Here is a 72,089-nt window from a genome sequence, read left to right as displayed (position 1 = left end):
TACCGTTGTCCCTAATGATAAGGATGAATTGATCCCACAGAGGATTATTACTGGCTATAGGATGGTGATCGATTTCAGGAAACAGAATAAAGCCACTAGGAAAGATCATTACCCTCTGCCTTTTATTGACCAAATGCTAGAAAGGTTGTCTAAACACACACACTTCTCCTTTCTAGACGGTTATTCTGGTTTCTCCCAAATACCAGTTGCACAATCTGATCAGGATAAAACCACTTTCACCTGCCCTTTTGGTACCTTTGCTTATAGACGTATGCCTTTTGGCTTGTGTAATGCACCTGCCACCTTTCAAAGATGTATGATGGCTATATTCTCTGACTTCTGTGAAAAGATTGTTGAGGTTTTCATGGATGACTTCTCCGTTTACGGGTCTTCCTTTGAATATTGCCTCAACAACCTTGATCGAGTCTTACAGAGATGTAAAGAGACCAATCTTGTCTTGAAATGGGAGAAGTGCCACTTTATGGTTAATGAAGGCATCGTCTTAGGACATAAAATTTCTGAAAGAGGTATTGAAGTTGATAAGGCTAAGGTTGATGCAATCGAGAAAATGCCGTACCCCACAGATATCAAAGGTATAAGGAGTTTCCTTGGTCATGCTGGTTTCTATAGAAGGTTCATTAAAGACTTATCTAAGATTTCTAGGCCTCTTACCAATCTCTTGCAAAAGGATATTCCTTTTGTTTTTGACAATGATTGTGAGGAAGCCTTCGAAATACTTAAGAGGGCTTTGATAACTGCAACTATTGTTCAACCACCTGATTGGAACTTACCTTTTGAGATCATGTGTGATGCTAGTGATTATGGTGTTGGTGTTGTTCTAGGGCAAAGAGTTGATAAGAAGTTGAATGTTATTCACTACGCTAGTAAAACTCTAGACAGTGCCCAGAGAAACTATGCTACTACGGAGAAGGAGTTTTTAGCAGTCGTGTTTGCATGTGAAAAGTTCAGGTCTTACATAGTTGATTCCAAAGTCACTATTCACACTGATCACGCTGCTATTAAGTACCTCATGGAGAAGAAGGACGCTAAACCTAGACTTATCAGATGGGTTCTCTTGCTACAAGAATTTGATTTGCACGTTGTTGACAGGAAGGGTGCTGATAACCCCGTAGCAGATAACTTGTCTAGGTTGGAGAACGTTCTTGATGACCCACAACCTATTGATGATTGCTTTCCCGGTGAGCAACTGAATGTCATCAATGCTTCACGTAGTGCACCGTGGTATGCTGATTATGCAAACTATATTGTTGCCAAATATATACAACCTAGTTTCACGTACCAGCAAAAGAAGAAATTTTTCTTTGACTTGAAACACTACTTTTGGGATGATCCTCACCTTCATAAGGAAGCAGTAGATGGTGTTATTAGACGTTGTATACCTGAACATGAACAGGGACAAATCCTACAGATGTGTCACTCCGAGGCCTACGGAGGACACCATGCAGGAGATAGAACTGCACACAAGGTATTGCAATCAGGTTTCTATTGGCCCACTCTCTTCAAGGATGCCCGTAAGTTTGTCTTGTCTCGTGATGAATGCCAAAGAATAGGTAATATTAGCAAACGTGAGGAAATGCCTATGAACTATTCACTTGTCATTGAACCATTTGATGTCTGGGGCTTTGATTATATGGGACCTTTTCCAAAATCCAACGGGTATACTCATATCCTAGTTGCTGTTGATTACGTCACTAAGTGGGTAGAAGCTATCCCCACTAGTAGTGCTGATCACAACACCTCTATCAGGATGCTGAAAGAAGTTATCTTCCCTAGATTTGGAGTCCCTAGATATCTAATGACCGACGGTGGTTCACACTTCATTCACGGTGCTTTCCGTAAAACGCTTGCTAAGTACGATGTCAACCATAGAATTGCGTCTCCCTATCACCCTCAGTCCAGTGGTCAAGTAGAGCTAAGTAATAGAGAGATTAAACTAATTCTGCAAAAGACTGTCAACAAGTCTAGAAAGAATAGGTCTAAGAAACTCGATGATGCATTGTGGGCTTATAGAACTGCCTATAAGAATCCTATGGGCATGTCTCCGTACAAAATGGTGTACGGTAAAGCATGTCATTTACCTCTTGAGCTAGAGCATAAAGCTTATTGGGCAATCAAAGAGCTCAACTTTGATTTCAAACTTGCCGGTGAGAAGAGGTTGTTTGATATTAGCTCGCTTGATGAGTGGAGAACTCAGGCATATGAGAATGCTAAGGTGTTCAAAGAGAGGGTTAAGAGGTGGCATGATAAGAGGATACAAAAGCGTGAGTTCAATGTAGGTGATTATGTCTTGCTATATAACTCTCGTTTAATAGTCTTTGCAGGCAACCTTCTCTCTAAATGGGAAGGTCCCTATGTTGTTGAGGAAGTATATCGTTCCAGTGCTATCAAGATCAACAACATGGAAGGTAATTATTCGAGAGTTGTAAATGGGCAGAGAATCAAGCATTATATCTCAGGTACTCCCATAAATGTTGAAAGCAATATTATCAATACCATAACTCCGGAAGAATACCTTAGGGATATTTATCAGCCTGTTTCAGACTCCGAAAACGAAGAGGTATGTGATTCGGTAAGAAAACAGAGTCCAAAACTTTTCCAGTAGGAAATTTTCTCCGTTTTGGAATTTTTGAAAAAATACAAAAATTGGAAGTAGTCCGGAAAGTGCGCGAGGAGGCGACAAGCCTGCACGGCGCGGGCCCACCTCCTGGCCGCGCCGTGAGGGCTTGTGGCCACCTCGTGCGCCTTCCAGACTCCATTTTTGTGCAGGGTAATCCTTCTGGTCTGAAAAAATCATTATATATACTTCCGTTTGGTCTGACCCCTGCATCACGCAGATTTCCTCTGTTTTTCGTTCCGAGCCTGTTTCTGTTGCAGATATAGATCTCCATAACTTCCCCAAAAGCTCCAAAGGACAAGATCTTCGAGAAGGTCATCAATCCCTACCTCATGGGAGTGCTGCAACACCCTCAATCTATCGAGATACGTGAGGGGATGTTGCACATCCGTGATGTTGAGGGGCCTAAGAAGACCGGAAGCGTGGAGACGAGGCTCGAAGCAATGGAGTAACAAGTCTTCAAGTGCCAAGGGATGGTGGAGCGTGGACTCAACGCCAACCACATGATGATCACGGAGTTCACCAACAAGCACATGATTGATGCCAATGACATTGGGAAGAATCTCTCCAGGCTCTATGATAGGATTGATCAACTCCAGGCCCAGATCTATGACCTGCAGAACCAAAACTGTGAGTATGAGTATAGATTTAAATCAATACGGTTGGCTGCAGATTTGAGGATTCCGGAGACTCGTTCATCTTTCCATGATGGAGCACCTATGCCTTGGAAGAAGGAGGATCAAACTCATGTTGCAACAACTCCACCAACATCACCTCCTAAGGAAGACAACTGAGCATTGGTATGGGAAATCCCCTTGGCTTGTGCCAATCTTGGGGGAGTTGCCCCGGTATCGTATCACCATCACATCTTTTGCCTTTACCTTTGTTTTAGTTTTCCTTTTCAGTTTTCTCTTTCTCTAGTAGTCTTAAAAGTCTTAGTGTTTTTGTTTTGAGTTTTGCTTTGTGTCACCCCCGATGTATTTTTGCTTGTGAGCCATATAATAAAGAGTGTCTTAGTTGAAGGGCTTCGCCTCTTGCCATGATCAAAAGTGTGAGAATAGAACAAAAGCTTGAAAGATCATGTAATGATCTTATGGGAAGTGATGGCTTCACATATAAAAAGAATGAGGATTGAAACTTGTTGAGGGTAGGCAAACGTAGACCTTGGTCATTGTTGCAATTAATAGGAAGTGATAAAGAAGGAGAGGTTCACATATAAATATATCATCTCTGACACCATCTATGATTGTGAACACTCACTAAACTATTGCATGCCTAGAAGTAGATGTTGGACAAGGAAGACAACATAATGAATTGTGTTTCCTTGGCTCCGAACAATGTTATATGATTAGAGATCCCTTAGCATGTGACGATTGCTTCCACCTCACATTAGCCAAACCTCCCGCACTAAGTAGAGATACTACTTGTGCATCCATAAACCGTCAACCCAGTTTTGCCATGTGAGTCCACCATACCTACCTATGGATTGAATAAGATCCCTCAAGTAAGTTGTCATCGGTGCAAGCAATAAAAATTGCTCTCTAATATGTATGATCTATTAGTGTGTGGAAAATAAGTTTTGTACGAACCTGTGATGAGGAAGACATAAAAGCGATAGACTGCATAATAAAGTTCTTTATCATAGGAGGCAATACAAACTGACGTTCCTCCGCACTAAGAGGACACACATCCAAACCTCAAAAGCGCATGACAACCTGTTCTTCCCTCTGCGAAGGGCCTATCTTGTACCTTTACTTTTTGCCCGTGAAAGAGTCATGGTGATCTTCACCAATTCCTTATTTCGCCTTTATCTTGGCTAACGTCATATGCTTGGGAAAGATCTATATTCATATGTCAACTCAGAAGTAAGTATTCATGAATTATTATTGTTGACATTACCCTTGAGGTAAGCAGTTGGGAGGCAAAACTGTAAGCCCCTATCTTTCTCTGTGTCCAGCTGAAACTTTGATCTCATGAGTACCACGTGAGTTGTAGCAATTGTAGAGAACGAAAGAATGATTGAGTATGTGGATTTGCTTTACAAGCTCTTATTTGACTCTTTCTGATGTTGTGATAAATTGCAATTGCTTCAATGACTAAAGGCTATAAGTTGTTACTTCTCGGTAAGGTTCTTGATCCATGCTTTACTTTGTGAAGGAATTGTCACTTTAGCAGGAGAGATTATATGTTGGTATTGCTGTTCTGAGCATGATCATGATGCATGCATGTTCGTATCTTGTTTTGTCGACACCTCTCTCCCTAAACATGTGGACATATTTATTGAGCTAGGCTTTCGCATGAGGACAAGCAAGGTCTAAGCTTGGGGGAGTTGATACGTCCATTTTGCATCATGTTTTCATGTTGATATTTATTGCTTCTTGGGCTGCTATTTCACTTCACGGTACAATTCTTATGCCTTTTCTCTCTTGTTTTGCGAGGTTTACTTGAAGAGGGAGAATGCCGACAGCTGGAATTCTGGCCTGAAAGTGGAGCAAAGTTGAGATACCTATTCTGCGCAACTCCAAACGCCATAAAAATCGACGAGGATTTTTTTTCCGGATTTACAAAAAATACTGGGCCGAAGAAGCGCCAGAGGGGCGCCAGGGGGTGGCCACAAGCCTGCACGGCGTGGCCACCCCCCAGGCCGTGCCATGGGGCTTGTGGGCACCCTGCTGGCCCACTTGCCCCCCTCTTCTGCTATATGAAGGGTTTCGTCCAGGAAAAAAATCAAGGAGGAGCTTTTTCGTGGTTTCGCCACCGCCACGAGGCGGAACTTGAGCAGAACCAATCTAGAGCTCCGACAGGACGATCCTACCGGGGAAACTTCTCTCCCGGAGGGGGAAATCATTGCCATCGTCATCACCAACACTCTTCCCATCGGAGGGGACCCGTCACCATCAAAATCTTCATCACCACCATCTCATCTCCAAAGCCTAGTTCATCACTTGTAACCAATATCCGTCTCGCGACTCCGATTGGTACTTGTAAGGTTGATAGTAGTCTTGATTACTCTTTGTAGTTGATGCTACTTGGATTACTTGGTGGAAGAGTTTATGTTCAGATCCTTGATGCTACTCATTACCTCTCTAGTCATGAATATGATTATGCTTTGTTAGTAGTTACTTTTGTTCCCGAGGACATGGGATAAGTCATGCTAATAGTAGTCATGTGAATTTGGTGTTCGTTCGGTAATTTGATATGTTGTATGTTGTTTTTCCTCTAGTGGTGTTATGTGAACGTCGACTACATAACACTTCACCATTATTTGGGCCTAGAGGAAGGCATTGGGAAGTAGTAAGTAGATGATGGGTTGCTAGAGTGACAGAAGCTTAAACCCTAGTTTATGTGTTGCTTCATAAGGGGCTAATTTGGATCCACTAGTTTAATGCTATGGTTAGACTTTGTATTAATTCTTCTTTCGTAGTTGCGGATGCCTGTGAAAGGGGTTAATCATAAGTGGGATGCTTGTCCAAGTAAGGGCAATACCCAAGCGTCGGTCCACCCACATATCAAACTATCAAAGTAACGAACGCGAATCATATGAACATGATGAAACTAGCGTGACAGAAATTCCCGTGTGTCCTCGGGAGCGTTTTTCCTCCCATAAGACTTTGTCCAGGCTTGTCCCTTGCTACAAAAGGGATTGGGCCACTTTGCTTCACCATTGCTACTTTTGTTACTTGTTGCTTGCTATGAATCATCTCACCACAAAATCACTTGTTACCGACAATTTCAGTGCCTGCAGATTTTACCTTGATGAAAACCACTTGTGAGATCCTTCTGCTCCTCGTTGGGTTTGACACTATTACTTATCGAAAGGACTATGATGGATCCCCTATACTTTGGGTCATCATCCATGTACTGTCTGTGGGAATATGAAGGAATTCTCCGACTATAAAACCCTTCACTTCCACCCGCTTTAGAAGGGCTTTATGCCACACTATAATGTTTGGACCAAGCACGGAGAAAGTGGGGTTATGATGGAAGACAACGTAGAAGAAGAGGATGATGACAACTACCCGCCCCCTGAATACGGTGATGCTGCAATGGGGGAAGCTGAAGATCAAGAGGAACCAGACGATGTGCCCGATGATGATCTTTGTCGGGTCATTGTTGATGCACATAGAGAATGCGAAAGTGAAAGGGAGAAGTTGAAATTTGATTGCATGTTACAGGATCACAAAAAAGGGTTGTACCCAAATTGCGAAGATGACAACACAAAGCTCGGTACCATACTGGAATTGCTGCAATGGAAGGCAGACAATGGTGTATCTGACAAGGCATTTAGTTCGCTACTGAAATTAATGAAGAAGAAGGTTCCAAAGGATAACGAATTGCCCGACAGTACGTACAAAGCGAAGAAGGTTCTATGACCTCTAGGATTGGAGGTGCAGAAGATACATGCATGCCCTAATGACTGCCTCCTCTACCGCGGTGCGTACGAGGATTTGAATGCATGCCCGGTATGCGGCGCATTGCGGTATGAGATTGAGGGCCAGCGCACCGGGAAGATGGTTCCTGCCAAGGTGATGTGGTATGCTCCTATAATACTACAGTTGAAACGTCTGTTCAGAAACAAAAAGCATGTCGAGTTGATGCAATGGCACATAAAAGACCGTAAGAAAGACGGGAAGTTGAGAGCACCCGCGGACGGGTCGCAGTGGAGAAAGAACGAGAGAAAGTGGAGAGACTTTACACGTGACCAAAGGAACGTATGGTTTGGTTTAAGTGCAGATGGCGTTAATCCTTTTGGGGAGCAGAGCAGCAAGCATAGCACATGGCCCGTGACTCTATGTATGTATAACCTTCCTCCTTGGTTGTGCATGAAGCCGAAGTTCATTATGATGTCAGTGTTCATCCAAGTCCCTAGACAACCCGGCACTGACATTGATGTGTACCTAAGGCCATTAGTTGATGAACTTTTACAGCTATGGAATGGAAATGGTGTACGTGTGTGGGATGAGAATGAACAGGAGGAATTTGACCTACATGCTTTGCTGTTTGTAACCATCAACGATTGGCCTGCTCTCAGTAACCTTTCAAGACAGACAAACAAGGGATACAACACATGCACACACTATTTAGATGACACCGACATTATATATTTGGACAAATCTAGGAAGAATGTGTACATGGGGCATCGTCGATTTCTTCTGACCAACCATCAATTTTGAAAGAAAGGAAATCATTTCTGATCACCGGAAGAAGCCCGGCCTCTGTACTGGTGATCACATACTTGATATGGTCAATGATTTACAAGTAATCTTTGAAAAGGGTCCTAGCGGACTATCTGTTCCAAATGACGATGCAGGACACGCACCCATGTGGAAGAACAAATCTATATTTTGGGACCTACCTTATTGGAAAGACCTAGAGGTCTGCTCTGCAATCGACGTGATGCACGTGCTGAAGAATCTTTGCGTGAACCTTCTATGCTTCTTGGGAGTGTATGCGAAGAAGAAATATACATCGGAGGCATGGGAGGAATATCAACGTGTGCATGAAAAAGACGACATGCATCCAGAGCAGTATGAAGGTCCTTCCAGCTACGCTCTTACCAAAGAAGAGAAGGAAATCTTCTTTGAATGCCTGCTCAGTATGAAGGTCCCTTCTGTCTTCTCATCGAATATAAAAGGAATAATAAATATGGCAGAGAAAAAGTTCCATAACCTAAAGTCTCATGACTGCCACGTGATTATGACGCAACTGCTTCTGGTTGCATTGAGAGGGCTTCTACCAGAAAACATTCGATTAACCATTGTGAAGCTATGTGCATTCCTCAATGCAATCTATCAGAAGGTGATCGATCCAGTAATCCTGCCAAGGTTAAGGAGTGATTTGGTGCAATGTCTTGTTAGTTTCGAGCTGGTGTTCCCACCATCCTTCTTCAATATCATGACACACGTCCTAGTTCATCTAGTCGACGAGATTGTCGTTCTCGGTCCTGTATTTCTACACAATATGTTCCCCTTTGAGAGGTTCATGGGAGTCCTAAATAAATATGTTTGTAACCACGCTAGGCCAGAAGGAAGCATCTCCATGGGCGATCAAACAGAGGATGTCATTGGGTTTTGTGTTGACTTCATTCCTCACCTTAAGAAGATTGGTCTCCCTCAATCGCGGTATGAGGGGAGACTGACTGAAAAAAGGCACACTAGGAGCGGACTCAATAATATGTATGGACGGGCATTCTTGGTCTCAAGCGCACTACACAGTTCTACAGAATTCTACCTTGGTGACCCCGTATGTCGATGAACACAAGAATATTCTGAGCTCCATACACCCAGAGCAGTGTGACGACTGGATTACATTTGAACACATCAAGACTTTCGGCAGTTGGTTAGAAAAAACGTCTCATGTGTGAAAGCACTGTTTCTGATGAGTTGTACTTGTTGGCCAGGGGACCATCTTCGAGTGTATTGTCTTACCAAGGGTACGAGATAAATGGGAATAAATTTTACACGATCACCCAAGATCAAAAGAGCACCAACCAAAACAGCGGTGTCCGCTTTGATGCAGCAACCAAGAGGGGAAAGGACACATATTATGGTTACATAGTGGACATATGGGAACTTGACTATGGACATGATTTGAAGGTCCCTTTGTTTCAGTGGAAATGGGTCAATCTGTCAGGAGGCAGGGTACACATAGACCCACAGTACAGAATGACAACAGTGGATCTCAACAATCTTGCGCACGCAGAGGAACCATTCGTCCTAGCCAATGATGTGGCACATGTTTTCTATGTGAAGGACATGTCCACCAAACCGAGAAAAAGAAAATATAAGGAAGCGAATACATCATACGATGAGCCAAAGAGCCACATAGTTCTTTCAGGAAAAAGAGACATCGTGGGATTGGAGGGCAAGACAAACACATCTGAAGATTATGAAAAGTTTCATGAAATTCCTCCCTTCAAAGTCAAGGCTGACCCAAGCACTGTGTTAAACGATGAAGATTATCCATGTTTATGGTGCAATAAGCAAAGAACACAAGCAAAGAAAAAGTGAAGAAATGAAATGCCCTTTGTACAGATGAGTTTTCGTGGTGCTTTTCATCCGCAATGTGGCTTTGAATGGTGCAATTGAATAGTTGAAAATTGATGATGTTGCTTTCAATGGTGCATTTTGAACACACAAGCAGTATGGAGTTCAAATAAGTTCAAAAAAATGAAATCCCTTTGTAACACATGAGTTTTCGTATGACACCATGATACTTCGAAAGAGATTGTCCGTTTTGTACACGAAGTGCATCCAGTTTTTGACACAACCCTCTCAACTTTTTAGCACATGCTATGTGGGTGAAATGATCATACCATGCCAACTTTCAACATTTTCAGAGTTCATTTGTAGCGCTTTTCAATTTAAGGGTCATCTAGCTCAAAAAAAAATCAGTAAATGCATGAAAAATACCAGATGAAGTGAGAAATAGGTGAAAATTGATGATGTGTCTTTGAATGGTGCATTTTGAACACACAAAAAGTCTGGAGTTCAAATAAGTTCAAAAAATGAAATCCCTTTGTAACAGATGAGTTTTCATATGAAACCCTAATACTTCGAACGAGATTGTCTCTTTTGTACACGATGTGCATCGAGTTTTTGTCGCAACCCTCTCAACTTTTTAGCACATGCTATGTGGGTGAAATGATGAGACCATGCCAACTTTCAACATTTTCAGAGTTCATCTGTAGTGCTTTTCAATTTAAGGGTCATTTAGCTCAAAATTGTTTTAGTAAATGTATGAAAAATATCAAATGGGCCGACGGACCTTTTGTCCCGGTTCTAGCCACCAACCGGTACGAAAGTACTCTTCTTCCCACCCTTTTGGGACATCGGAAGTGTGGCTTTGGTTCCGGTTGGTGCCACCAACCGGAACCAAATGTTTCACATGTAGTGCGGGAGTTGTCGAAATTGACCTTTAGTCCTAGTTGGTGTAACATACCGGGACTAAAGTGATGCTTTGGTTCCAGTTTCAACCACCAACCGGAACAAAGGTATTCGTATTGTTGGGGAACGTTGCATGGGAAACATAAAATTTCCTACTCACACGAAGACCTGTCATGGTGATGTTCATCTACGAGAGGGAGATTTGATCCACATAACCTTGTAGATCACTCAGCGGGAAGCATTAAGAAACGCGGTTGATGTAGTGGTACAATTTCTTGATTCAAATCACCATCGTCCCACGATCCGTTCCGATCTAGCGCCGAACGGATGGCACCTCCGCGTTCAGCACACGTACAGCTCGATGACGATCTCGGCCTTCTTGATCTAGCAAGAGAGACAGAGAAGTAGATGAGTTCTCCGGCAGCGTGACGACGCGCCGGTGTTGCTGATGATCTATTCCCGCAGGGCTTCGCCCGAGCTCCGCAGAAATCTAATCTAGAGGAAGAACTACGAGGTGTAGGTTTGAGTTGCACGTGGCAAACGTTGTGTCTCAAAAATCCCTAAACCTCTAGTATATATAGGAGGAGCCAAGGGGTGGGGCAAAGCCCTAGGGCACCGACCAAAGGTGGCCCTCCTTGGGTCGGCCGAAGTGGGAGGGAGGAGTCCTTCTCCAATTCCACTTGGATGAGGACTCCTTCCTTATTTTCCAACCTCTTTTGGATTTTCCAGTTTTTCTTCATGGGATTTCCTTAGATGACTTTTTCAGCCCATTATACCTTATTGTACATCCAATAAGCCCATGTGGACCCCTTGGGGCATGGTGGGCCCACCCAGTGGGCCCCCGGAACCCATTCATCACTGCCGGTACACTGACGGCACACTGCCGGCAATGACCGAAAACTTTCCGAAATCCGAACACCAACTTCATATATATCAATCTTCGTTTCCGGACCATTCTGGAAACCCTCATGACGTCCCTGATCTCATCCGGCACTCCGAACAACCTTCGGTCACCAACACATATAACTCAACTATACTAAAATGTCACCGAACCTTAAGTGTGCAGACCCTGCGAGTTCGAGAACTATGCAGACATGACCCGAGACACTTCTCGGTGAATATCCAATAGCGGGACCTGGATGCCCATATTGGATCCTACATATTCTACGAATATCTTATCGGTTGAACCTCTGTGCCAAGGATTCATATAATCCCGTATAACATTCCCTTTGTCCTTCGTTATGTTACTTGCCCGAGATTTGGTTATCGGTATCCCTATACCTATTTCAATCTCGTTACCGGAAAGTCTCTTTACTCGTTCTTTAATACAAGATCTCGTCACTCACACTTGAGTCACATTGCTTGCAAGGCTTGTGTGATGTTGTATTATCGAGTGGGCCCCGAGATACCTCTCCGTCACACGGAGTGACAAATCCCAGTATTGATCCATGCTAACTCAATGGACACCTTCGGAGATACCTGTAGAGAAACTATATAGTCACCCTGTAACGTTGTGATGTTTGATGCACACAAGGTATTCGTCCGGTGTCAGTTAGTTACATGATCTCATGGTCATAGGAATGAATACTTGGCACGCAGAAAAAAAATAGCAACAAAATGACACGATCACGTGCCACGTTCATAATTTGGGTCTTGTCCATCACATGATTCTCCTAATGATGTGATTCCGTTATCAAGTGACAACACTTGTCTATGGTCAGGAAACCCTGACCATCTTTGATCAACGAGCTAGTCAACTAGAGGCTTACTAAGGACAGTGTTTTGTCTATGTATCCACACATGTATTTGAGTTTCCAATCAATACAATTATAACATGGATAATAAACGATTATCATGAACAAAAATATAATAATAACTAATTTATTATTGTCTCTAGGGCATATTTACAACAGTCTCCCACTTGCGCTAGAGTCAATAATCTAGTTCACATCACCATGTGATTTAACGAATCCAATACCCAAACAGTTCTGGGGTTTGATCACGTCTTTCTCGTGAGAGAGGTTTTAGTCAACATTTCTGAATCTTTCAGATCCGTGTGTGATTTACAAATCTTTATGTCATCTTATAGATGCTGCTACTACGTGCTATTCAGAAATACTCTTCTATACGAATCCATTTTACTACTTAGAGTTATTCGGATTAGTGTCAAAGCTTGCATCGATGTAACCCTTTACGAGGAACTCTTTAATCACCTCCATAATCGAGAAAAATTCCTTTGTCCACTAATTACTAAGGATAACTTTGACCGCTGTTTTAGTGATTCAATCCTCGATCACCTTTTGTACCCCTTGCCAGACTCATGGCAAGGCACACATCAGGTGCGGTACACAGCTTGACATACTTTAGAGCCTATGGCTAAGGCATAGGGGACGAACTTTCATCCTTTCTCTTTATTTTTCCATGGTTGGGCTTTGAGTCACACTCCAATTCACACCTTACAACACAACCAAGAACACCTTCTTTGCTGTTCTATTCTGAACTCCTTCAAAAACTTGCCAAGGCATGCATTTCATTGAAAGTCCTGTTTAGCATTTTTCGTCTATCTCCATAGATCTTGATGCTCAATGTTCAAGTATCTCTATCCAGGTCTTCCTTTGAAAAACTCCTTTCAAACAACCCTTTAAGCTTTACAGAAATTCTACATTACTTCCGATCAACAATATGTCAACCACATATACTCATTAGAAATTCTATAGTGCTCCCACTCACTTCTTTGGAAATACAAGTTTCTCATAAACCTTGTACGAACACAAAATCTTTAATCGTCTCATCAAAGCGTATATTCCAACTCTGAGATGCTAGCACCAGTCCATAGAAGGATCGCTGGAGCTTGCATACTTGTTAGCCTTCTTAGGATTGACAAAACCTTCTCGTTGTATCACATACAACCTTTACTCAAGGAAACCATCGAGGAAACAATGTTTTGACATCCTATGTGCTATATTTCATAAATAATGCAACAACTACTAACATAATTCCAACACACTTTTAGCATCGCTACAATGAGAAAGTCTCATCATAGTCAACTCTTTGAACTTGTCGGAAACATCTTTGGGATAAGTCGATCCTTTCTTAATGGTGACTTTTCACCATCATTGTCTCTCTTCCTTTTAAAGATCCATCTTTACTTAATAGTACTATGACCATTAAGTAGTTGCGGACATGACTGCATGCAAATTTCATTAATTTGTTGATATCAAGTAATTATTTTCTTTGCCTGGCAGGGTTTGGAAGAAGTTCATCAAGCTTGCTCCCGGTCTAAAGAAAGAGTTGCAATTTACGCACCCCCAGTAAGTAGTATTAGCTAGTTCCGCGCATCTCTAATTGATTATCAATATATCATTACCATGCTTGCTTATTAGTTCGATTGAACTCTATTCTCGTAAAGTGCTTGTACCAGATAGTTGGGACTGAAAAATGTGCATACTACGTATGTGAGTTCATTCGCCTCTCGACCTGTGGGCAGGGCATCTCTGACGAACAATTTGAAGTACGTAAATAATATTCACAATTTTATTTTATATATTACCATCAATTGTGTTGAGTTTTATTCATATAGATGCATGTATTGACCCCCTTCTTTAAATTAGATCTGGAAGAAGCGGGATGAACCCCTATCGGATGATGGCATACGAGCAATTCAAGAGGAATTGGCGGGATTCTTTCTTGACCACGTCATACCTAAAGACGGAGAATACCAGGGGAGCTATTTGTGATTGGATCTTAGTTAGTTGATGTTAGACATCGTAAAAGATGTTATATTGTAAAAGATGTTAAGGATTGTAAATGGTTTGCTTCATTTTCTTATTAGCTAGCGTCATGTTCTCTCTATATGTATAGTAGCTAGCGTCGACCAAGCACGGAGAAAGAGAGGACACTTCTCTCTATTAGGTAGCTAACACAATATGAAACCACTAAATTAACCCTCCACCCCCCCCCTAAAAAAAACCCAGCTCCGGCCATACGCTGACGCGTGGATGCCATGTTGTCCCGGTTGGTGTGACCAACCGGGACTAAAGGCCCTCCTGCCCGGGATCCCCGCAACGGCCACGTGGAGACAATTCGGTCCCGGTTCGTAAGCGAACCGGGACTAAAGGTTTTGAGCTTTAGTCCCGACCATTTAGTCCCGGTTCAAGAACCAGGGCTAATGGACCTCTGGAACCGGGACAAATGGGCCATTTTCTACTAGTGGCCCCATGCTTAGGCTTTTGTCTAGCTTGGCGATCACCATCCATAGTAGCCATCTCGTCCAAGAGGGAAATATTTGGGATCAGGTACTTGCGCATCGCAAGCCTGAGCAGTGACCTTTGCCTCAGCCAACTTGTTCCAATAAGCAATTATATCGGATGTACTGACGAAGTATTCATTCCCGGAATGATAGTTAAACAAAGAAGGTGCAGGGAACACAATAAGTTATAGCGAATGTTCCGGGGATGCTGTGCATGGTCGATAAATTGATGTTCTAACATGGACTAGTGATCTAGATAAACCTTAGGTAACAAGTAATCGTTGTGGCGTCTATTGATTTCAAAGTGTTTTGCTAAACAAGTGGCATTAATACCACCATGTATCTTTCCCCTAGTCCGATTATCATGTAGGTGACATGCAGCACTAGCTCCTAAGCTGAATGTATCTTCACCAAATAATGCACGACGCAAAATAGCAAGGGTGGGGGAATTAAGACTGCCAACCTGCTCCATAGTTAATAAAGCAAAGTAGTGCACAACAACAAAACATAAACTAGTGGCTCTTGCATTTTATATGCCCCTAGTTTCCCCACAATTAAAGCAAGGATGAAGTCCTCGAACTCCTCCGGTTTAGGCTCAGGTATTCCCTCATCACACGAAATCAAGCATATTTGGCAGAACTAGGTGAATGGTTACCATGGGAATATCAAGACTAGGCAGAAAATAGAAAATTTTCACAAAGGAGTTTGTGAGGAGGTAGTGATTGATCACACTCGTCTTCAAGGAAGTTGGTTAACCCGACATTTGGAATGAATTGCATGAACTCTTTGTAAAATACCGCTTTGGTCATGAATGGTGTATGTGGCCAATCACATGGCCTAACCTCCGTGTTGCCAGGGTTGTTGATGTCTTGGTCCTGGACACTCCCAACAACTCCCTTGGGACTCCGACTCAAAGAACTCACCCTAAAGAGTTTCATTTTCTTGTGAATAAATTTCTGAAATTTTTGGGCCACAAAATCATGTCATTAAAAATTTGTAAGATTGATAGCAACCACTCATATAGATGCCTAGAGGCCATTTTAAACATTCATACTACTTGGAACTCAAATAATTCAATGCGCAAGCTCATTTTTAGCAGCACCAAGTGCAACAAAATATGCAAAACATAAACCACTAAAGAAAATACTTGGAGCAATGGGGGAGTCACAAACCAAGGTGCAATCTTTCAAAAACAGTTTTGGAAACAGAGTTCCGAGCAAAGAGATCAAAATCTCAGGTTTGGGAGCAAGAACATGAGAGAGAGAGAGAGCAAGCTTGTATGTTTTCTAGAGGTAGGAGAAGGAGTGGGATGAATAGATAAGTGAGGGGTCCTTGTGGGTCCCCCAAGCCATCACGGCGTGCCGAAGGGGGTGGGCGCGCCCTCTTGGCTTGGCATGAATAGTTGCACCCCCATGGGTGCTTTCAGCACTAGAAATTTTAAATACTCGAGAAACAATCATGTTAATATTTTGTTGCATTGTGAATTATTTTGTTTTTGGGTCATTCTTATTGAATTGCAAACTCAGAAAACAGGATAATCATGGTATTTTATTTTATTTAACTAAGAATAACAAAGAATAACCTAATGGTACAAAAAGTTGTGCTTACTAAATTTATCGACTACATGTGTTTCAAAAGGACCCATTAATAAGGTTGATCAAGTATTGTTAATAACCCTTTCTGATTGACATGGAATTGAAGAATTTTACTATAACACTAAGTTACCTCAATGGAAATTTTTAAATCCCCAACAATAAGAATATCATATTTCTTATTGGTAGTAGGAAGAGAAAGTTTGAACCCTCCAATAGTGATTGTCGCAATTGGCTAAATGACATTAATATTATTGACTGTAGCTTGTTTCTTTGGAAAATGTACCGTATGTTGTTTGCTATTGACATGAAAAGTATCCTTGCTTTTGTTGCAATCAATAAGATCCCTAGCAATATTTGAAAAGTGTCTACCAAGGATAATCGACATGTTGTCATCGTCAGGCATCTCAAGAATAACACAGTCTTTTAGGATAGTAATATTTGCAACCACAATAGGAACATCCTCACAAATTCCAATAGGTATAGAAGTGGACCTATCATCCGTTTGCAAAGATATCTCAGTAGGTGTAAGCTTATTCAAATCAAGTCTTTTGTATAAATATAAAGGCATAACAATAACACCATCTCCTAGATCAGATAAAGCAGTTTTAACATAACTTTTTTTAACGGAGCAAGGTCTTGTGGGTATACCCAGATCTCCCAACTTCTTAGGCACTCCACCATCAAAACAATAATTAGCAAGCATGGTAGCAATTTCAGTTTCAGGTATCTTTCTTATGTTGGTAATAATGTCCTTCATATACTTAGCATACACATGTATTTTCGAAATTCACTCAAGTGAGTGCATAAAAAGATAGGTCTATCATTTCAGCAAAGCGTTCAAACTCCTCGTCCTTACTCTTCGAAGGCTTACGAGGGAATGGCATGGGTTTTTGAACCCATGGCTCTCTTTCCTTACCATGTTTTCTAGCAACAAAGTCTTTCTTCTCATAACATTTATTTTTAGGATGTGGGTTATCAAGATCGTCAATTGGTTTTATTTCCACATAATTACCAGGTTTTTTATTACTATCTAGTTGAGCATCTATCTGAACATCATTGTTATCATTATCATTATCATCATCACTAGGTGAATGTTCACTACCACATTGTGTCTCAACATCAGAAATAGAAACATCATTATGATTTTCAATAGGTTTTTTATAACAGGTTCACTAGAAGCATGCAAGGTATCATTTTTCTTTTTCTCTTTCTTCTTAGATGGACTAGGTGTATGAACATTTACTCTCTAAGAATTTTGTGCAATTCTTTTAGGATCACCTTCAGGTTAAAGAGCTTCCTGAGTCCTTCTTCCTCCTCTAGTCATTACTCTAATATCATGGTCATTCATCTTCTCATTTAATTTAGCAAGAAAATCATTTGTGACTTAGCAACTTGGTCTAGTTGAGTATGAACAATGGAAGCATGTTTACCTAGATCTTTAACATTATTAGCAATTTTTAACATCAAGCCACTCAAGCGATCTATCATCATAGCATTACATTGTAATTGATGCTTGACATAATTATTGTAGTACTCTTGCTTGAGAATGTAATTTTCAATTCATCCATGCACTGATTAGGAGTTTTAGTGTAAGGTATATCACTTGCATCAAATCTACAAAGAGAATATATGTCTACTACCTATGTAGGGGTATTAAGTCCATGTATTTCTTCAAATGTGGTAGATTCTTGACATCTTTAGATTTAACACCCTTTGCTTTCATACTTCTATTAGCTTCTTCCATATCTTTTGGACTAAGGAATATAATACCTCTCTTCTTTTGAATAGGATCCGATGGTGGTTCAGGAAGTGTCCAATTATCACCATATTGCAATATATTATTGAATAATTTTTCAGCTTTTCCAATAGTTTGTTCCCTGAAAACACAACCAACACAACTATCTAGGTAGTCCCTAGAAACATCGGTTAGTGCACTATAAAGGATATAAAGTACTTTATATTTCTCAAGAGGATGGTGAGGCAAAGATCTAAGTAGATAGAGAAGCCTACCCAAGGATTGAGGGAGATTATCTTCTTCAATTTGCACAAAGTTAAATATTTCCTCTAAGGCAGCTTGTTTTTTATGAGCAGGAAAATATTTTTGAGTGAACTAGTATATCATATCCTAGGGGCTATGCACACAACTAGGAGCAAGAGTGAGGAACTATTTCTTAGCATCGCCTTTTAGCAAAAAGGAAAAAGCTTAAGGATATAGTAATAACACATATTTTCCTCATGAGCAAACAATGTGGCAGTATCATTCAATTTAGTAAGGTGCGCCACAACAGTTTCAGTTTCATAAATATGGAAATGATAAGATTCTACTATAGTGATTAGCTCAGGATCAAAATAGAATTCACAATCCTTATTAGTAACACGCATAGGTGAAGTAGCAAATTTAGGATCATGTTTCATTTTCTCCACCATATATTTTTCTTTCAGTTTGCATAGCAATTTTATCAAATCATCTCTATCATTATAAGCAAGAAAATCCCTAGTTATCTCCCCATCCATAACATAACCCTGAGGTACATGAGGAAATTCATATTTATTAGGACAACTAGGCAGAATAGGTAAATCATAGTTTTCTTCGGTTTCAACATTTTCAATTTCTAAGGATCTAGCAATATGATTATCAAGCAATTAACCAAGTGGCGCAGATGGATTTTTATCATGTATAGTAATAGCATCATCATAAGTTTCATGAATTTCAGAAGTAGCATCATCAAGTACTTGCGACATATGAGAATGAGCAACAAGCGGTGGTGTCATAAGGTGATTGAAAATAGTAGGTGAATCAAAAGCAGATCTAGATGTCACTTCCTTATCTCCCCTCGACTTAGAGGGTATGATCTTGGTTCTAGTATCTTAAAAATTCCTCATAGGGGCAATTGGATATCCTCAAGTGACAATAAATAGAGCTATTCTCCCCGGCAACAACGCCAGAAAAAGGTCTTAATAACCCACAAATATAGGGGATCGCAACAGTCTTCAAAGGTTGTATTACACCCTGATTTATTGACTCGACAGAAGGGGAGCCAATGAATATTTATTGGTATTCATAGCTGAGTTGTCAATTCAACCACACCTGGGATATCTCTCTACAACAAAGATTACAGTAGCACAACAAAATAGTAGTATTAACGACAACGACAATAGTTTTGTAGTGATTGTTATTGTAGCAGCAACAATAGTTACTTAACAAGATCCAATATATGAAAAGCGTAGGCACATGGAGTGGTGATGGATGATTTAGATGACATCAATTATGGAACAATTACACACTAGAGTGACAGTGAACTAGCTCCAATTCATCAATGTAATTTAGGCATGTATTCTGTATATAGTCATATGTGCTTGAGATAAGAACTTTTATGACATATTTTTTCATACCCTCCCATAGAAACGGGGTCCATAAGGAAACTAAGGGATATTAAGGCCTCCTTTTAATAGAGAACCAGAACAAAGCATTAACACATGGTGAATACATGAACTCCTCAAACTACTACAATCATCGAAAAGAATCCCATTTATTTTCACATTGGGTATGAGGATCAGGACACATAATAGGTGCATACAACTTGCAAGATAGGATATAAGCACTTCCATATCTAGAGAAAACATAATACGTTCAGATATGAAATCATGGCACTTGGGCCCTAGTGACAAGTATTAATCATAGAAAAGTTATAGCAACATCAATATCAGAACATAGTGGATACTAGGGATCAAGCCCTATCAAAATACTTTGATTACATGATCAACCCTAGCCAACCCATCACCGCCAAACAAGCCTACAAAGGAATTACTCACTCACAGTTGTGAGCATCATAGAATTGTTGATGGAGAAGGTTTGGCGATGACATGGCAACGAATCCCCTTCTCCAGAGCACAAACGGACTCCAGATCACCCCCCCGAGGAAGAACAGGAGGTGGTGGCGACTCTGTCTCCTAAAATACGATGAAAACTTTTATCCTATTTTTTCCATAATTGTGAATTTTTCGGAATAGAACTAGACTTGGTGGATCCACGAGGTGGACCCAAGCCATTAGGGTGCGCCGAGGGGGTAGGCGCGCCCTTTAGCTTGGCACCAATAGGTGACCCCCTCTGGTGGGTCTTTGCTCCAATAATTCTTATAATTACTAGAAAAAATCCGCAAAGAGTTCCGTCTGATTCCGAATACATTTATTTCTGCAAAAAAACAACACCATGGTTGTTCTAGTGAAAACAACATCAGTCCTGGGTTAGTTTCATTCAAATCATTGAAATTAGAGTCTAAAACAATTTCAAAAGTGTTTTAAAAAGTAGTTATGTTTGGGACGTATCGGGCACCAACATAGATAATTCTAATGAGGGTGATACATCTCCCCTGTATCAATAATTTTTTATGGTTCCATGCTATTATAATATCATTCTAGGATGCTTTTTAGCCATTTACTTGTTGTTTCATACTATTTTTGAGCACTAACCCATTAGCCTAGTGGTAAGTGTCGCTTGCTATTTTCTGCATGTTTTGGCTTTTAGGAATTCTGTACTAAACGAAGTCCAAATATCACAAAATTTTTGATGATTTTTTATGAAAAAAATAAGGACCGAAGTTCACACGAGGTGGTGCCAAGCCAACATGCGGGCCCAGGGGGTAGCCGCACCCTGATGGATTGGGGCCACCTCCCATAGCCTCTCGCCCTCCTCCGTGTCCTATAAATTCTGTAATGTCCCAGAAACACTAGAGAGCTATCCGAAACACTTTTTCCACCACAACAAGTCTCCGTTCCGCCATGTATCCATATGGAGCCCTATTCCGCCGTCCTCGCGGAGGGGAGATCGATCGTGGAGGGCTTCTATATCAACCTTGATGCTCCCGGGGTGATATGTGAGTAGTCACCACAGACCTACAGGTCCATAGTTAGTACCTAGTGTTGGAGAATGTTGCATGGGAAACAAAAAATTTCCTACGCACACGAAGACCTATCATTGTGATGTCCATCTATCAGAGGAGATTTGGATCTATGTACCCTTGTAGATCGCACATCAGGAAGCGTTAAGAAACGCAGTTGATGTAGTGGAACGTACTCACGTCCCTCGATCCACCCCATGAACCGTCCCACGAACCGTCCCGCGATCCGTCCCACGATCCGTACCGATCTAGCGCCGAACGGACGACACCTCCGCGTTCATCACACGTACAACTCGATGACAATCTCGGCCTTCTTGATCCAGCAAGAGAGATGGAGAAGTAGGTGAGTTCTCCGACAGCATGACGGCGCGCCGGTGTTGGTGATGAACTATTCCTGCAAGGCTCCGCCCGAGCTCCGCAGAAATCTAATCTAGAGGAAGAACTACGAGGTGTAGGTTTGAGTTGCACGTGGCAAAGTTGTTTCTCAAAAGCCCTAAACCTCTAGTATATATAGGAGGAGGGGATAGGCAGCCCTAGGCAGCCTTGGCGCACCAAGGAGTCCTCCTTGGGTCGGCCGACATGGGAGAGAGGGAGGAATCCTTTTCCAATCCCACTTGGATTAGGACTCCTTCCTTATTTTCCCACCTCTTTTGGATTTTCCACTTTTTCCTCATGGGCTTTCCTTGGATGACTTTTTCAGCACATTATGCCTTATTGCGTATCCAATAAAACCATGTGGACCCCTTGGGGCGTGGTGGGCCCACCCAGTGGGCCCCCTGAACCCATTCGTCACTCCCGGTACACCGCTAGCAATGCCCGAAAACCTTCCGGAATCCAAACACCAACTTCCTATATATCAATCTTCGTTTCCGGACCATTCCAGAGCTCATCGTGACATCTAGGATCCCATCCAGGACTCCGAACAAAACTTCGGTCACCAGCACATGTAACTCAACTATACCGGAACGTCACCTGTCGGGACCCCGATCCTAAGCCATAGGAATCCGGCCTGTAACACATCGCATCCCTTTGCGGTCTCACGCATGGTTAACTCCACGGCTGCAGCCTTACCTTAGCCGGGACCGTTTGCGTCTTTTGACTCACGTATGCAATAGTGTCGCTAGCATTCCAATGTCAAGAACCCGGATCGACAAGTCTAGTCATAAACCAAAGTGGCAGCACCGCACAAGGACAGGCATACATGACCCAACAAAGCAGGTGTCGGTCACCAGCGAGTGTAGACGAGTCGTAGCAAGCTACCAGGACTCCATTACATCGCGTGACATTTCCCCAAAGGGGACAGACACAGCAGCTAAGAAGGACACATGACGGTCAACCAATGTGTCCGGAGCAGTAGCGAGCTACCATGGCTCGTTGGATCACGAAGGGGCATTTCCCTGTAAGGAGTGCTACTAAAATTCACGACTAGGTAATCGAACCCCATACATATCAAGTATGACACATGTACGCATGGCATACCGATATGTATAGATACATCGATGGCATCACAACATAACCATAACATACAAACTTTATTTAAGAGGCTCGGAAGAGCCACACACATAATATTACAGAGTAAGGGTCTCACGACCCATAATAGCAGTCATTCAGTTACAAGCCAGCGGAAGAGTTTAACACTGTCTGAGTACAGACAGGTGCAACTAAAAGGCACATGGCCTGACTATACTACAGACCCAACATAGGGCCAGATCGTAGCTGGGACACCAGCTACTCGTCGTCGTCGATGTCTATGAAGAACCCTCCGTTAGGGTCATTAGCAACCTCTGCAACATTTATTAAACAAAAATGAGTACGAAGGTACTCAGCAAGACTTTAGGATAACTAACTACTCATGCAATTGTTGGAATTATGCCCTAGAGGCAATAATAAATATAGTTATTATTATAATTCCTGTATCAAGATAATCGTTTATTATCCATGCTATAATTGTATTGAATGAAGACTCATTTACATGTGTGGATACATAGACAAAACACCGTCCCTAGCAAGCCTCTAGTTGGCTAGAAAATTGATCAAAGATAATTAGTGTCTTCTGATTATGAACAAGGTGTTGTTGCTTCATAACTAGATCACGTCATTAGGAGAAATAACGTGATGGACTAGACCCAAACTAATAGACGTAGCATGTTGATCGTGTCATTTTGTTACTACTGTTTTCTGCGTGTCAAGTATTTATTCCTATGACCATGAGATCATATAACTCACTGACACCGGAGGAATGCTTTGTGTGTATCAAACATCGCAACGTAACTGGGTGACTATAAAGATGCTCTACAGGTATCTCCGAAGGTGTTAGTTGAGTTAGTATGGATCAAGACTGGGATTTGTCACTCCGTGTGACGGAGAGGTATCTCGGGGCCCACTCGGTAATACAACATCACACACAAGCCTTGCAAGCAATGTAGCTTAGTGTAAGTTACGGGATCTTGTATTATGGAACGAGTAAAGAGACTTGCCGGTAAACAAGATTGAAATAGGTATGCGGATACTGACGATCGAATCTCGGGCAAGTAACATACCGAAGGACAAAGGGAATGACATACGGGATTATATGAATCCTTGGCACTGAGGTTCAAACGATAAGATCTTCGTAGAATATGTAGGATCCAATATGGGCATCCAGGTCCCGCTATTGGATATTGACCGAGGAGTCTCTCGGTTCATGTCTACATAGTTCTCGAACCCGCAGGGTCTGCACACTTAAGGTTCGACGTTGTTTTATGCGTATTTGAGTTATATGGTTGGTTACTGAATGTTGTTCGGAGTCCCGGATGAGATCACGGACGTCACGAGGGTTTCCGGAATGGTCCGGAAACGAAGATTGATATATAGGATGACCTCATTTGATTACCGGAAGGTTTTCGAAGTTACCGGGAATGTATCGGGAATGACGAATGGGTTCCGGGAGTTCACCGGGGGGGGGGGGGGGCAACCCACCCCGGGGAAGCCCATAGGCCTTGAGGGTGGTGCACCATCCCTTAGTGGGCTGGTGGGACAGCCCAAAGGGGCCCTATGCGCCTAGGAAAGAAAATCAAAGAGAAAAAAAAAGAGGAGGTGGGAAGGGAAGGAAGGACTCCCACCCAGCAAACCAAGTCCAACTCGGTTTGGGGGGGGGAGCCTTCCCCCCTTGGCTCGGCCGACCCCCTTGGGGCTCCTTGAGCCCCAAGGCAAGGTCCTCTCCCTCACACCTATATATACGGAGGTTTTAGGGCTGATTTGAGACGACTTTTCCACGGCAGCCCGACCACATACCTCCACGGTTTTTCCTCTAGATTGCGTTTCTCCGGAGCTCGGGCGGAGCCCTGCTGAGACAAGGTCATCACCAACCTCCGGAGCGCCGTCACGCTGCCGGAGAACTCTTCTACCTCTCCGTCTCTCTTGCTGGATCAAGAAGGCCGAGATCATCGTCGAGTTGTACGTGTGCTGAACGCGGAGGTGCCGTCCGTTCGGTACTAGATCGTGGGACTGATCGCGGGATTGTTCGCGGGGCGGATCGAGGGACGTGAGGACGTTCCACTACATCAACCGCGTTCACTAACGCTTCTTCTGTACATTCTACAAGGGTACGTTGATCACTCATCCCCTCTCGTAGATGGACATCACCATGATAGGTCTTCGTGCGCGTAGGAAAATTTTTGTTTCCCATGCGACGTTCCCCAACAGTGGCATCATGAGCTAGGTTCATGCGTAGATGTCTTCTCGAGTAGAACACATAAGTTTTTGTGGGCGGTGATGTGCGTTTTGCTGCCCTCCTTAGTCTTTTCTTGATTCCGCGGTATTGTTGGATTGAAGTGGCTTGGACCGACATTACTCGTACGCTTACGAGAGACTGGTTTCATCGCTACGAGTAACCCCGTTGCTCAAAGATGACTGGCAAGTGTCAGTTTCTCCAACTTTAGTTGAATCGGATTTGACTGAGGAGGTCCTTGGATGAGGTTAAATAGCAACTCATATATCTCCGTTGTGGTGTGTGCGTAAGTAAGATGTGATCCTACTAGATACCCGTGGTCACCACGTAAAACATGCAACAACAAAATTAGAGGACGTCTAACTTGTTTTTGCAGGGTATGCTTGTGATGTGATATGGCCAACGATGTGATGTGATATGTTGGATGTATGAGATGATAATGCTGTAATAGATAATATCGACTTGCACGTCGATGGTACGGCAACCGGCAGGAGCCATAGGGTTGTCTTCATACTAATGTTTGTGCTTGCAGATGCGTTTACTATTTTGCTAGGATGTAGCTTTAGTAGTAATAGCATGAGTAGCATGACAACCTCGATGGCAACACGTTGATGGAGATCATGGCGTGGCACCGGTGACAAGAAGATCGTGCCGGTGCTTTGGTGATGGAGATCAAGAAGCACGTGATGATGGCCATATCATGTCACTTATGAATTGCATGTGATGTTAATCCTTTTATGCACCTTATTTTGCTTAGAACGACGGTAGCATTATGAGGTGATCTCTCACTAAAATTTCAAGACGAAATTGTGTTCTCCCCGACTGTGAACCGTTGCTACAGTTCTTCGTTTCGAGACACCACGTGATGATCGGGTGTGATAGACTCAACGTTCACATACAACAGGTGCAAAACAGTTGCGCAGGCGAAACACTCGGGTGAAGCTTGACGAGCCTAGCATGTGCAGACATGGCCTCGGAACACAAGAGACCGAAAGGTCGATCATGAATCATATAGATGATATGATTAGCATAGGGATTCTTACCACTGAAACTATACTCAACTCACGTGATGATCGGACTTGAGCTAGTGTAAGTGGATCATGAACCACTCAAATGACTAAGAGAGATGTACTTGTTGAGTGGGAGTTTAGTGTATAATATTGATTAAAGTTAAACTCTAATTATCTTGAACATAGTCTAAGTCCACTTTGAATATATTTGTGTTGTAGATCATGGCTCACGCGACAGGCACCCTGAATTTTAATACGTTCCTAGAGAAAGCTAAGTTGAAAGATGATGGAAGCAACTTTGTAGACTGGGCTCGTAATCTTAAGCTAATCTTACAAGCTGGGAAGAAGGATTATGTCCTTAATGCTGCGCCAGGAGATGAACCACCCGCTACGGCTGATCAGGATGCTAAGAACGCTTGGTTAGCACGTAAGGAGGACTACTCAGTAGTTCAATGTGCAGTCTTGTATGGCTTAGAACCGGGACTTCAACGTCGCTTTGAGCGTCATGCAGCATTTGAGATGTTCCAGGAGTTGAAGTTTATCTTTCAGAAGAACGCCCGGATCGAGAGGTATGAGACCTCCGATAAATTCTATGCTTGCAAGATGGAGGAAAACTCGTGTGTCAGTGAACATGTGCTCAAAATGTGTGGGTACTCAAACCGTCTAGCTGAGCTGGGGATTGAACTCCCGCAAGAGGCTATCACTGACAAAATCCTTCAATCACTGCCGCCAAGCTATAAAGGCTTTGTGTCGAACTACAACATGCAAGGGATGAACAAGTCTCCCGGCGAGTTGTTTGCGATGCTGAAAGTCGCAGAGTCTGAACTCCGTAAAGAGCATCAAGTGTTGATGGTGAATAAGACCACTAGTTTCAAGAGAAACAGCAAAGGCAAGAAGGGTAATTCAAAGAAGAGCGGCAAGCCTGTTGCCAATCCGACGAAGAAACCCAAAGCTAGACCTAAGCCTGAAACGGAGTGTTACCATTGCAAGGGTATGGGTAACTGGAAGCGCAATTGCCCAAGTATCTGGCAGATGAAAAGGCGGCCAAAGAAAAATCAGGTATATTTGATATACAAGTTATTGATGTGTACTTAACCGGCTCTCGTAGTAGTGCCTGGGTATTCGATACCGGTTCTGTTGCTCATATTTGCAACTCGAAACAGGAACTGCGGAATAGACGAAGGCTGGCGAAAGATGAAGTGACGATGCGCGTAGGAAATGGTTCCAAGGTTGATGCAATCGCCGTCGGCACAGTTTCACTTCAGTTACCATCAGGATTAGTGATGAACTTAAAACATTGTTATTTAGTGCTTGCGTTGAGCATGAACATTATATATGGATCTTCTTTATTGCGAGACGGTTACTCTTTTAAGTCAGAGAATAATGGTTGTTCTATTTCTATGAGTAACATATTTTATGGTCATGCACCCAATGTGAGAGGATTGTTCATATTGAATCTTGATAGCAATACACACATACATAACATTGAGACCAAAAGAGTTAGAGTTAACAATGATAGCGCCATATTTTTGTGGCACTGCCGCTTAGGTCATATTGGTGTAAAGCGCATGAAGAAACTCCATGCTGATGGACTTTTGGAGTCACTTGACTTTGATTCACTTGACACGTGCGAACCATGCCTCATGGGAAAGATGACTAAGACTCCGTTCTCCGGAACAATGGAGCGTGCAAGTGACTTGTTGGAAATCATACATACCGATGTGTGTGGTCCGATGAGCGTGGAGGCACGCGGCGGATATCGTTATTTTCTCACCTTCACTGACGATTTGAGTAGATATGGTTGTGTCTACTTGATGAAGCACAAGTCTGAAACATTTGAAAAGTTCAAGCAATTTCAGTGTGAAGTTGAAAATCATCGTAACAAGAAGATCAAATTCCTACGGTCTGATCGTGGGGGTGAATATCTGAGTTTCGAGTTTGGTACTCACTTAAGACAATATGGAATTGTTTCACAGTTAACACCGCCTCGAACACCACAACGTAATGGTGTGTCCGAACGTCGTAATCGTACTTTAATAGAGATGGTGCGATCCATGATGTCTCTTACCGGTTTGCCGTTATCGTTTTGGGGTTATGCATTAGAAACAGCTGCATTCACTTTAAATAGGGCACCATCAAATTCCGTTGAGACGACACCATACGAACTGTGGTATGGCAAAAGGCCAAAGTTGTCGTTTCTTAAAGTTTGGGGATGTGATGCTTATGTCAAAAAGCTTCAGCCTGAAAAGCTGGAACCCAAAGCGGAAAAGTGCGTCTTCATAGGTTACCCAAAAGAGACAGTTGGGTACACCTTCTATCTCAAATCCGAGGGCAAAGTGTTTGTTGCTAAAAACGGAGCTTTTCTCGAGAAGGAGTTTCTCTCGAGAGAATTGAGTGGGAGGAAGATAGAACTTGACGAGGTTGTCGAACCTCTCATCCCTCTGGATGGTGGCGCAGGACAAGGGGAAACCTCTGTCGTTGTGACGCCGATTGAGGAGGAAGTTAATGATGATGATCATGAAACTCCGGTTCAAGTTTCTGTCGAACCACATAGGTCGACGAGACCACGTGCTGCTCCAGAGTGGTACGGTTATCCCGTCTTGTGAATCATGTTGTTGGACAACAATGAACCTGCAAATTATGAAGAAGCAATGGTGGGCCCGGATTCCAACAAATGGCTAGAAGCCATGAAGTCCTAGATAGGATCCATGTATGAAAACAAAGTATGGACTTTGGAGGTACTGCCTGAGGGCCGCAAGGCTATTCAGAACAAATGGATCTTTAAGAAGAAGACGGACGCTGACGACAATGTGACTATTTATAAAGCTCGACTTGTGGAAAAGGGTTTTTCGCAAGTTCAAGGAGTTGACTATGATGAGACTTTCTCACCCGTAGCGATGCTTAAGTCCGTCAGAATCATGTTAGCAATAGCTGCATTTTTCGACTATGAAATCCGGCAGATGGATGTCAAAACGGCGTTCCTTAACGGTTTCCTTAAGGAAGAATTGTATATGATGCAACCCGAAGGTTTTGTCGATCCTAAGAATGCTAACAAGGTGTGCAAGCTCCAGCGATCCATTTATGTACTGGTGCAAGCATCTCGGTGTTGGATCAAGCGCTTTGATGAGGTGATCAAATCATTTGGGTTTATACAAGTGGTTGGAGAATCTTGTATTTACAAGAAAGTGAGTGGGAGCTCTGTGGCGTTTCTAATATTATATGTGGATGACATATTGCTGATTGGAAACAACGTAGAGTTTTTGGAGAGCATAAAGGATTACTTTAATAAAAGTTTCTCTATGAAGGACCTAGGAGAAGTTGCTTACATTCTAGGCATTAAGATCTATAGGGATAGATCAAAACGCGTGATAGGACTTTCACAAAGCACATACCTTGATAAAGTTTTGAAGAGGTTCAAAATGGAACAGTCCAAGAAAGGGTTCTTGCCAGTTTTACAAGGTACGAGATTGAGTAAGACTCAGTGCCCAGCAACTGATGAAGATAGAGAGCATATGCGCTCCGTCCCCTATGCTTCAGCCATAGGTTCTATCATGTATGCAATGCTGTGCACTAGACCAGATGTTAGCCTGGCCATAAGTATGGCAGGTAGGTTCCAGAGTAATCCAGGAGTTGATCACTGGACAGCGGTCAAGAATATCCTGAAGTACCTGAAAAGGACTAAGGAGATGTTTCTCGTGTATGGAGGTGACGAAGAGCTCGCTGTAAAAGGTTACATCGATGCAAGCTTTGACACAGATCCGGACGACTCTAAGTCGCAAACCGGATACGTATTTATTCTTAATGGGGGTGCGGTAAGCTGGTGCAGTTCCAAGCAAAGCGTCGTAGCAGATTCTACATGTGAAGCGGAGTACATGGCTGCCTCGGAGGCGGCTAAGGAGGGTGTCTGGATGAAGCAGTTCATGATGGATCTTGGAGTGGTGCCAGGCGCACTGAATCCAATAACCTTGTTCTGTGACAACACGGGTGCCATTAACTTAGCAAAGGAACCACGGTTTCACAAGAAGACCACACACATCAAACGACGCTTCAACCTCATCCGCGACTACGTCGAGGGAGAGGACGTAAATATATGCAAAGTGCACACGGATCTGAATGTAGCAGACCCGCTAACTAAACCTCTTCCACGACCAAAGCATGATCAACACCAGAACTGTATGGGTGTTAGATTTATTACAATGTAATTCGCATGATGATGTGAGGGCTAGATTATTGACTCTAGTGCCAGTGGGAGACTGTTGGAATTATGCCCTAGAGGCAATAATAAATATAGTTATTATTATAATTCCTGTATCAAGATAATCGTTTATTATCCATGCTATAATTGTATTGAATGAAGACTCATTTACATGTGTGGATACATAGACAAAACACCGTCCCTAGCAAGTCTCTAGTTGGCTAGAAAATTGATCAAAGATAGTCATTGTCTTCTGATTATGAACAAGGTGTTGTTGCTTGATAACTGGATCACGTCATTAGGAGAAATCACGTGATGGACTAGACCCAAACTAATAGACGTAGCATCTTGATCGTGTCATTTTGTTGCTACTCTTTTCTGCGTGTCAAGTATTTATTCCTATGACCATGAGATCATATAACTCACTGACACCGGAGGAATGCTTTGTGTGTATCAAACGTCGCAACGTAACTGGGTGACTATAAAGATGCTCTACAGGTATCTCCGAAGGTGTTAGTTGAGTTAGTATGGATCAAGACTGGGATTTGTCACTCCATGTGACGGAGAGGTATCTCGGGGCCCACTCGCTAATACAACATCACACACAAGCCTTGTAAGCAATGTAGCTTAGTGTAAGTTACGGGATGTTGTATTACGGAACGAGTAAAGAGACTTGCCGGTAAACGAGACTGAAATAGGTATGCGGATACTGACGATCGAATCTCGGGCAAGTAACATACCGAAGGACAAAGGGAATGACATACGGTATTATATGAATCCTTGGCACTGAGGTTCAAACGATAAGATCTTCGTCGAATATGTAGGATCCAATATGGGCACCAGGTCCCGCTATTGGATATTGACCGAGGAGTCTCTCGGGTCATGTCTACATAGTTCTCGAACCCGCAGGGTCTGCACACTTAAGGTTCGACGTTGTTTTATGCGTATTTGAGTTATATGGTTGGTTACCGAATGTTGTTCGGAGTCCCGGATGAGATCACGGACGTCACAAGGGTTTCCGGAATGGTCCGGAAACGAAGATTGATATATAGGATGACCTCATTTGATTACCGGAAGGTTTTTGAAGTTACCGGGAATGTACCGGGAATGACGAATGGGTTCCGGGAGTTCACCGGGGCGGGGGGGGGGGGGGGGGCAACCCACCCCGGGGAAGCCCATAGGCCTTGAGGGTGGCGCACCAGCCCTTAGTGGGCTGGTGGGACAGCCCAAAGGGGCCCTATGCGCCTAGGAAAGAAAATCAAAGAGAAAAAAAGAGGAGGTGGGAAGGGAAGGAAGGACTCCCACCCACCAAACCAAGTCCAACTCGGTTTGGGGGGGGAGGCTTCCCCCCTTGGCTCGGCCGACCCCCTTGGGGCTCCTTGAGCCCCAAGGCAAGGTCCCCTCCCTCCCACCTATATATACGGAGGTTTTAGGGCTGATTTGAGATGACTTTTCCACGGCAGCCCGACCACATACCTCCACGGTTTTTCCTCTAGATCGCGTTTCTGCGGAGCTCGGGCGGAGCCCTGCTGAGACAAGGTCATCACCAACCTCCGGAGCGCCGTCATGCTGCCGGAGAGCTCTTCTACCTCTCCGTCTCTCTTGCTGGATCAAGAAGGCCGAGATCATCGTCGAGCTGTACGTGTGCTGAACGCGGAGGTGCCGTCCGTTCGGTACTAGATCGTGGGACTGATCGCGGGATTGTTCGCGGGGCGAATCGAGGGATGTGAGGACGTTCCACTACATCAACCGCGTTCACTAACGCTTCTGCTGTACGATCTACAAGGGTACGTAGATCACTCATCCCCTCTCGTAGATGGACATCACCATGATAGGTCTTCGTGCGCGTAGGAAAATTTTTGTTTCCCATGCGACGTTCCCCAACAGCAATGTATCAACAAGGTATGGTGGGGTTTCATGCGGAAAGCCAGTATTTGACTCGTGGCTAGACAACTTGCATTTTTAAAATAATTTTGACAACTTGATTTCTCGCACACGAGTCCACTAACACCACAATCAATACACCATCGTGGAATCATTCCGTCTCCATACGGAATTGCCGTCCACGACACTCACGCTTATCTTGACAATTTTATGAGTCGCCATTGAAGTTATCTATGAACAACATATGTCTCCAAGTAGTCCATATCCGCGGACGCGGCTATTCGAATAGATCATAACCCTGCAGGGGTGTACTTCATCACACACGCTCTCGCCACTTATCGCCATGTGCACGTCATGCACCTCGGCAACCTTCAAGCGGAAGCCTAGCGAGGGAGTCGGCCACGACCGTTAACCATACTAGTACCTAGTCCAGATGTATCGCCTATCTGAGGGTAACCCGCACGGAAGTCCGGCCGAGGTTTCCGCCACGGCCCCAAACGATGTGCACAGGGTTCCCAAGCCCACCATCCAGGTGCCACTTGGTACACCGTGCCACTGCCTACCGCATCACAGCCCACCTCTCAGGTCAGCGCTATGCACAGCCTCCAGCATGACTATAAACACCAGAAACTACTTGCAACTCATGGACCGAGCACTAAGCGATTAATAAGTCGAGAGGGTCAATTAAGTATCCCAACGTGTGGTAGTATCTAGTCTTGGATTACATACACGGAACTCAGTTCCTAAGGACGGTTCCAATGAAACAACCCGCCATGTACTCCTACACAGCCTTTCACCGGTACCTCTACCAAATCAGGTTCAACACACAACCTTTGCTTACCGAACACATTCTCACAATTCTGTTCATCTCCCAGATGACAGGCCATACACAACTCTAAGCATAGGATGCATAACAGGATAAGGCACATCACGGCTCAAGCAACTACCAGGTATGCTAGGTTGCAAGGTTTAGCTATTTACTGTGACAAGGATAGGTCATGCAAAGGAAGTGGGTTCAACTAACGTCGAAAAAGCATTTGAAGCATTTGATCCTAATGCAATAAGTAAGTGCAGGAGCAAGAACATGGGATTTATCGGAATGATCAAAATGGTTGCTTTCCTTGTTGCTCAGAGGAGTGACAATATCCGTCAGACGGATATTCCGTGGAATCCGGGGGAGCGGAGCCTATCGATAGGAATGAAAACAATCAATATCAAGCATATGCAATCAAGATGATGCATGAGCATGGCATAAGAATGGAAGGTGATATACTATTATAACTAACATGTATTAGGTTTGAAGTTGATTTGAATCAAATTCAAATATCACTTCAAACGAGGTATTCTCGGATACCATTTTAATTGATTCGACCTGATGCTCAGATCAACTTGATGTTAACATGCATGGAATGACATGTTAGGTTGCTGGTTGGTAATTAGGACAGTATTTGATCATGTCAATCATAATGAAATTTAAATATTTTCCATAATCCATTTATAAAGTATTTATAAGAATTTTTCTGATACTTTTTCATATATAAGATATTTTCATTAGAGTTACAGATTAATTTCTATGAATTTTTGAAGTTTTTAACATTTCTGGAATTATTCATATACTAGAAAATCCCTTTACTGCATCAGCATGACATCAGCAGGTCCAACTGGCCGTTGAAAGTCAAACCTGACCAGTGGGACCCACTGGTCAGTGTCTCTCGTCAGTTTTAGATTAAAATTAAACTTAATTAGCTAATAAATCTCACTGGACCCACATGTCAGTGACTTATCAAATTAATTAAATTTATTTTCTTTAATCCTAAACTCCTAGAGGCTGGCCCCACACGTTAGTGGCTCAGGCCACTCAGATCCACCGGCGGCGAGGTCGTCCTCGCCGGTGGGGAGCCTCCGGCGAGCACGAGTACGTCGGAGGGGCTCGGAAACGGCTCACAGGGGGACAATCTCGGCGCGGGGAGCACCAGAGGAACGACACTTCTCCCGCGGGTTCATTTTTGCACTTGGCTGGGGCTGATCTGGCCGGAGATGACGCCGGCGACGAGCTTGGCGGCGGCCAAGGTTCGGGCGTCATTGGGGTCTTCGATACAGAGGGAGTTACGCACGGGACTTAGCTCCTACGGCATCTACGCGATGGCCTGAAGCTGCTGGTGGCATCAAAAGGACGAGCTGATCACCGGAGGGCTACCGGCGACGAGCTCCCGCGGCAGATCTCGTCGGGCTCCGATGGAACTAGGCCTAGAGGAGGGGATCGATGGGGAGATCTTAGGGGAAAGATGCGCAAGCTCACGAGGAGTGCAGTGGTGGCGCTAGCTTGCTCGGGGACGGCCTGGAGAGGAAGAACGCCGGCGACGAGCTTCGGCGACCCGAGGAAGAAGACGACTGCGTCTCGTCGTTTCACTGCGTCTCGGCGTCGGGCTCCTGGCTAGAAAGCTTCAGGGATTTGCGGCGGACCTATTGCGCGGCTCAGGAGGGAGAAGGGTAGGCTAGAACGACGGCGAGCTCGAGCTCTGCTCGGGCTCCAATGGCGGCAGAAAGAAATGAGGAAGAGGGGGAGAATGAGCTGGGGAACGGATAGCTATGAGCTCGGGGAGGTTATCCCCGTGCTTGCCAGCGCGAAGCGGTGGCCAGGCAGCCAGGGAGCTGCGTGGAGGCGCGCGGCGATGCGGCGGCCACCTCCTGCTCCTACTGGCGAGGAGGAAGACGACAGGAGCAGATGGCCGGGCCAGGTGAGCGTCATGTAAGGTTTTTCTCATTTTCTTTCTGATTTGTTTCTGTTTTGCTATTTCATTAACTTGCTATTTATTTCAGCTCCCAAATAGTTTGTAAAAGCTATTTTAAACAGACCATAATATTTTTTGGAATATTTCCAACCATTCCGAAAGTTTTCAACATTTTTAAAAGTTTAAAGTTTCTGATTTCAAATTAAAAACTTGAAACCAGTAACTTTTTGCATTTATTTAAAATGCTTAAAGTGTCAAGAAAAAGGTTTTCTTCATTGCTTATTTACTTTCATGATTTATCAGAAAGATTGAGATTTTCTTGAGGCCACTTTGGGTTCATTGATTTTAACTAGTTTGAATTTTCCTTTATTCTTTTGAAGTGGCTAGGGTTTTAGCATTTTCCTTCATCACTTACTTTGTTCTTGTTGAGAATTTCCTAGATGCAATGCAAAGAAAACATGAGCACAAAGCTAACTTGCTTAAGGGGTCAGGGATGTGACAACTCACCCCCACTCAAAAGAATCTCGTCTCGAGATTTAGAAGTCGTCGTGAATAACGCAGGATACTCAAGTCGGAGACGATCCTCTCTTCCCCAAGTTGCCTCCTTTTCAGAATGATTTGACCATTGAACTCTAAGAAACTTGAGGTTTCGACGTCGAGTGGTACGCTCAGCTTGATCAAGAATACGCACGGGGTATTCTCGGAATGAAAGGTTATCTTGGAGATCAAGCGTTTCATGGTCCACTTCACGGATGGGATCCGAAAAGCAACGCCTGAGTTGCGAGACGTGGAAGACATCATGAACCCTGGAAAGATGCAGACGAAGTTCCAACTGGTAGGCAACTTCTCCTCGTTTGGCAAGAATGCGAAAAGGACCAATGTAACGAGGAGCCAACTTGCCCTTGATACCGAATTGATGGGTCCCCTTCAAAGGTGTAACCCGAAGGTAAGCCTTCTCGTCAACTTCAAAGGTCACAGCCTTATGATGACGATCATATTGGCTCTTTTGACGAGACTGGGCTGTTTTCAACTTTTCACGAATAATGCGAACCTGCTCTTCTGCATCCTGGATCATATCCGGGCCAAAGAGTTGCCTCTCTCCGGTTTCTGACCAATTAAGAGGTGTTCGACATCTTCGTCCATAGAGAACTTCAAAAGGAGCTTTGCCCAAGCTTGATTGATAACTATTGTTATAAGCGAATTCGGCGAATGGAAGGCACTTCTCCCAATTCATACCGAACGATATAACACAAGCTCGGAGCATATCTTCTAGGATTTGATTCACTCTTTCTACTTGACCACTTGATTGGGGATGGAAAGCAGTGCTAAAAGATAGGTGAGTCCCCATGGCTTCTGAAAACTTTCCTAGAAGAGAGAAGTAAAGATACTCCCACGGTCTGAGTTAATCTCCAAGGAAACACCATGAAGAGACACTATTTGAGAGATATATAGCTCTGCTAGCTGGCTAGCTGTTATACTCTCACGAACGAGAAGAAAATGAGCCACTTTGGACAGACGGTCAATGACCACAAAGATAGCATTATTTCCTTTCTTGGTCTTGGGAAATCCGGTAATGAAATCCATGCTAACTTTATCCCATTTCCATTCAGGAATAGCTAGAGGTTGAAGGGTGCCAGCAGGCCTTTGATGTTCTCCCTTAACTCGACGACAAATGTTGCAGTTAGCAACGAACTCAGCAATTTCTCTCTTCATCCTAGTCCACCAGAACCTCTGGCGTAGGTCCTGATACATCTTAGTACTACCGGGATGAATGGTGAGAGGAGAATCATGAGCCTCCTTAAGGATCAATTGCCATAGATGTTTGCTCTTAGGAACCACTAAACGGTTCTGAAAGAACACAACACCTTTCTCATTGATGGAGAAATCCCTAGCGTTACCGCTAGCAATATTCTCCTTGATCCGGGATATACCCTTATCATAAGCCTGCACGGCTATGATTTGATCCTTAAGAGTAGGCTTCGCCACCAGGGTAGAAAGGAATCCTCGAGGAACAATATGAAGATTCAACTTCCGAAAGTCCTCATAGAGATGTGGTTGTCCTTGTTGTAGCATCAAATTGTTACAATAAGATTTACGACTTAGTGCATCAGCCATAACATTGGCCTTCCCCGGGGTGTAAGTTATCCCTAAGTCGTAATCCGATATCAACTCAACCCACCGTCTTTGCCTGAGATTCAAATCCGGCTGGGTGAAGATATATTTCAGACTTTGGTGATCAGTGAATATTTCACAACGATTACCCAAAAGGTAATGTCGCCAGGTTTTTAGTGCATGGACCACAACTGCAAGCTCAAGGTCATGTGTGGGATAATTATCCTCATGTGGACACAACTGTCGAGATGCGTATGCGATCACATGACGATCTTGCATGAGAATGCAACCTAATCCTTGTCGCGAGGCGTCGCAATAGATAACAAAGTCCTTTCAGGTGCAGAAGTCAGGCGTCTTTTCAGTTCCTGAAAACTATGCTCACACTGTGGTGTCCACTCGAACTTTTTAACCTTCTTGAGGAGTTCAGTTAGAGGCTTTGCAACCTTGGAGAAATTCTCGACAAAGCGGCGACAATATCTCGCTAGACCAAGAAAACTCCTAACTTGCTTAACCGATTCAGGTTGAGTCCAATCAAGGACAGCTTGAACTCTCTCGGGATTGACAGCAATACCCTTACCAGAGATTACGTGACCTAGATAGGTCACTTCTGGTAACCGAAATTCACATTTTGAAAACTTGGCATAAAGGCGATGCTCTCGAAGTTTCATCAATACCAGCCTTAGATGCTCGGCATGTTCTTGTTCGTTCTTCGAGTAGATGAGAATATCATCAGGGTATACCACGACGAATTTATCCAAATACTCCATGAAGATTGAATTCATCAAACGAGAGAAGGTGGCTGGGGCATTGGTTAAACCGAAGGACATGACGGTGTACTCGTATTGGCCATAACGAGTAACAAAAGCCGTTTTTGGAATGTCCCCGTTCTTGATCTTGATTTGATGGTATCCCAACCTCAAATCCATTTTGGAGAAGAATGAGGATCCAGCGAGCTGATCGTACACGTCGTTGATCCTGGGGAGCGGATACTTGTTCTTTATGGTGACCAGATTAACTGGTCGGTAATCTACAACCATCTGATCCGTTCCGTCTTTCTTCTTGACGAAGAGGACGGGGCAAGCCCAAGGAGAAGAGCTAGGACGAATGAAACCTTTATTCAAGGCCTCATCTAGTTGCTTCTTAAGTTCGGCTAGCTCCAGGGGTGCCATCTTATATGGTCTTCTGGCTATTGGGACAGTTCCCGGAACAAGATCTATCACAAACTCTACATCTCTGTCAGGTGGAATTTCTGGCAGTTCCTCTAGAAAAACATCCGAGAAGTCACGGACTACCGGAATGTCTTCAAGTTCCGGAAGAGGGTTGGCATTTCAGGAATAGAGTTGGCATTTGGCAACTCGAGTAGGGACATTTACTATCTCACCCGAGGGATGGGTGAGCTGGACATTTCTAGAATGAGTATCAACTTTGGCATAGTGAGCTGACATCCAGTCCATGCCCAAGATGATATTAATATCCGAAGATTTCAATGCTATCAATGAGGCTAGAAAAACTAGCCTGTCTACTAGAATTTCATTGTCATAGGTTATCCTAGAGGTTTGCCATTTGCTACCAGGAGTTTGGACAACCAATGGAATTGGCATATCACAAAAAGACATGTTATGCAACTGTGCATAACTTTCTGAAATGAAGGAATGAGAAGACCCAGTGTCAAAGAGAACAGACGCTGGGTGATGATTACCAAGAAGCGTACCCAGTATGACGTCGGGATCCTCTGCAGCTTCTTCTGCTGAGACATAGTTCACACGGCCACGTGCAGGAGTTGGCTTCACATAGTAAGCTTTGCCCGACTTGCCTTGCCCGACGGACTTTCCGGGTTGCTTGGCACCCACATTTTGAGGACACTCACTAGAATAGTGCCCTGGTTCTCCATAATTGTAGCATATCACTTGGTTGGCACGTGGTGCAGCATTTCTAGCTGGACCACCATAAGTTTTTGCTGGAGGGTTGGTCTGATTCGTCTGAGGCGCCACATAGGATGGCCTCGGAGTGTATCTTGGCGGCAGGGAACTGTTCAGAACCCACAGCCTGCATTTTGGGAACGCGGAACCAGAAGACGAGCCAAAGTCATGGGAGTGCTTCCTTGTGGCTTCAAAGTCAGTATGACCAGTCTCGGCACTGATCGCCTTGTTGACCAGGGCTTGAAAGCTTGCACACTCTTGGAGGCGCAGATCACGACGAAGCTCAGGGCTCAGACCCTTACGGAATCTTGCTTGCATCTTGGCGTCAGTAGACACCTCCTCTGTTGCATAGCGGGCGAGGTTACCGAACTCGCGGCTATAGGCATCCACGGTCAACTTGCCCTGAGTGAAGGCATAGAACTCCTCTCTCTTTCTGTCCATCAGGCCCTCTGAAATATGGTGCAGACGAAAGGCTGCATTGAAGTCTGCCCATGTGGGTGCTGGTTCAGTAGGACGTATAGCTTCAGAGATCTCCCACCACACATTGGCGGGTCCTTCCAGGAAATACGCCGCGAAGGTCACCTTGTCGGCCTCAGAAACATTCACAGAGCGAATCTTGCGTGAGATGCTGCACAGCCAGTCATCAGCGTCGAGGGGATCGACGGAATGATGAAACTTTGGAGGATTCAGCTTCACAAAGTCGTTGAGGGACACTGCAACATTCCTAGACTGACGAGCCGTATTCTACTCAATACGCTCTAACAGTCGGTTGGTCTCCCTTTTGTTTCTCTCTGCCTCAAGCATAACTTCCGCCAGAGAGGGCGGGTGAGGCAGGTCCTCCTGCGACGCTTGACTAGCCTCGCCTTGCTCATGACCAGGGGCACGGTTCAACCTGGTGAACACCATCCTGACAAACAAACTCACAGCTTAGACCAATATCATATCAATACTAGCTATGGGTTAAGAATGTACTGAACACACGGAATGCGGAAATGAATATCCGAACAACATGGTAACAAGCAACTGCTATATATACACCATGGTTCATACACACCCTTACATAGTTCAGTACAACCTTAACCGAAGAGCAAACTACTGAAATTATGAAACTACTCATCAGAAGCTTACAAGCTTCCTATACATTATTTATCTAGGCCTACGGAATTCATTTCACATCACAGGCATACTTCACAAGTCACGCAGGACTGTGAACGTACGGCTACTACCATACTATCCTTCCGCTCACAGCTCAGGCATCCGCATAGAACATCTCATAGAGATTACCTCCATGACCTGGAAGCTCAACCTACGGATTAGGAAACACTCTAGCCTGAGATCCCTAGGATCCATAAGGACACGGATGTGGCCTTGGTCCCCTGACTGGTGGTAAGAGGGGTCCCCGAAGAGGGGTGACTCCTCTGTTGGGGAACGTCGCATGGGAAACAAAAATTTTCCTACGCGCACGAAGACCTATCATGGTGATGTCCATCTACGAGAGGGGATGAGTGATCTACGTACCCTTGTAGATCGTACAGCAGAAGCGATTAGATATCGCGGTTGATGTAGTGGAACGTCCTCACGTCCCTCGATCCGCCCCGCGAACAATCCCGCGATCAGTCCCACGATCTAGTACCGAACGGACGGCACCTCCGCGTTCAGCACACGTACAGCTCGACGATGATCTCGGCCTTCTTGATCCAGCAAGAGAGACGGAGAGGTAGAAGAGTTCTCCGGCAGCGTGACGGCGCTCCGGAGGTTGGTGATGATCTTGTCTCAGCAGGGCTCCGCCCGAGCTCCGCAGAAACACGATCTAGAGGAAAAACTATGGAGGTATGTGGTTGGGCAGCCGTGAGAAAGTCGTCTCAAATCTGCCCTAAAAGCCCCATATATATAGGAGGAGGGAGGGGGACCTTGCCTTGGGGTCCAAGGGATCCCCAAGGGGTCGGCCGAGCCAGGGGGGAGGACTCTCCCCCCCCAAACCGAGTCCTACTTGGTTTGGTGGGAGGGAGTCCTTCCCCCTTCCCACCTCTCCCTTTTTTTTCTTTCCTTTGATATTTTCTCTTCCTTGGCGCATAGGATTTGGTGGGCTGTCCCACCAGCCCACTAAGGGCTGGTGTGACCCCCCAAATACCTATGGGCTTCCCCGGAGTGGGTTGCCCCCCTCCGGTGAACCCCCGGAACCCATTCGTCATTCCCGGTACATTCCCGGTAACTCCGAAAAACCTTCCGGTAATCAAATGAGGTCATCCTATATATCAATCTTCGTTTCCGGACCATTCCGGAAACCCTCGTGACGTCCGTGATCTCATCCGGGACTCCGAACAACATTCGGTAACCAACCATATAACTCAAATACGCATAAAACAACGTCGAACCTTAAGTGTGCAGACCCTGCGGGTTCGAGAACTATGTAGACATGACCCGAGAGACTCCTCGGTCAATATCCAATAGCGGGACCTGGATGCCCATATTGGATCCTACATATTCTACGAAGATCTTATCGTTTGAACCTCAGTGCCAAGGATTCGTATAATCCCGTATGTCATTCCCTTTGTCCTTCGGTATGTTACTTGCCCGAGATTCGATCGTCAGTATCCGCATACCTATTTCAATCTCGTTTACCGGCAAGTCTCTTTACTCGTTCCGTAATACAAGATCCCGCAACTTACACTAAGTTACATTGCTTGCAAGGCTTGTGTGTGATGTTGTATTACCGAGTGGGCCCTGAGATACCTCTCCGTCACACGGAGTGACAAATCCCAGTCTTGATCCATACTAACTCAACTACCACCTTCGGAGATACCTGTAGAGCATCTTTATAGTCACCCAGTTACGTTGCGACGTTTGATACACACAAAGCATTCCTCCGGTGTCAGTGAGTTATATGATCTCATGGTCATAGGAATAAATACTTGACACGCAGAAAACAGTAGCAACAAAATGACACGATCAACATGCTACGTCTATTAGTTTGGGTCTAGTCCATCACGTGATTCTCCCAATGACGTGATCCAGTTATCAAGGAACAACACCTTGTTCATAATCAGAAGACACTGACTATCATCGATCAACTGGCTAGCCAACTAGAGGCATGCTAGGGACGGTGTTTTGTCTATGTATCCACACATGTAAATGAGTCTTCATTTAATACAATTATAGCATGGATAATAAACTATTATCTTGATACAGGAATTATAATAATAACTATACATTTATTATTGCCTCTAGGGCATAATTCCAACAGTCTCCCACTTGCACTAGAGTCAATAATCTAGCCCTCACATCACCATGTGAATTACATTGTAATAAATCTAACACCCATACAGTTCTGGTGTCGATCATGTTTTGGCCGTGGAAGAGGTTTAGTCAGCGGGTCTGCTACATTCAGATCCGTGTGCACTTTGCATATATTTACGTCCTCCTCCTCGACGTAGTCGCGGATGAGGTTGAAGCGTCGTTTGATGTGTCTGGTCTTCTTGTGAAACCTTGGTTCCTTTGCCAGGGCAATGGCACCAGTGTTGTCACAGAACAAGGTTATTGGATCCAGTGCACTTGGCACCACTCCAAGATCCGTCATGAACTGCTTCATCCAGACACCCTCCTTAGCCGCCTCCGAGGCAGCCATGTACTCTGCTTCACATGTAGAATCTGCTACGACGCTTTGCTTGGAACTGCACCAGCTTACTGCACCCCCATTAAGAATAAATACGTATCCGGTTTGCGACTTAGAGTCGTCCGGATCTGTGTCAAAGCTTGCATCGACGTAACCTTTTACGGCAAGCTCTTCGTCACCTCCATACACGAGAAACATCTCCTTAGTCCTTTTCAGGTACTTCAGGATATTCTTGACCGCCGTCCAGTGATCCACTCCTGGATTACTCTGGAACCTACCTGCCATACTTATGGCCAGGCTAACATCCGGTCTAGTGCACAGCATCGCATACATGATAGAACCTATGGCTGAAGCATAGGGGACGGAGCGCATATGCTCTCTATCTTCATCAGTTGCTGGGCACTGAGTCTTACTCAATCTCGTACCTTGTAACACTGGCAAGAACCCTTTCTTGGACTGTTCCATTTTGAACCTCTTCAAAACTTTATCAAGGTATGTGCTTTGTGAAAGTCCTATCAGGCGTTTTGATCTATCCCTATAGATCTTAATGCCTAGAATGTAAGCAGCTTCTCCTAGGTCCTTCATAGAGAAACTTTTATTCAAGTAACCTTTTATGCTCTCCAAAAGCTCTACGTTGTTTCCAATCAGTAATATGTCATCCACATATAATATTAGAAACGCCACAGAGCTCCCACTCACTTTCTTGTAAATACAAGATTCTCCAACCACTTGTATAAACCCAAATGCTTTGATCACCTCATCAAAACGTTTGTTCCAACTCCGAGATGCTTGCACCAGTCCATAAATGGATCGCTGGAGCTTACACACTTTGTCTGCATTTTTAGGATCGACAAAACCTTCGGGTTGCATCATATACAACTCTTCCTTAAGGAAACCGTTAAGGAACGCCGTTTTGACATCCATCTGCCAGATTTCATAATCGAAAAATGCAGCTATTGCTAACATGATTCTGACGGACTTAAGCATCGCTACGGGAGAGAAAGTCTCATCGTAGTCAATTCCTGGAACTTGTGAAAAACCCTTTGCCACAAGTCGAGCTTTATAAACGGTCACATTACCGTCAGCGTCCGTCTTCTTCTTAAAGATCCATTTGTTCTGAATAGCCTTGCGGCCCTCAGGTAGTATCTCCAAAGTCCACACTTTGTTCTCATACATGGATCCTATCTCGGATTTCATGGATTCTAGCCATTTGTTGGAATCTGGGCCCACCATTGCTTCTTCATAATTTGCAGGTTCATTGTTGTCTAACAACATGATTGATAAGACGGGATTACCGTACCACTCTGGAGCAGCGCGTGATCTCGTCGACCTGCGTGGTTCAACAGAAACTTGAACTGGAGTTTCATGATCATCATCATTAACTTCCTCCTCAACCGGCGTCGCAATGACAGAGGTTTCCCCTTGCCCTGCGCCACCATCTAGAGGGATGAGAGGTTCGACAACCTCGTCAAGTTCTATCTTCCTCCCACTCAATTCTCTCGAGAGAAACTCCTTCTCGAGAAAAGTTCCGTTCTTAGCAACAAACACTTTGCCCTCGGATTTGAGATAGAAGGTGTACCCAACTGTCTCTTTTGGGTAACCTATGAAGACGCACCTTTCCGCTTTGGGTTCCAGCTTTTCAGGCTGAAGCTTTTTGACATAAGCATCACATCCCCAAACTTTAAGAAACGACAACTTTGGCCTTTTGCCATACCACAGTTCGTATGGTGTCGTCTCAACGGATTTTGATGGTGCCCTATTTAAAGTGAATGCAGTTGTTTCTAATGCATAACCCCAAAACGATAACGGCAAATCAGTAAGAGACATCATAGATCGCACCATTTCTAACAAAGTACGATTACGACGTTCGGACACACCATTACGCTGTGGTGTTCCAGGCGGTGTTAACTGCGAAACAATTCCACATTGTCTTAAGTGAGTACCAAACTCGAAACTCAGATATTCACCCCCACGATCAGACCGTAGGAACTTGATCTTCTTGTTACGATGATTTTCCACTTCACTCTGAAATTGCTTGAACTTTTCAAATGTTTCAGACTTGTGCTTCATCAAGTAGACATAACCATATCTACTTAAATCGTCAGTGAAGGTGAGAAAATAACGATATCCGCCGCGTGCCTCCACGCTCATTGGACCACACACATCGGTATGTATGATTTCCAACAAGTCACTTGCACGCTCCATTGTTCCGGAGAACGGAGTTTTAGTCATCTTGCCCATGAGGCATGGTTCGCACGTGTCAAGTGAATCAAAGTCAAGTGACTCTAAAAGTCCATCAGCATGGAGTTTCTTCATGCGGTTTACACCAATATGACCCAAGCGGCAGTGCCACAAAAATATGGCGCTATCATTGTTTACTCTAACTCTTTTGGTCTCAATGTTATGTATATGCGTATCTCTATCAAGATTCAATATAAACAATCCTCTCACATTCGGTGCATGACCATAAAAGATGTTACTCATAGAAATAGAACAACCATTATTCTCAGACTTAAAAGAGTAACCGTCTCGCAATAAACAAGATCCAGATATAATGTTCATGCTCAACGCAGGCACTAAATAACAATGATTTAAGTTCATCACTAATCCCGATGGTAGTTGAAGTGACACTGTGCCGACGGCGATTGCATCAACCTTGGAACCGTTTCCTACGCGCATCGTCACTTCGTCTTTCGCCAGCCTTCGTCTATTCCGCAGTTCCTGCTTCGAGTTGCAAATGTGAGCAACAGAACCGGTATCGAATACCCAGCCACTACTACGAGAGCTGGTTAAGTACACATCAATAACATGTATATCAAATATACCTGATTTCTCTTTGCCCGCCTTCTTATCTGCCAGATACTTGGGGCAATTGCGCTTCCAGTGACCCATACCCTTGCAATAGAAGCACTGTGTTTCAGGCTTAGGTCCAGCCTTGGGTTTCTTCGGCAGATTGGCAACAGGCTTGCCGCTCTTCTTCGAATTGCCCTTCTTGCCTTTGCCGTTTCTCTTGAAACTAGTGGTCTTGCTGACCATCAACACTTGATGTTCTTTACGGAGTTCAGACTCTGCGACTTTCAGCATCGCAAACAACTCGCCGGGAGACTTGTTCATCCCTTGCATGTTGTAGTTCAACACAAAGCCTTTATAGCTTGGCGGCAGTGATTGAAGGATTCTGTCAGTGATAGCTTCTTGCGGGAGTTCAATCCCCAGTTCAGCTAGACGGTTTGAGTACCCAGACATTTTGAGCACATGTTCACTGACAGACGAGTTTTCCTCCATCTTGCAAGCATAGAATTTATCGGAGGTCTCGTACCTCTCGATCCGGGCGTTCTTCTGAAAGATAAACTTCAACTCCTGGAACATCTCAAATGCTCCATGACGCTCAAAGCGACGTTGAAGTCCCGGTTCTAAGCCATACAAGACTGCACATTGAACTATTGAGTAGTCCTCCTTACGCGCTAACCAAGCGTTCTTAACATCCTGATCAGCCGTAGCGGGTGGTTCATCTCCTAGCGCAGCATTAAGGACATAATCCTTCTTTCCAGCTTGTAAGATTAGCTTAAGATTACGAGCCCAGTCTACAAAGTTGCTTCCATCATCTTTCAACTTAGCTTTCTCTAGGAACGTATTAAAATTGAGGATGACACTTGCGTGAGCCATGATCTACAACACAAATATATTCAAAGTGGACTTAGACTATGTTCAAGATAATTAGAGTTCAACTTAATCAAATTATATGCTAAACTCCCACTCATAAAGTACATCTCTCTAGTCATTTGAGTGGTTCATGATCCACTTACACTATCCCAAGTCCGATCATCACGTGAGTCGAGAGTAGTTTCAGTGGTAAGCATCCCTATGCTAATCATATCAACTATATGATTCATGATCGACCTTTCGGTCTCATGTGTTCCGAGGCCATGTCTGCACATGCTAGGCTCGTCAAGCTTAACCCGAGTGTTCCGCGTGCGCAACTGTTTTGCACCCGTTGTATGTGAACGTTGAGTCTATCACACCCGATCATCACGTGGTGTCTCGAAACGACGAACCGTAGCAACGGTGCACAGTCGGGGAGAACACAATTTCGTCTTGAAATTTTAGTGAGAGATCACCTCATAATGCTACCGTCGTTCTAAGCAAAATAAGGTGCATAAAAGGATTAACATCACATGCAATTCATAAGTGACATGATATGGCCATTATCACGTGCTTCTTGATCTCCATCACCAAAGCACCGGCACGATCTTCTTGTCACCGGCGCCACACCATGATCTCCATCATCATGATCTCCATCAATGTGTCGCCATCGGGGTTGTCGTGCTACTTATGCTATCACTACTAAAGCTACATCCTAGCAAAATAGTAAACGCATCTGCAAGCACATATGTTAGTATAAAGACAACCCTATGGCTCCTGCCGGTTGCCGTACCATCGACGTGCAAGTCGATATTTCTATTACAACATGATCATCTCATACATCCAATATATCACATCACATCATTGGCCATATCACATCACAATCATACCCTGCAAAAACAAGTTAGACGTCCTCTAATTTTGTTGTTGCATGTTTTACGTGGTGACGTCGGGTATCTAGTAGGATCGCATCTTACTTACGAAAACACCACAACGGAGATATATGAGTTGCTATTTAACCTCATCCAAGGACCTCCTTGGTCAAATCCGATTCAACTAAAGTTGGAGAAACCGTCACTTGCCAGTCATCTTTGAGCAAAGGGGGTTACTCGTAACGATGAAACCAGTCTCTCGAAAGCGTACGAGTAATGTCGGTCCAAGCCGCTTCAATCCAACAATACCGCGGAATCAAGAAAAGACTAAGGAGGGCAGCAAAACGCACATCACCGCCCACAAAACCTTTTGTGTTCTACTCGAGAAGACATCTACGCATGAACCTAGCTCATGATGCCACTGTTGGGGAACGTCGCATGGGAAACAAAAATTTTCCTACGCGCACAAAGACCTATCATGGTGATGTCCATCTACGAGAGGGGATGAGTGATCTACGTACCCTTGTAGATCGTACAGCAGAAGCGATTAGAGATCGCGGTTGATGTAGTGGAACGTCCTCACGTCCCTCGATCCGCCCCGCGAACAATCCCGCGATCAGTCCCACGATCTAGTACCGAACGGACGGCACCTCCGCGTTCAGCACACCTACAGCTCGACGATGATCTCGGCCTTCTTGATCCAGCAAGAGAGACGGAGAGGTAGAAGAGTTCTCCGGCAGCGTGACGGCGCTCCGGAGGTTGGTGATGATCTTGTCTCAGCAGGGCTCCGCCCGAGCTCCGCAGAAACACGATCTAGAGGAAAAACTATGGAGGTATGTGGTCGGGCAGCCGTGAGAAAGTCGTCTCAAATCTGCCCTAAAAGCCCCATATATATAGGAGGAGGGAGGGGGACCTTGCCTTGGGGTCCAAGGGATCCCCAAGGGGTCGGCCGAGCCAGGGGGGAGGACTCTCCCCCCCCAAACCGAGTCCTACTTGGTTTGGTGGGAGGGAGTCCTTCCCCCTTCCCACCTCTCCCTTTTTTTTTCCTTTGATATTTTCTCTTCCTTGGCGCATAGGATTTGGTGGGCTGTCCCACCAGCCCACTAAGGGCTGGTGTGACCCCCCAAATACCTATGGGCTTCCCCGGAGTGGGTTGCCCCCCTCCGGTGAACCCCCGGAACCCATTCGTCATTCCCGGTACATTCCCGGTAACTCCGAAAAACCTTCCGGTAATCAAATGAGGTCATCCTATATATCAATCTTCGTTTCCGGACCATTCCGGAAACCCTCGTGACGTCCGTGATCTCATCCGGGACTCCGAACAACATTCGGTAACCAACCATATAACTCAAATACGCATAAAACAACGTTGAACCTTAAGTGTGCAGACCCTGCGGGTTCGAGAACTATGTAGACATGACCCGAGAGACTCCTCGGTCAATATCCAATAGCGGGACCTGGATGCCCATATTGGATCCTACATATTCTACGAAGATCTTATCGTTTGAACCTCAGTGCCAAGGATTCGTATAATCCCGTATGTCATTCCCTTTGTCCTTCGGTATGTTACTTGCCCGAGATTCGATCGTCAGTATCCGCATACCTATTTCAATCTCGTTTACCGGCAAGTCTCTTTACTCGTTCCGTAATACAAGATCCCGCAACTTACACTAAGTTACATTGCTTGCAAGGCTTGTGTGTGATGTTGTATTACCGAGTGGGCCCTGAGATACCTCTCCGTCACACGGAGTGACAAATCCCAGTCTTGATCCATACTAACTCAACTACCACCTTCGGAGATACCTGTAGAGCATCTTTATAGTCACCCAGTTACGTTGCGACGTTTGATACACACAAAGCATTCCTCCGGTGTCAGTGAGTTATATGATCTCATGGTCATAGGAATAAATACTTGACACGCAGAAAACAGTAGCAACAAAATGACACGATCAACATGCTACGTCTATTAGTTTGGGTCTAGTCCATCACGTGATTCTCCCAATGACGTGATCCAGTTATCAAGCAACAACACCTTGTTCATAATCAGAAGACACTGACTATCATCGATCAACTGGCTAGCCAACTAGAGGCATGCTAGGGACGGTGTTTTGTCTATGTATCCACACATGTAAATGAGTCTTCATTTAATACAATTATAGCATGGATAATAAACTATTATCTTGATACAGGAATTATAATAATAACTATACATTTATTATTGCCTCTAGGGCATAATTCCAACATCCTCCTATAGCTAGCCAGTCAACGTGGGCCGGAAGATGGGTCCTAACAGGGTTCAGCATCTCCATATCTCCGTACCCTGTCTGGACTACCGGTGCCAGCTGCGTCAAAGCCATCCACAGACGGGCACGGGTAGCATAAAGCTCCATGCGGAGAGCACGAGCATCCCTGTCTCTGTTCTCTAGCATCTCAACAATGGACTGCAATAGTGGATCCTCCATAGAAGAATCAAAATAGACTCCGCTGAGGTATCCCTCTTCACCGGGCTGAGAGGCTGGAACATAGCAGAACTCTGAATTCTACAGAAGTGCATGTCTCGCTCTCATAATGGTCAGCATTGAATAGGCAGCATCTTGTACTGCCATGTCAACAGTGACTCCCAACCCATAGGACCAATGGATTGCCTCCTCAGCTCCAGGGTAGTCTGGAAATACCCTAACAGTGCTGATGTACTAGCTCTGGTTGAAGTCTCGGTACTATTCCTCCACTGTGTACTCGGGGTACCAGCGGTAACCGCACACCGACATCACCCTGACCAGCGTGGCCGTATGACCCGGCACATCAATGCACCTGGTCAGACGTACCACCTGACGAGAAGGACGGCCAGGCATCTGTAAATAGAGAGTAATGCAAAAGCATTAGAGCTCTGAATGCAAAATTGGGCAGCATAATGGCTGTAAATGCTCAAAAACAAATTTTGAGACAACCCAAAATGGAATAGCGTAACCACTCAACTATCAAGTTCAATTCTCTGATCATCAAACTTACTTCCTTTTTCCTAGGAATGGAAGAAACCCAAATATCTCTTGACCCGGAGTCCTATAATCTACCAATCAGAAACACGAGCCTAGAAGAAGATGAGTAACCTAGTCCTTAATTCCCGCAGAAAGACGAGGATGACCAGAATAGAATAACTTGAGAAGAGAACAAGAGTCTTACGTTCCCTTCCACAAACAATTCCCTTATATATAACTAAAGCAATTCTAGACTCATCTTCGACCAGTTTGGCTTAGTAATCCTACAGTCAGTCAGGCTCTGATACCAACGCTATCGGGAGCCCGTTCCTAAGCCATAGGAATCCAGCATGTAGCACATCGCATCCCTTTGCGGTCTCACGCACGGTTAACTCCACGGCTGCAGCCTTACCTTAGCCGGGACCGTTTGCATCTTTTGACTCACGTATGCAATAGTGTAGCTAGCATTCCAATGTCAAGAACCCGGATCGACAAGTAAAGTCATAAACCAAAGTGGCAGCACCGCACAAGGACAGGCATACATGACCCAACAAAGCAGGTGTCGGTCACCAGCGAATGTAGACGAGTCGTAGCAAGCTACCAGGACTCCATTACATCGTGTGACATTTCCCCAAAGGGGACAGACACAGCAGCTAAGAAGGACACATGCCGGTCAACCAATGTGTCCGGTGCAGTAGCGAGCTACCATGGCTCGTTGGATCACGAAGGGGCATTTCCCTGTAAGGAGTGCTACTAAAATTCGCGACTAGGTAATCGAACCCCATACATATCAAGTACGACACACGTAAGCATGGCATACCGATATGTATAGATACATCGATGGCATCACAACATAACCATAACATACAAGCTTTATTTAAGAGGCTCGGAAGAGCCACACACATAATATTACACAGTAAGGGTCTCACGACCCATAATAGCAGTCATTCAGTTACAAACCAGCGGAAGAGTTTAACACTGTCTGAGTACAGACAGGTGCAACTAAAAGGCACATGGCCTGACTATACTACAGACCCAACATAGGGCCAGATGGTAGCTGGGACACCAGCTACTCGTCGTCGTCGATGTCTATGAAGAACCCTCCGTTAGGGTCATTAGCAACCTCTGCAACATTTATTAAACAAACATGAGTACGGAGGTACTCAGCAAGACTTTAGGATAACTAACTACTCATGCAATGTATCAACAAGGTATGGTGGGGTTTCATGCGGAAAGCCAGCATTTGACTCGTGGCTAGACAACTTGCATTTTTAAAATAATTTTGACAACTTGATTTCTCGCACACGAGTCCACTAACACCACAATCAATACACCATCGTGGAATCATTCTGTCTCCATACGGAATTGCCGTCCACGACACTCACGCTTATCTTGACAATTTTATGAGTAGCCATTGAAGTTATCTATGAACAACATATGTCTCCAAGTAGTCCATATCCGTGGACGCGGTTATTCGAATAGATCATAACCCTGCAGGGGTGTACTTCGTCACACACACTCTCGCCACTTATCGCCATGTGCACGTCATGCACCTCGGCAACCTTCAAGCGGAAGCCTAGCGAGGGAGTCGGCCACGACCGTTAACCATACTAGTACCTAGTCCAGGTTTATCGCTTATCTGAGGGTAACCCGCACGGAAGTCCGGCCGAGGTTTCCGCCACTGCCCCAAACGATGTGCGCAGGGTTCCCAAGCCCACCATCCGGGTGCCACTTGGTACACCGTGCCACTGCCTACCGCATCACAGCCCACCTCTCAGGTCAGCGCTATGCACGGCCTCCAGCATGACTATAAACACCAGAAACTACTTGCAACTCCTGGACCGAGCACTAAGCGATTAATAAGTCGAGAGGGTCAATTAAGTATCCCAACGTGTGGTAGTATCTAGTCTTGGATTACATACACGGAACTCAGTTCCTAAGGACGGTTCCAATGAAACAACCCGCCATGTACTCCTACACAGCCTTTCACCGGTACCTTTACCAAATCAGGTTCAACACACAACCTTTGCTTACCGAACACATTCTCACAATTCTGTTTATCTCCTAGATGACAGACCATACACAACTCTAAGCATAGCATGCATAGCAGGATAAGGCACATCACGGCTCAAGCAACTACCAGGTATGCTAGGTTGCAAGGTTCAGCTATTTACTGTGACAAGGATAGGTCATGCAAAGGAAGTGGGTTCAACTAACGTGGTAAAAGCATTTGAAGCATTTGATCCTAATGCAATAAGTAAGTGCAGGAGCAAGAACATGGGATTTATCGGAATGATCAAAATGGTTGCTTGCCTTGTTGCTCAGAGGAGTGACAATATCCGTCAGACGGATATTCGGTGGAATCCGGGGGAGCGGAGCCTACCGATAGGAATGCCATCAATCAATATCAAGCATATGCAATCAAGATGATGCATGCGCATGGCATGAGAATGCAAGGTGATATACTATTATAACTAACATGTATTAGGTTTGAAGTTGATTTGTATCAAATTCAAATATCACTTCAAATGAGGTATTCTCGGATACCATTTTAATTGATTCGACCTGATGCTCAGATCAACTTGATGTTAACATGCATGGAATGACATGTTAGGTTGCTGGTTGGTAATTAGAACAATATTTGATCATGTCAATCATAGTGAAATTTAAATATTTTCCATAATCCATTTATAAAGTATTTATAAGAATTGACTAATTCATTAATCTACATGTTTGGGTTCTCTAACATTTTCAAACATGTTTGAAAATGACATATTCACATTGCTTGAATTTTTCTGATACTTTTTCATATATAAGTTATTTTCATTGGAGGTATAGATTAATTTCTATGAATTTTTGAAGATTTAAACATTTATGGAATTATTCTTATACTGGAAATTCCCTTTACTGCATCAGCATGACATCAGCACGTCCAACTTGCCGTTGAAAGTCAAACCTGACTAGTGGAACCCACTGGTCAGTGTCTCTGGTCAGTTTTAGATTAAAATTAAACTTAATTAGCTAATTAATCTCATAGGACCCACATGTCTGCGACTTATCAAATTAATTAAATTTATTTTCTTTAATCCTAAACTCCCAGAGGCTGGCCCCACACGTCAGTGGCTCAAGCCAGCTGAGATCCACCGGCTGCGAGGTCGTCCTCGCCGGCGGGGAGCCTCCGGCGAGCACCAATACGTCGGAGGGGCTCGGTAACGGCACACAGGGGGACAAACTCGGCGCGGAGAGCACCAGAGGAACGACACTTCTCCCGCGGGTTCATTTTTGCACTTGGCTGGGGCTGATCTGGCCGGAGATGACGCCGGCGACGAGCTTGGCAGCGGCCAAGGTTCGGGCGTCATTGGGGTCTTCGATACAGAGGGAGTTACGCACAGGACTTAGCTCCTACGGCATCTACGCGATGGCCTGAAGCTGCTGGTGGCCTCAGAAGGACGAGCTGATCACCGGAGGGCTACCGGCGACGAGCTCCCGCGGCAGATCTCGTCGGGCTCCGATGGAACTAGGCCTAGAGGAGGGGATCGACGGGGAGATCTTAGGGGAAAGATGCGCAAGCTCACGAGGAGTGCAGTGGTGGCGCTAGCTTGCTCGGGGACGGCCTGGAGAGGAAGAACGCCGGCGACGAGCTTCGGCGACCCGAGGAAGAAGACGACTGTGTCTCGTCGTTTCACTGCGTCTCGGCGTCGGGCTCGTGGCTAGAAAGCTTCAGGGAGTTGCGGCGGACCTATTGTGCGGCTCGGGAGGGAGAAGGGTAGGCTAGAACGACGGCGAGCTCGAGCTCCAATGGCGGCAGAAAGAAACAAGGGAGAGGGGGGGAATGAGCTGGGGAACGGATAGCTACGAGCTCGGGGAGGTTATCCCCGTGCTTGCTAGCGCGAAGCGGCGGCCAGGCAGCCAGGGAGCTGCGTGGAGGCGCGCGGTGACGCGGCGGCCACCTCGTGCTCCTACTCGCGAGGAGGAAGACGACAGGAGCAGATGGGCCGGGCCAGGTGAGCGTTAGGTAAGTTTTTTCTCATTTTCTTTCTGATTTGTTTCTGTTTTTCTATTTCATTAACTTGCTATTTATTTCAGCTCCCAAATAGTTTGTAAAAGCTATTTTAAACACACCAGAATATTTGTTGGAATATTTCCAACCATTCCCAAAGTTTTCAACATTTTTGAAAGTTTAAAGTTTCTGATTTCAAATTTAAAAGTTGAAACCAGTAGCTTTTTGCATTTATTTAAAATCCTTAAAGTGTCAAGAAAAAGGTTTTCTTCATTGCTTATTTACTTTCATGATTTATCAGAAAGATTGAGCTTTTCTTGGGGCCACTTTGGGTTCATTGATTTTAACTAGTTTTAATTTTCCTTTATTCTTTTGAAGTGGCTAGGGTTTTAGCATTTTCCTTCATCACTTACTTTGTTCTTGTTGAGAATTTCATATATGCAATGCAAAGAAAACATGAGCACAAAGCTAACTTGCTTAAGGGGTCAGGGATGTGACATCACCGAACCTTAAGTGTGCAGACTCTGCGGGTTCGAGAACTATGCAGACATGACTTGAGACACTCTACGAAGATCTCTATCGGTTGAACCTCGATGTCAAGGATTCATATAATCCCATATACTATTCCCTTTGTCCTTGGTATATTACTTGCCCGAGATTTGATCGTCGGTATCTCCATACCAAGTTCAATCTCGTTACCGGCAAGTCTCTTTACTCGTTCCGTAATACAAGATCCCGTAACTAACTCCTTAGTCACCTTGATTGCAAGGCTTGTTGTGATGTTGTATTACTGAGTGGGCCCCGAGATACCTCTCCATTACACGGAGTGACAAATCCCTGTCTTGATCCATGCCAACCCAACTTCGAGATACCTATAGAGCACCTTTATAGTCACCCAGTTACGTTGCGACGTTTGATACACATAAGGTATTCCTCCGATGTACGGGAGTTGCATGATCTCATGGTCATAGGAATAGATACATTGACATGCAGAAAACAGTAGCAATAAACTGACACGATCGTATGCTACATTTATAGTTTCGGTCTTGTCCATCACATCATTCTCCCAATGATGTGATCCCGTCATCAAGTGACAACACTTGCCTATGGCCAGGAAACCTTGACCATCTTTGATCAACGAGCTAGTCAACTAGAGGCTCACTAGGGACAGTGTGTTGTCTATGTATCCACACATCTATTTGAGTTTCCAATCAATACAATTCTAGCATGGATAATAAACGATTATCATGAACAAGGAAATATAATAATAACCAATTTATTATTGCCTCTAGGGCATATTTCCAACAGTATCCCACTTGCACTAGAGTCAATAATCTAGTTCACATTACTAGGTGATTGCAATGAACCTAACACCCATGGTGTTTGATCATATCTTGCTTGCGAGAGAGGTTTTAGTCAATGGGTCTGAACCTTTCAGATCCGTGTGTGCTTGACAAATCTCTATGTCATCCTATAGACGCTGCTACCATGCACCATTTGGAACTATTCCAAATGACTGCTCCACTATACGAATCCGGTTTACTACTCATAGTTATTTGGATTAGTGTCAAAGCTTGCATCGACATAATCCTTTATGATGAACTCTTTAATCACCTCGATAATTGAGAAAATTCCTTAGTCTACTAGTTACTAAGGATAACTTTGGCTGTTGTTCAGTGATTCAATCATGGATCCCTCTTTATACCCCTTGACAGACTCATGGCAAGGCACACATGAGGTGCGGTACACAGCATGGCATACTTTAGAGCCTACGGCTAAGGCATAGGGGACGACCTTCATCATTTCTCTTTCCTATGCCGTCGTCAGGCTTTGAGTCTTACTCAAATTCACACCTTACAATATAGCCAAGAACTCCTTCTTTGCTGATCTGTTTTGAACTCCTTCAAAAACTTGTCAAGGCATGCATTTCATCGGAAGTTCTATTAAGCGTTTTGATCTATCTCTATAGATCTTGATGCTCAATGTTCAAGTAGCTTAATCCAGGTTATCCTTTTGAAAAAAAACACCTTTCAAACAACCCGTTATGCTTTCCAGAAATTCTACATTATTTTCGATCAACAATATGTCTACCACATATACTCATCAGAAATCCTATAGTGCTCCCACTCACTTCTTTGGTAATACAAGTTTCTCACAAACCTTGTATAAACCCAAAAGCTTGCATATTCCAACTCCGAGATGCCTGCACCAGTCCATAGAAGGATCATTGGAGCTTGCATATTTCTTAGCATCCTTAGGATCGACAAAACCTTCTAGTTGTATCACATACAACCTCTCCTCAAGGAAACCATCGAGGAAACAATGTTTTGACATCCTGTGTGAAATATTTCATAAATAATGCAGCAATTGCTAACATAATTCTAACAGACTCTTAGCATCGCTACAAGTGAGAAAGTCTCATCATAGTAAACTCTTTGAACTTGTCGGAAACTTCTTTGCAACAAGTCGAGCTTTTCTTAATGGTGACTTTTCACCATCATCGTCTGTCTTCCTTTTAAAGATCCATATGTACTTAATAGTCTTACGACCATCAAGTTGTTCTACCAAAGTCTACACTTTGTTTTCATACATGGATCCTCTCTCGGATTTCATGGCCTCCAGCCATTTGCCGGAATCCGGGCCCACCATCGCTTCTCCATAGCTCGTAGGTTAATTGTTGTTCAACAACATGACCTCCAAGACAAGGTTCCGTACCACTCTGTAGCAGTACGCGGCCTTGTCGACCTATGAGGTTTGTAGTAACTTGATCCGAAGCTTAATGATCACCATCATCAGTTTCCACTTCAATTGGCATAGGCGCCAAAGGAACAACTACCTGCGCCCGGCTACACACTGGTTGAAATGACGGTTCAATAACCTCATGAAGTTCCACCACCCTCCCACTCAATTCTTTTGAGAGAAACATTTCCTCGAGAAAGGACCCATTTCTAGAAACAAACACTTCGCTTCCGGATCTGGGATAGGAGGTATACCCAACTGTTTTTGGCGTCCTATGAAGATGCATTTATCCGCTTTGGGTTCCAGCTTATCACGTTGAAACCTTTCCACATAAGCATCGCAGACCCAAAATTTTAAGAAATGAGAGCTTAGGTTTCTCCAAACCATAGTTCATATGGTGTCATCTCAACGGAAATACGTGGTGCCCTATTTAAAGTGAATGCGGTTGTCTCTAATGCATAACCCATAAACGATAGTGGTAATTCGATAAGATACATCATAGTATGCACCATATAAAATAGGGCGCGGCTATGACGTTCGGACACACCATCACACTATGGTGTTCTAGGTGGCATGAGATGTGAAACAACTTTCACATTTGTCTTAATTGTGTACCAAACTCGTAACTCAGATATTCATCTCTATGATCATATCGTAGACATGTTACCCTCTTGTTATGATGATCTTCAATTTCACTCGAAAACTACTTGAACCTTTCAATAATTCAGACGTGTGTTTCATCAAGCAAATACACTAGTATCTACTCAAATCATCTGTGAAGTAAGAACACAACGATATCCACTGCATGCCTCAGCACTCATTGGACTGCATACATCCAAATGTATTACTTCCAATAAGTTACTTTCTAGTTCCATCTCACTGGAAAACGAGGCCATCAGTCATCTTGCCCATGTGGTATGATTTGCATGTCTCAAGTGATTCAAAATCAAGTGATTCCACACGATCCATCCGCATGGAGTTTCTTCATGCGTTTATACCAATAGGCTTGGTTTGCATGTCTCAAATGTTTCAAAAATGAGTGAGTACGAAGATCCATCCACATGGATCTTCTTCATGCATTTTATACCAACATGACTCAAGCGGTAGCGCCACAAGTAAGTGGTACTATCATTCCTACTTTTTATCTTTTCGCATCAATATTATGAACATGTGTATCACTATAATCAAGATTCAATAAACCATTGAAGGTATTTATTCAAGCAAATAGAATAACCATTATTCTATTTAAATGAATAACCGTATTGCAATATACACGATCTAATCATCTTCATGCTCAACGCAAACACCAAATAACAATTATTTAGTTTTAACACTAATCCCGATGGTAGAGGGAGTGTGCGATGTTTGATCACATCAACCTTGGAAACACTTCCAACACATATCGTCACCTCGCCTTTAGCTAGTCTCCGTTTATTCCGTAGCTTTTATTTCGAGTTACTAACACTTAGCAACTAAACCGGTATCTAATACCATCGTGCTACTAGGAGTACTAGTAAAGTACACATCAATATCATGTATATCAAATATACTTCTGTCGATTTTGCCAGCCTTCTCATCTACCAAGTATCTAGGGTAGTTCCGCCTCAGTGACCGTTCCCCTCATAACAGAAGCACTTTGTCTCGGGTTTGGGTTTAACCTTGGGTTTCTTCATTAGAGCAGCAACTGGTTTGCCGTTTCATAAAGTATCCCTTCTAGCCCTTGCCCTTCTTGAAACTAGTGGTTTTAGTAACCATCAACAATTGATGCGCCTACTTGATTTCTACTTTTGCATTCTCAAATATTGTGAATCGCTCAAGGATCATCATATCTATCCTTGATGTGTTATAGTTCGTCACGAAGCTCTAGTAGCTTGGTGGCAGTGACTTTGGAGAACCATCACTATCTCATCTGGAAGATTAACTCCCACTTGATTCAAGCGACTGTTGTACTTAGACAATCTAAGCACATGCTCAACGATTGAGCCTTTCTCCTTTACTTTGTAGACAAAGAATCTTGTCGGAGGTCTCATACCTCTCAACAAGGGTACGAGCTTGAAATCCCAATTTCATCTCTTAGAACATCTCATATGTTCCGTGACGTTCAAAACGTCTTCAGTGCCTCAATTCTAAGACGTTAATTATTACACAGTTAACTATCACGTAGTCATCAAAAACGTGTATGTCAGATGTTCGCAACATCCAGAGATGACGCTAGAGTTTTAGCACACCGAGCGGTGCATTAAGGGCATAAGCCTTCTGTGCAGCAATGAGGACAATCCTCAGACTACGGACCCAGTCCGCATAATTGCTACTATCATCTTTCAACTAAATTTTCTCTAGGAACATATCTAAAAATAGTAGAGCTACAACGGAAGCTACAACATTATTTGCAAAGACCTTTTGACAATGTTCATGATAATTAGTTCAATTAATCATATTACTTAAGAGCTCCCACTCAAATAGACATCCCTCTAGTTATTCGAGTGGCGCATGATCCAAATCCACTAACTCAAGTCTGATCATCACGTGAGTTGAGTATAGTTTCAGTGGTGAACATCTCCATGTTGATCATATCAACTATATGATTCATGCTCGACCTTTCGGTCTCTTGTGTTACGAGGCCATGTCTGTACATGCTAGGCTCGTCAAGTTTAACCCGAGTGTTCCGCGTGTGCAACTGTTTTGCACCCGTTGTATGTGAACGTTGAGTCTATCACACCCGATCATCATGTGGTGTCTCGAAAAAACGAACTGTCGCAACGGTGCACAATCGGGGAGAACATAATTTTATCTTGAAATTTTAGTGAGGGATCACCTTATAATGCTACCGTCGTTCTAAGCAAAATAAGGTGCATAAAAGGATTAACATCACATGCAAATCATAAGTGACATGATATGGCCATGATCTTGTGCTTCTTGATCTCCATCACCAAAGCACCAGCATGATCTTCATCGTCACCGGAGCCACACCATGATCTCCATCATCGTGCTACCATCCAGGTTGTCATGCTATCTATACTATTACTACTAAAGCTACTACCTAGCAATATAGTAAACACATCTGCAAGCACAAACGTTAGTTGAAAGACAATCCTATGGCTCCTGTCAGTTGCCGTAGCATCGATATTTAAGTCGATATTTAACTATTACAACATGATCATCTCATATATCCAGTATATAATATCATGTCTTTGGCCATATCACATCACATGCATACCCTGCAAAAACAAGTTAGACGTCCTCTAATTGTATGTTGCATGTTTTACTGGCTGCTATGGGTATCTAGTATGATCGCATCTAATTACGCGAAGCCACAACGGTGATATGCAATTTGCTATTTAACCTTCTCCAAGGACCGCCTCGGTCAAATCCGATTCAACTAAAGTTGAAGAAACAGACACCCACCAATCATCTTTATGCAACAAGTTGCATGTTAGTCGATGAAACCGATCTCTGGTAAGCGTACGAGTAAGGTTGGTCCGGGCCGCTTCAATCCAACAATACCGCTGAATCGAGAAAAGACTAAGGAGGGAACCAAAAAGAACATCAATGCCCACAAACTCTTTTATGTTCTACTCGAGATATCATCTACGCATGAACCTAGCTCATGATGCCACTGTAGGGGAATGTCGCATGGGAAACAAACAATTTCCTACGCGCACGAAGACCTATCATGGTGATGATCATCTACGAGAGGGATATCGGATCCACATACCCTTGTAGATTGCTAAGTGGAAGTGTTAATAAACGTGGTTGGTGTAGTGGTACGTCTTCATGATCCGCCCACGAACCGTCTCACGATCCCTCCCGATCAAATGCCGCATGGACGACACCTCCGCGTTCCGCACACGTACAGCTCGATGACGATCTCCGCCTTCTTGATCCAGCAAGAGAGACGGGGATGTAGATGAATTTCCCGGCAGTGTGACGGTGCTCCGGTGGTGGTGGTGTTCTATTCCTGTAGGGCTCCGCCCGAGCTCCACAGAAAACCGATCTAGAGGAAGAACTATGAAGTAGAGGTTTAGGGTTGCACATGGCGAACTTGTGTCTCAAAATCCCTAAACCCTCTAGTATACATAGGAGGAAGGAGGGGCTAGGCCTTGCGCCACAAGGGAGGAGCACTTCGGTCGGCCGAAGTGGAGGAGGGAGGAGTCCTCTTCCAATCCCAATTGGATTAGGACTCCTTCCTAAATTTCCCACCTCTTTTGGATTTTCCACTTTTGCCTCATGGGCTTTCCTTGGATGAATTTGTCAGCCTATTATGCCTTATTGCACATACAATAAACCCATGTGCACCCATTGGGGCATGGTCGGCCCACTCAGTGGGCCCCCGAAACCCATTCGTCACTCCCGGTACACTGCTGGAAATGCCCGGAAACTTCCGGAATCCAAACACCAACTTATATATCAATCTTCATTTCAGAACCATTCCGGAACTCCCCGTGACATTCGGGATCTTATCCGGGACTCCGAACAAAACTTAGCTCACCAACACATATAACTCAATTATACCGAAACGTCACCGAACCTTAAGTGTGCAGACCCTGCGGGTTTGAGAACTATGCAGACATGACCTTAGACACTCTCCGGTCAATAACCAACAGCAGGACCTGGATGTCGATATTGGCTCCTACATATTCTATGAAGATCTCTATAGGTTGAAACTCTATGTCAAGGATTCATATAATCCCATATACTATTCCCTTTGTCCTTCGGTATATTACTTGCCAGAGATTCGATCGTCGGTATCTCCATAACTAGTTCAATCTCGTTACCGGCAAGTCTCTTTACTCATTGCGTGATACAAGATCACGTAACTAATCCTTAGTGACATTGCTTGCAAGGCTTGTTGTGATGTTGTATTACCGAGTGGGCCCCGAGATACCTCTCTGTTACACGGAGTGACAAATCCTCGTCTTGATCCATGCCAATCCAACAGACACCTTCGGAGATACCTGTAGAGCACCTCTATAGTCACCCAGTTATGGTACGACGTTTGATACACACAAGGTATTCCTTCGGTGTCCGGGAGTTGCATGATCTCATGGTCATAGGAACAGATACATTGACATGCAGAAAACAATAGCAACAAACTGACACGATCATATGCTACGTTTATAGTTTGGGTCTTGTCCATCACATCATTCTCCCAATGATGTGATCCTGTCATCAAGTAGCAACACTTTCCTATGCCCAGGAAACCTTGACCATCTTTGATCAACGAGCTAGTCAACTAGAGGCTCACTAGAAACAGTGTGTTGTCTATGTTTCCACACATATATTTGAGTTTCCAATCAATAGAATTCTAGCATGGATAATAAACGATTATCATGAACAAGGAAATATAATAATAACCAATTTATTATTGCTTCTAGGGCATATTCCAACAAAAGGATGTGTCTTATTTAGGAAGGAGTATGCACACTTGGACTCTTGTCGCATTTGCATGTCTTGCAGGTATCTTGTAGTAGACAACAGTATGGGTGAGAAGAGGCTGACCAAAATCGCAGTTAATGTTCTTCGGTATATGCCAATCATACCAAGGCTTGAACATCTTTTCATGGTAGAAGAGATAGACAGACATATGAGATGGCATAAATTGGGCAAAAGAACCGAACTAGATGCGGATGGGAATAACATGGCGGTACACACATCAGATGGGGAAGCGTGGAAATATTTCGATGGATTACATCAGGATAAAGCGGTACATCAAAGGAATCCTCGAGTGTGTGTTGCCACGGATGGGTTCAATCCCTTCGGCATGACGGCAACCCAATACAGTTGTTGGCATGTACTTGTAATTCCACTCAATCCCCCCCGGGAAGATTATGCAAAGAAAGAACATATTCCCGACGTTGATAATTCCAGGGCCCAACTATCCAAGGAAGAATATGAATGTGTACATGCATCTACTTAAGGATTAATTGCAAGTAGCTAGGGATAATGGGGTCAAGACATACGATGCCACTAGAAAAGAAAACTTCAAATGCATGTGTGATACATGTACTCGATGCATGAGTTGCCATCATATGCGTTATTCTCTGGATGGTGTGTGCATGGAAGGTTCCCGAGCCCCTTCTGCAACTAAACTCTCTAGTTTCATTGGTTGAAGGCGTGTGGGAAGTATTCTTGAGTTGACTTGCCACTACTAGGAAAAGGGCTATAGATAATATAGACACTAATGGCGCAGCAGACAAGTGGTGCGCCACTACTATATAGCAGTGGCGCACCATGTGTAGGTGCGCCATTAGTGTGATGGACACTAATGGCGCACCACACAGACGGTGCTCATAAATGTGAACGAGCAGCATTATATATTACTAGACTGTACATATGTGAATGCACTTTTGATGGGCACACACATGTGCTAATTAAGTTTTTTAAATTGCTTACATTACTTTTGTATCTACTCTTTAGTTGGATCTGCATTGTTACATTACATTTAATAGTAGGTGTTGCATACTCAATTTGGAGGAGTTCGAAGAACATAGTTGATCTTGCTGCACACCCCATCAGATAAAAGTAGACAAGCAATGAGTGTACCGCCCAGAGGTGCTTCTTTCTCTACTCATATCTATTTATCAATAGAAATCTCTATGTTTTTCAAGTGTTGTAATTTGCTAGAGGTTGCTCTTTTCGCCTCTGTATCACTAGCATTGTTGCTCAAAACATGTAAGTAGAGATCATTTGACCCATTTGAAGATGAAATTTATAATTAGAGACCATTCTTGAAGATCTTCTTGATTTAGAGTGTTAAATTTGACATGTTGATGATTTCATCTTGTAGGTTGCCACAAGGATGCTCTTTGGACTACGATATGGACATGAAGGCATTTGTTTTAGTGCCAAATATTACTTACTAATGCCCGCAAAGTATCGTTGTGTATTATATTTGCTATGGAGCTATGTATGTATGGATGCTATGGAACTATATGTATATATGGATGCTATGGAATTTTGGATGTATGGATGCTATGGAATTTTGATATATGGATCATGAAATTTGTTATGCAACTTTGCATATATGTTATGTGTTGTGGATCAGTAAAACTATTGGGCACATATTATGTATTATATATTTGATATATATGTTATGTGCTGTTGAATTTGTGGTTTTGAAACAAAACATATATGTGCCAGAATCTTTGATGTCATGGGGCTCTCAGCAAAGATTTTATGCTCTCAGCAAAGATTTCATACTAGTGGCGCACCACTCAGCACTTCAGTGGCGCACTGCAAAACGCACACTAGTGGCGCATCGTCAACTAGTGCGCCATTAGTAAGCCAGAGCACATGGGTAAATATGGCCCCGTGGGAGGCAAACTAATGGCGCACCATGGGCTATACTAATGGCGCACTACCTGGTGCGCCATTAGTATGCCAGATACTAATGGCGCACCTGCTAATGGCGTGATGCTAGTGGCGCACCTGTAGTGCGCCATTAGTAGCCAAAACAGGTGCGCCACTAGCAGGCCTTTTCCTAGTAGTGTGCATAGACAGTTCCTAGATCCTCACTATTAGTTCAGAAAAGACAAGAAGAACTTTACCAAAGGTAAAGTTGTCAAAACCTTGGCACCACCTGTCTGAACAGGCCAATAGATCCTGGATCAGTTAAACGCCCTCGAGCCTGATCAAGAGCCTCTAGGGTATTTCAAGGGGTATAATTCAGAACATGGTGGACTCACAAGGCATGCTTGTGGGATCTTCCTTACTTCAAAGACCTCCTTCTTCCACACAACATCGACATGATGCACACTGAAAGGAATATCGAAGAGGCCATTTTTGGTACACTGTTCGGCATAGATGGGAAGACAAAGGATAATCATAAGGCTAGATTCAATCAAGAGACACTATGTCATAGACCATTACAAAACATGTGAGAAGGCAAAGGAAAGCAGAAGTGGTCGAAGCCAAAGACCTGGTTCAATCTTGGAAGGCCATCTCTGAGGGAAATGATCTTGTGGGTCAAAATGCACTTGATGTTCCCGAACTGTATGCAACAAATCTAAAGAGGGGAGCGAGTCTTGAAAAATTAAAATTATTTGGTCTCAAGAGTCATATTGGCACAAATGGCTTGAGCGGGTAATCCGTGTTCTTTGTGTGAAAGAATTATCTCCTGGCGTTGTATATGACATGGAGGAGTTGGTGCCGGAGTTGCGCTACAAATTAGAGAAGATATTTCCGCCGGGCTTCTTTAATCCAATGCAGCATTCGATTTTACATCTACCGACTGAGGCAGGATTGGGTGGGCCCGTGCAAAATCGTTGGTGCTTTGCAACTGAGAGGATGCAGAAGACGCTTCGAGCTAAATGTAAAAATAAACATAGAATTGAAGCATCGATGGCGGAGGCATTCATTACTGAGGAGGTGGCTAACTTTCTGATAGCACACTACGAAGCCAAAAATTGTCATTTGCATAATCCGAAGCCTCGGTACAATGATGTCGATCCTAAAAAAGGTGGATCCAACCTTAGCCTATTCAAAGGGAAGCTTGCACCAGGCGGTCCTTCAAAACCAATAACGTTGGACGTCGAAGAATGGCGGAACATTTTGTTGTATATCTTCAACAACCTAATAGAAGTGTGGCCGTACATTGAGTAAGTTCTCGCCACATTTTTTCGTAACTTCTAATTCCTTTTAACTGTTCTTATTCCTGAATATTTGATAGACTCGATACGTCGCCTAATTCTCGGATGGAGCGGTGATCCAAAATGATTCCGTCAAAGAGTATGAGCTTCTGGCAAAGCATGGAGGCGGCTATCCCGGTTTCATCTCTTGGTTCAAACAAACGGTAATTATCAATAATGGACCATTTCATTTCTTGATCTAACTTGTGGATAATGCAACAATCGTTTCGTATTAAACTTGTAGGCTAATTCACAGTCTATAGAAGCCGAATTGAGACAAGCCGCTAAGGTCCGTTCATTTGAGAAATACAACGTCAACGGGTATCACTTTCGTACCTTTGGCAAAGATCTATCTATGACCACCCGGAAATCCACAAATTGTTGTGTCTCTGCTATCGGCGAAGGTGGTATCGAGTATTACGGAAGAGTTGAAGCAATTTATGAACTTCAATTCTATGGTGAAAACCCACCAAACGTTGTAGTCTTCAAATGTTATTGGTTCCAGCCAAAAGAGACTAGAAGGAGTCATGAACATATAGGGCTAGTCGAAATCAATCGAAGCACCCATTTAGATGTTCCTGATGTCTATATTATGGCTCAACAGACGACCCAAGTTTTCTATGTAGCGTGGGCATGCCCAACTGATAAGAATCTGAATGGTTGGCATGTTGTTTGCGAAGTGCTATCACGTGTTAGACCACCTCCCCAGATGAACAGGATTATGAACCTCACATTAACCCACACACATATGACGGAGAATTCTCCCAAGAAACACGTCTTTCAAGGAAACGTTTCAAGAACCGTTGTGCTTTGATACGTCTCCGTCGTATCTACTTTTCCAAACTCTTTTGCCCTTGTTTTGGACTCTAATTTGCATGATTTGAATGGAACTAACCCGGACTAACGCTGTTTTCAGCAGAATTGCCATGGTGTTGTTTTTGCGCAGAAATAAAAGTTCTCGGAATGACATGGAAATTTACGAGGATTTTTTGTGGAATATATAAAAAATACTTGCGCAAGAATCAACCGAAGAAGTGGAGCGTGGAGCCCACAAGCCCACCAGGCGCGGGCCCCACTAGCCGCGCCTAGCAGGCTTGTGGGGCCCATGGAGCTCCACCGCCTCCAATTCCAACTCTATTTAGTCCCTTTCGTCCGCAAAAAACAAGGATAAGAGTTCATCGCGTTTTACGATACAGAGGTGCCGCCACCACATGTTCTTTTGGAGGGCAAATCTGGAGTCCGTTCTGGGCTCCGGAGAGGGGAGATCGTCTCCATCGTCATCACCAACCTTCCTTCATCGCCAATTCCATGATGCTCTTCACCGTTCGTGAGTAATCTCATCGTAGGCTTGCTGGACGGTGATGTGTTGGATGAGATCTATCATGTAATCGAGTTAGTTTTGACGGGGGTTGATCCCTAGTATCCACTATGTTTGAGATTGATGTTGCTACTACTTTGCCATGCTTAATGCTTGTCACTAGGGCCCGAGTGCCATGATTTCATATCTGAACCTATTATGTTCTCGTGAATATATGTGTGTTCTTGATCCTATCTTGCAAGTTGTAGTCACCTACTATGTGTTATGACCCGGCAACCCCGGAGTGACAATAGCCGGAACCACTCCCGGAGATGACCATAGTATGAGGAGTTCATGTATTCACTAAGTGTTAATGCGTTGGTCCGGTTCTCTATTAAAAGGAGAACCTTAATATCCCGTAGTTTCCATTAGGACCCCGCTGCCACGGGAGGGATGGACAATAGATGTCATGCAAGTTCTTTTCCCTAAGCACGTATGACTACATATGAAATACATGCCTACATTACATTGACGAACTGGAGCTAGTTACTGATCTCTCCGTGTTATAACGGTTGCATGATGAATACCATCCGACATAGTTATCCATCACCGATCCAATGCCTATGAGTTTTTCCTACTGGTCCTTGCTACGTCACTTTGCTGCTACTGCTATCACTGCTGCTACTGTTACTCTGTTGCTACTGTTGTGGCTGCTGCTACTGTTACTCTGTTGCTATCACACTACTCTGCTATTGATACTTTTCTGCAGATTCTATGTCTTTCACATGTTCTTGAATTGACAACTCAACTACTAATACTTGAGAATATTCTTTGGCTTCCTCTTGTGTCAAATCAACAAATTTGGGTTGAATACTCTACCCTCGAAAACTGTTGCGATCCCCTATACTTGTGGGTTATCATGCTTCACCCCAGAACATGGAAGTAGACAGCGACAATGAATCCTACTTCACCCCTGAGCCGGAACCATCAGAGATGGAACTAGAAGAAGTTACTGTTGCGGATGACCTGTCAATGCTTGACCGATTAGAGAAAGGCCTTCCACAACTTGATGCCGTTGAACCCGATGAGCACGTCATTCATGAATACACACGTGATAATCATGATGATGATGCCTTTATGGATCCAGACTATTATTAGTTTGAATGCATCCCAACTTAAATTATATATGTACATATTATTATCCATGTCAGTTATTCAATTTTTGTATGTTGTACTCATATCTTTTACTCCTTATCATGGAGGTGTTGAAAGATGGTGGGCGCGGGTCCAAATAATTCGGCAGGTTCTTCTAAATCGGTGGCCCGCGCGAGGGGTGGTACTTCCATTCCACCCCTATCTCTCCGTAGAGCTTTGGCGGATAGTCTGACGACAGCACCCGCGGGTGCTTCTTCGTCGGCGGTGTTGCCCATTGGGAGAGGTGTTCGGGTAGGGAAGTAGGGGAAGGGTACAGGACATGGCCGTAGGAGAGGTAGGCGGACTGCTACTCCGATCTCGCCACCTCCACCAGCTCATTCACCCGAGCACAAGACTACTATGGTGGACCTGTTTGGGGTGGAGGCTACGGGGACTCCGGTCCAGGAGCCTCAGGTCGACGAGCATTCGACCCATGAGACTCCGGTCCAGGAGCCTCTAGTCGACATGCATTCGGCCCATGAGACTCCAGTTCTTGAGGCTACGTTCCATGAGACTCCCGCCATAGAGGCTTCGGCCAACGTGGAGACGTCCGGATGGGGTGCCTGGCCGGATCGGACCGAGGGGGTCGATTGGACTGAGGGGTCGGGTGGCCATTCTGTTGGTGGCGGGGATAAGTCTATGGATAGTGATGGCGACGTGCATGTGGACGGGGTCACTGTGTACAAGCGTGGTAGTACATGTCTCCCGGTCGTACCGGCGACCCACGAGTAGAGGATGGTGATTACGTGTGAAGGGGAGAAGTAATTGCATTTACTCTTTTTTACCTTTTGCCTTCAAGTTTCTTCAAATATCTAATGTGTTGACCTAGTCATACTGCAGGGGTTGGAAAGACCCCGTTGGAGACCGCAAGCCGAACACCATCCTCGGTGTGCTTTGCTAGACAAATTTCCCGGGTTTTTTCATGTTGCCGAGTGAGGGTCAGGTTCCTACACTAGGATTTACCTCGGAGCACTACCAGGCTGCAAAGGCCCTGCCAGAAGAGATTATAGATGGTGTCTTGTGCCACACAAGGGCCGAGATGGTGATCAACACCTTTTGGGTAAATTCTCCTTTTACACAATCTAAAATTAACAATATACCTAATTATTGTACTAATCGGTGTTTTCTCGTTTGATTGCACACCTTCTACAGGTGTGAGGAGGGATATGAGGAGGCGACGGTCAATGTTCTCGAGGCCGAGTGCAGGCGGCTTTTATAGAACTTACGCCACGAGGCTCGGCGAGAGGCTATTCGAGACTACTACGACACACGTGGTGTTAAGAAGCAGAAGAAGGAGTGGCGTGGAAAGTATGTGAAGAAGGATCAGTACATGAAGGTAATTACCTATTCCTAAGGCCTTGTACGTAGATTTCTTGATTTGATTCACAGGCGTAGCACTAAAAATTCTTTTTACTAACTTATAGGTGCCCTCGAGATGGTGTGCGGATAAGATGGATTGTTGGGAGGCGTTGGTGGATGAGTGGTGCACAGGCAACTGGTGAGCCGTCCATGACAATGCGAAGGATAGGCGTGCACAAATAGTTGGTGTGCCACACCATCAAGGCAGCGCCAACTTAATTCAGTTCAGACGGAACTTGGTATGTGGTTTGCTTTCATATTCATGCAATTCATTCTTCATGCTAGCTTGATCTCTTTACTAATACTTTGTTCCTCTCTTTTCGGCGCATCACAATAAGATGGAGGTGCCAGAGTTGTACGACCTTTATGACATGGCCCATACTGCCTCCTACAAGAAGGCCAAGGCATTCTCCGAGTCTGACCTGGATCATCCAGAGAAGTTCACCAACATCTGCTCCCACCACAAGCTTGTGAAATACACGGACGAGGGGAAGGATAGGAATGGAAGGACTTTAACCTGAGCCAGGAACCTTTGGATCCAGAGCTGGTGATGATACCTGGTGGCGGGAGGCCCCATGGCTCGATAGCCATTGGAGATGGGATAATACATTGTCCACTCACTCTCTTGGAGATCAAGGCGCGCGAGTCAAGCTCCTGTCCTGAGATAACGCCTCGTCCACGGCGAGTCGATCTCGCCATCGAGGTTAGTTGTACGGACTTAGAAAATATTCATCCATTTCATTGTGTGTGTGGCCATCGATCATTACAGTGGTAACGAGGAATGGTGTTGCAGGTTTCCCTTTAGAAAGAGAGAGCGGAAAACTAGGATGCTCTTGAGAAAGAGAGAGTGGAAAACCAAGCTGTTCTTCAGGCTGCTCCCGCGGAGAGGGACCAGACCACGGCTCAATTGTTGCAGGAGGAAAGGGCCCGGAATGAGGCAGGTCACCTCGCCATATACGAGCTTTTTGTGGTAAGTTTCCTTTCCACATTAGCCAAATCATGCGTGTAATGTCTATTTCATTACTAACTAATACGACCGACTCTTCAAAACCAAATGTGGAGTCTATGTGCGAGAAGACCGGGCAGCCCCCTCCACCGATGCCCGTCTTGTCATTATAAACTAGTATTAACATTTGAGTCTCATCATGCTAACGAGACATTGCAAAATATCTTTTCTACAGAATAACTCCCGAGCGGCATCGCACGACCCTTCTCCATGGCAACCATCTCCAAACGCAACCGCCCCGAGCAACCCTAGTGCTTCTCCTAGATGACCACGACGGTAAGTTTTACATAGTTCATTTATGACATAATTAGCTAATTTAGCTCCAAAATGTGGTAATCAGCTAATTTAGGTTCAAGAAAGACATAATTAGCTAATTTAGCTCCAAAATGACATAATTAGCTAGTTTAGCTCCAAAATGAACTAATTAGCTAGTTAGGTAAAACAACAACAAAAGAACCTAGGTTAGCTCATAACTTAGCGTATCTTCTTCCTTAATGACATAGTAAGCTCAAAATAAGAAAAGTATTGTAATCATCCTCTTCCTCTTCTTCTTTTTCTTCGTTTTCTTCTTCTCCTTCTTCTCTTTCTCCTCCTCCTCCTTCTTCTTATTCTTCTTCTTCTTCTTCTTGTTCTTCTTCTTCTCCGCCTCCTCTTATTCTCCTTCTTATTCTTATTCTCTAAAATGACATAATTAGATAATTTAGCTCCAAAATGATATAATTAGCTGGCTTAGCTCCAAAATGACAGAATTAGCTTAGTTAGGAAAAACACATTACAAGAACCTTGGTTAGCTCATAACTTAGCGTATCTTCCTCCTAAATGAGATAATAAGATCAAAATAAGAAAAGTATTGTAATCATCCTATTCCACTTCTTCTCCTCCTCCTTCTTCTTCTTCTTCTCCTCCTCCTCCTTCTTCTTCTCCTCCTCCTCCTCCTCCTCTTAGTTAGGTAAAAAACATCACAAGATCCTTGGTTAGATCATAACTTAGCATATCTTCGTTCTAAATGACATAATAAGCTCAAAATAAGAAAAGTATTGTAATCATCCTCTTCATCTTCTTTTCCTTCTTTCTTCTTCTTCTTCTTCTCCTCCTCCTCCTCTTTCTTTTTCTCCTTCTTCTTCTTCTCCTCCTCCTCCTTCTTCTTCTTCTTTTTCTTCTTCTTTTCCTTCTCCTGTTTCTTCTCCTCTTTCTTCTTATCTTTAGCTTATTTTCCCCAACAAAGACATACTTAGATAATTATCCTCCAAAATGACATAATTAGATAATTTAGCTCCAAAATGACATAATGAGCAAGTTTAGTTCCAAAATGACATAATCAGCTTAGTTAGAAAAAAAATCACAAGAACCTTGGTTAGCGAATAACTTAGCGTATCTTTCACTAAATGACGTCATAAGCTCAAAATAAGAAAAGTATTGTAATCATCCTCTTCCTCTTCTTCTCCTTCTTCTTCTTCTTCTTCTTCTTCTTCTTCTCCTCCTCCTTCTTCTCCTTCTTTTTCTTCTCCTCCTGCTCCTCTTTCTTCTTCTTCTTCTTCTTCTTCTTCTTCTTCTTCTTCTTCTTCTTCTTCTTCTTCTTCTTCTTCTTCTTCGTCTTCTTCTCCTTCTCCTCTTTCTTCTCCTCTTTCTTCTCCTTCTTATTCTTCTTCTTCTTCTTCTTCTTCTTCTCCTCCTTCTTCTCTTTCTTCTTCTCCTCCTCCTCCTCCTCCTCCTCCTCCTTCTTCTTCTTCTCATTCTCCTCTTTCTTCTTCTCCTTAGCTTATTTTCCCCAACAAAGACATACTTAGCTAATTATCCTCCAAAATGACATAATTAAATAATTTAGCTCCACAATGACATAATTAGCTAGTTTAGCTCCAAAATTAATAATTAGTTAGTTAGGTAAAAAACATCAGAAGAACCTTTGTTAGCTCATAACTTAGCGTACCTTCCTCCTAAATGACA

Source organism: Hordeum vulgare, chromosome 4H (assembly GCF_904849725.1).
Source record: "Hordeum vulgare subsp. vulgare chromosome 4H, MorexV3_pseudomolecules_assembly, whole genome shotgun sequence".
Classification (NCBI taxonomy): domain Eukaryota; kingdom Viridiplantae; phylum Streptophyta; class Magnoliopsida; order Poales; family Poaceae; genus Hordeum; species Hordeum vulgare.
Note: the sequence above shows the minus strand (reverse complement) of the source record.